At 36.6% G+C, this 58,823-nt stretch overlaps 5 protein-coding genes, 2 long non-coding RNA genes and 1 pseudogene across 7 annotated transcripts; 5 read left to right on the top strand and 3 right to left on the bottom strand.

Moving 5' to 3' along the window:
• Positions 1–3,781: 3,781 nt before the first annotated feature.
• On the bottom strand, positions 3,782–6,741 carry LOC126582018 (probable WRKY transcription factor 75). The gene is made up of 2 exons (XM_050245981.1): positions 6,205–6,741; positions 3,782–4,094 (listed from the first exon to the last, which is right to left on the bottom strand). Exons 1-2 carry the CDS (start codon positions 6,690–6,692, stop codon positions 3,917–3,919), a joined length of 666 nt encoding a protein of 221 aa, XP_050101938.1. The 5' UTR covers positions 6,693–6,741; the 3' UTR covers positions 3,782–3,916.
• Positions 6,742–16,241: 9,500 nt separating this feature from the next.
• LOC126582017 (uncharacterized) lies at positions 16,242–18,860 on the top strand. The gene is made up of 4 exons (XM_050245979.1): positions 16,242–16,369; positions 16,465–16,667; positions 17,464–17,693; positions 18,624–18,860. The coding sequence occupies exons 1-4, from the start codon at positions 16,275–16,277 to the stop codon at positions 18,858–18,860; spliced, it is 765 nt and encodes a 254-aa protein (XP_050101936.1). The 5' UTR covers positions 16,242–16,274.
• Positions 18,861–19,292: 432 nt separating this feature from the next.
• LOC126582494 (uncharacterized) lies at positions 19,293–20,936 on the top strand (annotated as a pseudogene).
• A 1,380-nt stretch (positions 20,937–22,316) lies between these two features.
• Positions 22,317–24,765, bottom strand: LOC126582013 (protein LAZY 1). The gene is made up of 4 exons (XM_050245975.1): positions 24,699–24,765; positions 23,528–24,303; positions 22,981–23,263; positions 22,317–22,336 (listed from the first exon to the last, which is right to left on the bottom strand). The coding sequence occupies exons 1-4, from the start codon at positions 24,763–24,765 to the stop codon at positions 22,317–22,319; spliced, it is 1,146 nt and encodes a 381-aa protein (XP_050101932.1).
• Positions 24,766–27,567: 2,802 nt separating this feature from the next.
• LOC126582012 (probable metal-nicotianamine transporter YSL6) lies at positions 27,568–32,279 on the top strand. Its single transcript, XM_050245974.1, has 7 exons — positions 27,568–28,110; positions 28,296–28,468; positions 28,810–28,907; positions 29,015–29,152; positions 29,476–29,665; positions 30,317–30,449; positions 31,034–32,279. The coding sequence occupies exons 1-7, from the start codon at positions 27,738–27,740 to the stop codon at positions 31,963–31,965; spliced, it is 2,037 nt and encodes a 678-aa protein (XP_050101931.1). The 5' UTR covers positions 27,568–27,737; the 3' UTR covers positions 31,966–32,279.
• LOC126582021 (uncharacterized) lies at positions 30,037–31,024 on the bottom strand. Its single transcript, XR_007609238.1, has 2 exons — positions 30,801–31,024; positions 30,037–30,593 (listed from the first exon to the last, which is right to left on the bottom strand). It is a non-coding gene; the product is annotated as an uncharacterized LOC126582021 (long non-coding RNA).
• A 5,545-nt stretch (positions 32,280–37,824) lies between the features above and the next one.
• LOC126582020 (uncharacterized) lies at positions 37,825–38,678 on the top strand. The gene is made up of 2 exons (XR_007609237.1): positions 37,825–38,254; positions 38,411–38,678. It is a non-coding gene; the product is annotated as an uncharacterized LOC126582020 (long non-coding RNA).
• A 3,281-nt stretch (positions 38,679–41,959) lies between these two features.
• On the top strand, positions 41,960–43,770 carry LOC126583127 (transcription factor TCP20-like). Its single transcript, XM_050247424.1, has 2 exons — positions 41,960–43,486; positions 43,575–43,770. The coding sequence occupies exon 1, from the start codon at positions 42,303–42,305 to the stop codon at positions 43,266–43,268; it is 966 nt and encodes a 321-aa protein (XP_050103381.1). The 5' UTR covers positions 41,960–42,302; the 3' UTR covers positions 43,269–43,486; positions 43,575–43,770.
• Positions 43,771–58,823: the final 15,053 nt, after the last annotated feature.

The following is a 58,823-nucleotide window of genomic DNA, read 5'->3' as shown; positions in this document are numbered from 1 at the left end:
CTCTTTTAGTGTGATATCTTTCTTTGCTTTTGGTTATTTTTCTCCTCCTTTGGTACTCCAGACCCATTGGAAAAACAGTATATCCCAGTTGCAGCACATGGTTTTCCATTGCTCTCATACATTTTGAGAAGGGAATGAAGTTGCTGACAAATTACCTAATTTAGGGCTTCTCTTGCCTTTACTTGTTTGGCATGACACTCATTCGAAGGGATCTTCCTTTCCGAATTTAAATTTCTTCAACATGTCGGCCTAAAGGTTTCTTTCCCCTTCTTGATGTATGATTTTCTTTTTACCTAATCCTTTTGGATTTTCATTTTGTTTTGTAGCTTATCTTGCATGGTCTTACCTTTAAGGTTTTATTTTAGGGCTGGTTTGGTATTGCTGTGCTTTGAAAAAAAGCTGCTGTGAGAATAAGCGGCTGTGCTGTGAGAATAAGCGGCTGTGAAATAAATCAGCAGAGTGTTTGGTAAACTTTTTTGTAAAAGTGCTTTTGAAAAAAAAAAACAGTCTGATAGTGGATCTTTTCATTAAAGGAGCACTGTAGTTCTATGTGCTTTGAAAAAAAACCAGTTTTCCAAAGCTACAAATTGCAGCTTTAGCTTTTTCCTTTGATTTCAGCTTATTCTCACAGCAGCTTCCAAAATAAGCCATTTTTTTTAAGTTTACCAAACACCAAAAACACTCCCAGCTTTTTTTCATAGGAGCTTTTTTTAAAATCACCTCAACCCCAAACTGGGGCTTAGAGGGGTTTGGTCCTATGTCCCCCTCCCATTTTTTTCTTGTATTCATTTTTAAGAGGGGTAAAGTTTATGTCCCCTTTTCAAGAAAGGCAAGGTTTATGTCCCCCCTAATTAGGTGTAACTTTTTTTTTTTGTATGAGTAAAATTTTCTTACCCTTGTTAAAAAACTATAGTTCAAGTAAATATACATATATATTTAGGGCTTTTTAGCTAAAATAGTCCATGAGATTTGCACAACTCCTCACTTTGGTCCTTGATATTTGAAATCAATTGAAGTGGTCTCTGAGATTGTCCACCATCAATCATTTTGGTCCTTAGGTGAAAAATTATGTTAAGTAAGGACCAAAATGATAAAATTACCCTCAATTTAATAAATCATATGCCAAAATAATTTGACCAAAATTGAGGGTATTTTTGTCATTTTACTCTTATTTTATGGAGATTTTTCAATTCTATCTATTTCAAATATTAGGAACCAAAATGAGAAGTTATGCAAATCTGAGGGATCATTTTGGCTAAAAAGCCTATATTTAGTTCATAAAAGTGACCACACCCCAGACTTGGCCCTAACGGCTAAAGGCAAACATGTAGTATTAATATGTAAGCTTATGAATTATTTGAAGAAATTATTTGTGAACTACTCATGATGAAAGAATGAGTTGAGTTGTTGGGAAAGAATTTTTGGGAGTTGTGTTAGGATCTTTTTGAGTTCAATTCTTTGTAGGTATCAAGTCTCAAGTCAGTTCAAAGTGCACATAGTCTTTATTGGGTAATTCAGAACTGGCGACAAAGAGTTAGGCAAAAAGATTAACAAAATATGGGCCTTGAATGTTTTGTGAAGAGAGTTAGTTCATATAATTGAGTATACCACATTGCCACTACTGTATTATACGGATTAACGGAAATATAGGTGGTGTTCAACATTGCGTTCATGCATGCATATCATTTTATATGTGCGTTTGAAGCAGGTATATGAACTAGGAAATCCAAGAAGGTAGGCAAGTTGAGGTCAAATTAATTAGATAGGAGACGAGAAATTTTCTTGTATCATTTGAAGAATAGGAGTTTTATTATTGCCCCCTTATTGTTTCTTTGTAACTTTGTAAAGAATTCTTGGTTAATTATATAAGAGGCACGTGATGGTAGTGATGAGGACCCTGATGTGCCTCCTGGTTTTGGTTGATGAGTTCTCATGCTATTCCGTTTTCAGTGTTATTATGCAGCCATCAATTTACGTAAACAATGCGGTAAATGATGGCCATGGTAACTTCCTGAGGAAGCTTATATTGAGGTGATGCAGTGGGAAGCTTTATTCGCGATTGCCTTGATAGAAGTGAAGATTAATTATTGAGTCTTGGATATTTAGTGTATCGAAATGTTTAGCTTCTAGATGGTTAGACCTGATGCCCTGATGTGTGAGCAACATGAAATCTGTATTCGGGTTTGGCAGATCATGAACAAGATGCCAACATTTGCTACAAAAATGTGCAGTTAAGAATTGAAACACATAGGACAACGATCAAATAATTACGGAATAGGAAGTTGATGTGGGGTGTACGTAGGTGTATGTAGAAAATATGGGATGTGAGAGTATGGAAAAGTTTATAAGGTTAATTGAAAAGTAGATACGGGGGTTAAAACATCCTTTTTTTTTTAAAGAGAATCCTTGTAGTTTTTTTCTTTCTTTATTTCGATACCAATAATAGTGTGAGAGAGGAAATCGAACCTAAGACTTTGAATATTAAGGTAAATTCTCTTAATTAAATCAAGGGCTAATCACAATTTACACCCTTAAGGTTTGAGGTGATTTTTAAAATGGGCCATGAGGTTTTAATTTTCTCAACTTGTCCCCTAAGATTTTAAAATTATATCAATATACAACTTTTGTATATTTGAATGTCTAATTATTCATTAAAATGATGAATTTTTTTTGTCAATATGGTGTAAATGGCTTACATATCAACCACTTACGAGTTTCATGCTCACCATGTTATCAATTTAATGAAAATTTAAATAATTCCATAGACAAAAGGTGTAAATTGCCACAATTTCACAACTATGAGAAGCAATATGAGAAAATTGGAATTTCGTGGCCCAATTTGAAAATCACCCAAACGTAGAGAGGGTACGGGGAATGTATTCAATTAAGAATGTGAGAGATTTTAATTGATTTATATAAATCCGTGGATTTTTATGGAGTTTAATTGATTTGTAGAGATTCCATATAAAATTTTAATTAAATTCCCTCGAAATCTCATGGGAAGAGATGAGATTTGTGGATGCTTAAAATACACTACGAAATCTCTCCAATTCACTCTAATTCCTCAACTTTCTCAAATTCTTTAAAATCAATTTCTAATTGAATACACCTGGAATGTTATAAACTTCTTTAAAATCTTAATTGAATACCGCTGGATTTCTAAGGATTTTAATAAACTATCTTAAAATTCTAATTGAATACATCTAGAATTTCAGAGAATCACTTAAAATCCTGATTGAATACCCCTAGATTCATTAAAAGAATTAAAATATCTTAAAATCCCAATTGAATACACCCCCCGTAGTTGGCCCTTATTTTAACTACAAACCCAAGAATCGTATAGTTTATAATCAATCTATATAGAAATGCTTTGATACCATGTAAATATGACTCCGTTAACATACAACGTCTACAGATCATTCCGAATTAACTGCCTTGAATCTAACACAATCAATAGCACAAATTAGCTAGTGAGGCAGATGCTCTAGGGACTTCAAGGCATGGACCCTAGTTGAAAATGAAACCTACTGAGATCAGATTGAACAGAATTTTGCCAAACTAATTGAAATATTCTTGAATTTGTGATTGGGAAGAAAAGAAAAACGATAAAACTGAACTAAAGAGAAGACATTGTTCATCTTCCCTAACTAATTGAATTAACAGAACAGCTCTAAAAAGAATAATAATATAATCAATATAAACCCGCATGCACTTGATAAATTAGCATAGCAAAACCAGTCAATAAATCCACTGGCCACTGCCTAGTCAATTAAGATATATATAGCACAAAACTCCATAATAATATTGACGAGTGCAATTTCTTTTACAAAAGCAAGCAAGCATATTACTTGGATATTTCTATAAATATATATACGGAAATTATGTAAACTGAATAAATGAATACTTAATTATAATTTCAGATGTGGGTGTAAATTTGCATCTGACTCAAGATATGTTCAAAATTATCAGATGGCTTGTCGATGGGATGGGTGTGCATTCCTTCGTAAGTGGTCACCACAATGCCTTCGTCCTTGTTTAGGCGTTGGACTTGTTTTTTAACGTTGCACCCTTGATACGTGCATCGGTAGTAGCTTCTGCAGATTAATTAGCAAGATCCAGTATTGTTATTTCATATATATTCAGGACATATCATACAATTAATACAAAGCAAGCATACCTGCATGCAGGCATATGTGTAATCACATGATTCAAAAGATAAATATCAGTTGGAAAATGCATTATTCTTTAGGCATTGAAAATTTGAAATGATCGATCACGTTGCACTGGTTCTGATTATTGATGATCTTACACTGCTACCTGGTGCAGTTCCCAGACGATAGAACTGGAGCAAATCTATCAACAAATAGATTGAATATGTAACACCCTTTTGTGTAGCTTGTAGTTCTAGCATATAGTCATGGGTCACGGCATGTACGTCTCAAATATATTACAATTTACACACAAGTTGTTTGTTCCGCATCAAAAGGTAAACTAACATTTACATAATTGTTAGGAAAACTTTTGTACGGATCAAAACTTTTTGCTCCCAGTTAGCTAGAGAAAACCCTAGCTAGAACTCAAAACAATGAAAAATAAATTAAACACTAAACAATTTGTTGAATAATGATCCCACATCGAAAATCTTAATAAATTTTAGGAGAAATTAGGATGCAATCCCCAACCACCAATATCCTTTGATTGAAATCCTATTGATTTTAAATTTTTGACCAAAGTCCTTCTACTTTATACACATCAACATGTTTACATTTAAAACTTTATGCCACCCATAAATGTAATTAATTCATTTCTTTTCAAAATTTCATAAGATTATTGAGAACTAATCCATTCCTATATATTTGGCAAAACAAAATATGTTTTGGTACATAACTTTTTATTTCGTTTATATCTTAGTTTGAATTCAAGTTTTATTTCGTTTATATTTCTGGTACATAGCTTTTTATTTCGTTTATATCTTAGTTTGAATTCAAGTTGCGATCTCGCTTAACTTCGGAGTTCGTACGGAACCCGAAGTCAGTGAACTTCTAAAAGGCCTCGTGCTAGGTAGAGATGAGAATATACATATAAGGCTTAAATGATCCACTCCCTTGAACAATGTGCGATGTTACACATAATCATGTTATGGTTTTTCTAGACTTGTTACATATGCAATTTTTATAACGTGTATATTTGAGTTCCACATTACAATTGGTACATTCTTTCTCACAATTCCTTTGTTGGGGTACAAGTACAGTGGGTATATATAAATTTGAGATAATATTATAGATGGGTACAAAGATGAACACAAAAGGCAGGTTTAATTTGCACTTTGTGGGTAGAAAGACAAGAAAATTTTGGTTCATGGGTACAAAGATTGAAACATAAACAATTGTACTGCAAATATAATACAATTAACGGTGTTATGACTTTGTACTTGCAACTTTTGGATTGCTTGGGTGATTTTACAGAAGAAAATTGTGTGTGGGTTCTCGTTGGCTAGGTTGTACCCACCAGTAAGCAGTGCAGATTATTTCAAATCTGAAAATCAAATTAAACTAATATTTGGTGTGCCTGATATCACTGATATGTGATATAAATTTGGGATAATTTGGAGGTTAATTAGATTGGATAATTTGGAGGTCTCAGTGGAAAGGTTAGTAATTTAAGGTGCATATATGTTTATCGTTAAGGTGAGCTAGTAGAATGTAATTTATCACAATGTAATAAATGGAGGACTTGAATCAAAGTTTTTAAACTAATAAGATGTGAGTCTATAATATATGATCAAAAGGGACCGGAAACCAAGTGTCCCAAGCTAAAGTAAATAAAGGAGAGATCCCCCAATTTTCCTTCGCCTAATGCCTGATACACTTCTTAATGGAAAATCGAGTTAGGATCTTGCTTTATTGGTGGAATCTACTAGCTTGTACTAATGTATTTGCAAAAAACAAAACAAATCTGAAACACAAGCATCAAAATCACATAAAGAAAATCAAATGAAACACAAGCACCAAGGCATGGTATGCACCGAGTTTTCGAGATGTCTTATTATTTTGGACCATTTGACTGAATAAAAATAAATAAAGGATTTTAGCTTTTCATTGCCCCGATTCATGTCATACACCAAAGTAAGATAGATTTTTCAACAATCATATAGAAAGATGAAAGAAACAAAAATATAATGAAGGTATAGCTATATGTATATACCTGGGAAACTTGTTGGCTTTCACAGCTTTTTGACCGTATTTTCTCCACCGATAGCCATCGTCAAGTACATCGACCTGACTTCTTGTTTGAAAAGCATATTTTGGCTTCTTCATCTTCTTCTCCCCCTTCTTCTTTTTCTCTGAATAATTATTATTGGCCCGATGAGGATCGACGCTGCTCTGATCACCTCCAACAACAATATTATTCATGCTTGCATTTGCACTCGGATAATACTGCTGATAATATTGTTGGTACGGATGACCATCTTTATGAACTAATACTTCACCTGACGATGATCCAACGTGGTCTTCCGTTTTCGTCGTCGAACTCAAGCGCAACAACCCATCTGAAGTTTGATCAACACGCCCATCAAAGTTATTCGTGTAAACGTGAGAGCTTCCCATATGATGATGATCTGTATTTATGGAGTTAGGGTTTGGATAATTAGCTGATGAGGAGCAAGGAAAGAACATTTGATACTTCTCCATGATGGGGTATCTAGGGTTGATGTAGCTAGCCTAAATAGAAGCAGTATATATAGCTAGCTAGAGGCGGCTAGCCTATGGCCAACAACTTTGTAAGTTGTAAATATATGATTTGAATGTATGTGGTCCAATATCCTAGTGGATAAAGTGTTGGGTTTCTATACATGCGTATCAGGTTCGAAACTCTTCATCTCCTAAACACATATATACAAAGTTGTAAATATATGATTTGAATATATGTGGTCCAATATCCTAATAAATAGAGTGTTGGGTTTCTATACATGCATTCCAAGTTGGAAACTCACATCTCCTAAATCATATATACAGCAGATATAAAATAATAAATTAATGCTAAATTCAAAAATCATGGGTGATATGATATGTGAGAACTGAGACATGTCGTAAGGGGCACGAAAATTGTCCAAGTTAGTAAACGATAATTAGAGCTTCATCATCGGATGTGATTAGAAAAAACGAGTGATGATGGTCGTTAGAAGGAGCTAGCTAGCAGTGAGGCAGCTGTTGATTCTTTGTTGGAATAATGGTGGCGGCTTCATCATTACCATTACCATTACGACTACGACATTACTTCTTTACTTTTTATTAGTTATTTATTTTGGATAAATGAATGGCAGAGTTTGGAGTGAAATAATATCGGATTATAAGAGAATAACTGTCATGATACTAGTGTATTGTCAATCACATATCAATAATATAACATCATATGTACATTTTTTATATAATGTTGTCTAATTAGCAAATAATTAATTATTATAAGAGGTATAATCGTGTCATAAATGTTGCTCTCTTGTTTTAGTGTTCAAAGTAGAAACACACACGTAAATGAGAGTTCTACAAATTTGGCAGTGATGCATGCTCGGTTCCCTGTGCTTGGTAATATAAATAATATGCAGGTATATGTTCACACAATTCTCAATTGGTACAAGTCAAAACGTAGACTAAGAGCAGTTGCCTTTGGAATGGAGACTAGCTATATACAGAGTAATATATATATATATATATAGACATCGCACATGTGTTGAATTTTGCAGTAGTTGGACCATATGTCGCGCGTCCAATGCGGACTCTGTTTAATAATAATAATAGTATCTTTACTTAATTAACTTTGATCAAACCATGAAATTAATTTTACGGCTAGGTTCTTGGTTTTGTAGTGCATTATATATATATATATATATATATATATATATATATATATATATATATATATTTGTCTGCAAATTGTTTGCAAACACAAACAGACACCCTACCCGTGGTTTCCACGAAATGCTAGCTTAGCATAAATATGTAAAAAGTTGTTCACTATAACCTTTCATATCATGCACCATTCAATTTTTTTTTTTATCATGTGCATTTTAAGAACAAACACCTATATTTTAAAGGAAAACTAATGAAAATGTCTTGAAAACTTTGAGTTTTAATGATAAGGATAAAATAAAGGATAAAGTGAATAGTACCATGATTGACTTTTTAGTGTAAAAATGTGGTTTTTCGTTAAAATGAATAGTACCGTGGACTTTTTGTTAAAACTCCCATATTTTAATGGTAGCCAGCATCCCGATCTTCTGGAAGGAGATTTTCATTACCTTTTTTTTGTTCAAAAAATATTTTCATTACTTGTACTTATGTACAAGGTGAGTCCCTAAAAAATTGATGATATATCATATATGCATTTGTGTGCGTATAAAGATTAAACATTTGAGGCATAAGTATATTACCAAATGACAATTATGAGGACATTTTTTAAGATGTTTAATAGAATTTTTTTAATTTGTATTTCTTAATTACAGGGATATTAGTATATTAATTAATCTTAAATTGAAAAGGATTTGAATCCGGATTGAAGAGTTAAGACTTTTATTCACCAAAATAACCCACCACTGGCTTTACATCCTTGATATTTAAGAGACTAAACAAAAACTCAAACACACAGACCAAAAATACAAAACAAAAACAGTAAACTCGTTTAGGCATTCACCAGGAAATCGAAAGCTGATTAGTTTGGTCTTAAGACAAATTCCGAAATACAAAGACATGTGTTTGAATTTGGAAAAAGAGGTTCACGTGATTGGGACTTTCCCCGCAGCCCTCCATGATTATCAATTTGAAAAGCAAACTAAAAGTTTTGGATTTTTTTCAAAAGATGTTGAACCCTCAAGTAGTCAAATTCCACACGTTATGTTGCAAACTTGCAATCATGCACACGAGCCCCTGTGCTTGATTTTTCTTCTTCCGGATTTCAACACATATTTTCCTTTTTTTTTCTTTCCATATTTTTGTTTTAATATTTACTGAACCTATCAATTTTCCGGCATTTGAAAGCAGTGGTGGATCTAAAAAATTTAGAAGAGGTGTCAAGAAAAATAGTGCACGTATTAGAATAGTGCACGTATTATGTAAATTTTTTTTTTTGCCCGATAACATCTAAATTGACATTTTATTGAGCCGTGATATGCCTGAGGTCATTTACCAAGTCATATTGCACGCCTACTGGCTAACACCAACTTCCAAGCAAGCATGTCAATTCATGTGAATAACTTTTGAAAGAACATGTCGACATATGGTGAGTGAGCCTATCGAAAGATGCCCATAGCAACACATACAAAGGCATGAGGCTAGTAGCTCTTCCATGGAGAATTTCTAAGCTTGGGGGAGTCAGTTGACTCACCTTGCCCCAAGGTGGATCCGCATTGTTTGAAAGATCATGTTTGTTGGGCCAACTCTGAGAATTTGGGGGCCTTAGGCGAATCTTCGAATTGGAGCCCTAAAATTATCTGATCTTTGATTCTTTGTATATTTATTTGTATAAAAAAGAATTCACTAAATGCATAACAAGTTTTATTTTCACATTAAATATCATTAAAAATTAATATCAAAAGAAGATAAATATACAAACATTATTTAAACATTACACAATTCACATTTTTAGACACAAATGTACTGAATGTTTGCAGTTAAGAGTCTAAAATTGAGAGTGAAGAACAATAAAACTTGATGATCAAGAGAGTAAATAACAATAAAACTTGATTGACGAGTATAATAAATTCAACGCCAATTGTTTATTCTTCTAAAAACAACATCACACTAACGAATTGAATATTAAAATAATCCATTGAATAAAAGTTATTGAAAAGAAAAATATAAATCCAAAGTTTTGATTACCTTAAAGTACAATCTTTAAGACCATATGATAGTTGATTTAAACATTCAATAGAAATGGAGAGAATGGGAAGTTGGTTTAAACATTCCATAGAAATGGAGAGAATGAGAAGTTGAAAGAAAAAAGATTGCAAAGAGACTTGAGTTTTATAACTTTATATGCATTTGGACAAATGGATTGAGAAGAGTCTAAAATTGAGAGTGAAGAACAATAAAACTTGATTGACGAGTATAATAAATTCAACGCCAATTGTTTATTCTTATAAAAACAACATCACACTAACGAATTGAATATTAAAATAATCCATTGAATAAAAAGTTATTGAAAAGAAAAATATAAATCCAAAGTTTTGATTACCTTAAAGTACAATCTTTAAGACCATATGATAGTTGATTTAAACATTCAATAGAAATGGAGAGAATTGGAAGTTGGTTTAAACATTCGATAGAAATGGAGAGAATGAGAAGTTGAAAGAAAAAAGATTGCAAAGAGACTTGAGTTTTATAACTTTATATGCATTTGGACAAATGGATTGAGAAGAGTCTAAAATTGAGAGTGAAGAACAATAAAACTTGATGATCAAGAGAGTAAATAACAATAAAACTTGATTGACGAGTATAATAAATTTAACGCCAATTGTTTATTCTTCTAAAAACAACATCACACTAACGAATTGAATATTAAAATAATCCATTGAATAAAAAGTTATTGAAAAGAAAAATATAAATCCAAAGTTTTGATTACCTTAAAGTACAATCTTTAAGACCATATGATAGTTGATTTAAACATTCAATAGAAATGGAGAGAATGGGAAGTTGGTTTAAACATTCCATAGAAATGGAGAGAATGAGAAGTTGAAAGAAAAAAGATTGCAAAGAGACTTGAGTTTTATAACTTTATATGCATTTGGACAAATGGATTGAGAAGAGTCTAAAATTGAGAGTGAAGAACAATAAAACTTGATGATCGAGAGAGTAAATAACAATAAAACTTGATTGACGAGTATAATAAATTCAACGCCAATTGTTTATTCTTATAAAAACAACATCACACTAACGAATTGAATATTAAAATAATCCATTGAATAAAAAGTTATTGAAAAGAAAAATATAAATCCAAAGTTTTGATTACCTTAAAGTACAATCTTTAAGATCATATGATAGTTGATTTAAACATTCAATAGAAATGGAGAGAATTGGAAGTTGGTTTAAACATTCGATAGAAATTGAGAGAATGAGAAGTTGAAAGAAAAAAGATTGCAAAGAGACTTGAGTTTTATAACTTTATATGCATTTGGACAAATGGATTGAGAGTTAGACAGATAGATTGGCAGTAAATTTGAAAAACAAGAAAGATCTAGTGACTACATTTTCACTGCACTAACAAATGAATTATGATATTTCTTTTTTTTTTTTTTGTATTTATATGTTAATTACAAGATGTGAAATTTTTTTGGGGCCCTTTCGAAGTGGGGGCCCTAGGCGGGCGCCTACTTGGGCTACCCTTAGGACGGGCCCTATTTGTTGAAGTGGTAGATTGCCTTGGTAGATAAAAACTTTCACTTCAACTCATTGCATCCCGGATCCAAACTCTCTTTCTCTCCATAATTTAAATGAATTTAGTGTACATAATTTATTGTTTGTAATTCTAATGAATAGAGAACATATAATACTAATGAATCTGATAATATTTTGTTGACAGTTCAAACTTTCGGCAAGAACTACTCCTACAACATAACGAACAAAATATATACTAATGATTCGATGTCTTTGATTCGTCATATTTTGATATTATTGACCGATTTGTGCATATATGCAAAAATCTTTCTCATTATTATAATGGATTTTAGAGAAAAAAGAGTTTATATCGAATAAAATATATACTTCAACTTTCTTGTGTTAAAACTTCAACTTGTAAACACAAAAGTACTGTACGAACTTTTTTGAAAATATTAAGTTATAAATTATTGGACGAATTCTTTACCGAAGCCATTTGAACTTTGATTATTCGAATTGGCAAATGGTTTAACGAACGACGGACCGTAATATACCAGAAAGGCAGTTGAAAATTCAACAACCAGTGACAAAAATGTAGGCACTCTAATCATTTCCAACATAGACAAAGGGAAAATGCAGGCATCTACTTTCCAGTTTCAATCCAAGTTTGAAAATGGGTCACGTTAAACTCATTGCTTCGTGTCTTCAAGCGTCGAGATAACCAGATGACGGAATCTTATCCAAACATTTAACTCGGCAGCTCTGCTCACAGCTTTAAATCGTTGCTTACACATTTCCATCACAGATCATGAAACCGGGCGAAAGCAGTAATATTTGACATCTTGAGCCTCAGCAAGCTTCGCCCACCATTTCTTTGTAATGCGATCGATTTAATTTTGTGATTCGTAAAGGAACGGAATTTGACAATACTGTTTCTGGAATGTGGGTTGTAAGGTGCTTATTCCAATTACCTCACTTGAATGAATGCATGAGCAGTGACGCAGCACGAGCGTATAAGGATTACAAATGTAAATTATGAAGAACAAAGGTTTCTGAAATCCAACAGAGATTGGGATAAAACCAATGGTTGTTTTGATTATTTCTGAATTGGTGTCTTATCTAGGGAGCAAATGACTTAAATAGAATTAAACACAGCCGCGGAAAGGCTAAGAGCCTTTGGAAATTAAAAAAGATATTAATCGGACGACAAACGAAAAGTCTGATTTTTATTACTGAATTTAAAATACAGTTTTGGAAGCCAAAACAACTTCAGATGACTAAAATTCATTATAGTTCATGGCAAAGCAGTGAGTTTAAATCGGAATATTGTGCTCTTTTCAGAAAAGTACTATACGCTAAAATGGAGCTTGGACACCAGATCAGCAAAAATCCGATGCATCTGGTTGTCTTATCAATTTTAAAGAGCTTCCTTGTTTTACTTTTCCTCGTAAAAATCCACTCCAATCCTGTCCTAAATCAGTCACCTTCACTCGTCACCTTCACTCATAAAGAAGTTGCCCTCGGGTTCATCTTACAAAGAACTAGGGTTGACATGAACCTTGATGAGTAGACATATACTTCAACCCGACGAACCCAATATTCTTGGTGTTCAGTTGGTATCACAAAAGATCTAATACCATACAAAAGATTAGAATATCCAACTTGATAATCTAGCCTCTTCATGCATTCCATATTTACTTGTTTCCCCAATCTTGCAGTTTAATTCCACATCGACTTTATCACCGACAACCATGTCAATCTTAACATTTTCAGATTAAACAATACCTTGATTTTCATGGATGTATTCTTGTGGGATTTCAACTCGCAGGATCTCGTCTTCCTCAATCTTGTTCTCCTTTCTCATAATCTCCTCAACTTGAGAAGAACTTGACCGCGACTTCTCTTGTATTAAAGACACCTCCACATTGGTCTTTTGAGGTACATCTTTTATTTTGTTTTCGTTCGTAATCACTTGTGGAGTTTCTCCTTTGTGAATATATTTTTCAACTTTGATAGGGTTGTCAACTGGTTCAACAACTTCCTTTTTTTCCATTTGCCCAACATGCCGTATCAATTATTTTCTTAAGAGCTTCTGAAATTTTCTTTGTTTGCTCTATCAATTTTTCACAAGCCAATTTATCAAATTTGATTGTACGATCATCAACACCATCAACTATAAAGCCATATGAAGGAAAATACCATTCGACAAGAACTCTTTTCATCTTTCGCCATGTTTTGATCTTCAACTTGCCTTGTCTTTCTCAGGGTTCTTGTAGATGATTCCACTAGGAAGCTACACTTTTAGATAGTCTAGATGAAGCCCTCTTTACCATCTTCTTTTTTGGAACTTTCTTGATCTCAAAGTAATGCCCGATTTCATCTACCCAATCTTGAAAATTTCAACATACAAACTTCCTCCAAAGTAAGGAGTATCTTCAATATCTTCAAAGTTATATTGATGTGGTTGGCCACGGGGAATCCCACAACATTCCTCTTCAATATTTGGTACTGTCGTATGAATGTTGCCGAGGACTTCGCTACTCACATGATCGATTGTCATTAGAACAATCAAATTCCTGCTCCGATACCAATTGACGCATTACAAGTATAGTAAAAGGAATACAAGCACAAACCCAAAAAAATTGGAAAGCTGGAATCCACTAGAATAGAGATAAAATCTCAAAGGTTATGACTTATATAGAATTAAACACAACCTTGGAAAGGCTAAGAGTCTTTGGAAACTAAAAACAAAACATTAATCGGGCGACAAAAGAAAAGTCTGATTTTTATTACATAATTTAAAATGAATTTTGGAAGCCTAAATGATCTTGGATGACTAAAATCCATCATAGGTTACATCAAAGCAGTGTGTTGGAACCGGAATGTCATGTTAGTCATACTAAACATATTGTCCACGTGTTCTTCTCTTACTGGTTGTAGTTAATTTTTGTCTCCACAATAAACATGAAGTTCCAGAAATTAGCCACAAAGTGTTTTGAGGAGAAATTCATTCACAACAACTTTGAAGCCAAGTATCGTTCATAAGCAGAGATGTGAACGATGAGGTTGTTAAACAATGGTAAACATACATGTGTTTAAGAAAAGTAACTATAGCATTGTGCTTTTTTAGTACGATCGCCACATCTTAATATCTTATTATTTTTTCACTCATGTTATAATACGTGGATTATTTATTAATACTATATCTTATTTTTTAGTGTGAATGATAACACTGAAAATTTTATCCTTTTCACCAAGAATTTCACGTATTTTTGTAAAAATAGTTTATTCTATTATGTTTATATAACAATTGTCGTTCATAAGTATGAATGTCAGTAAATCAAATGGTGCTTCAGTCACAATCAAGAGAAATTTACGCATGAATTGTTGCTGCTTTGTACTAATGCTATCGTTTGACAGAAGCCCTTCTAATTCTAGGTCAATTGGGTCCATAGGTCAAGGCCCTCTTCAGCAAGCCTTCAGAAAAAAGTTTGAGTGCAACTTCCATTCATCCTACGACTGCTTGAAGCCCAGTTCGGTCACCCCTGTCAATCAACACCACGAACTTACCACCACAAAATCCCACTTCGCCACGCGTCTATCTTTGATCAGAAACTTGTATTTATTGTGCATGTCGAAAAAGAAGTAGCCACCAACAAAACATTAGGTAATACGACCAAAATTATAAACAATGAATAAGTTGATGGTTCATGTTGTTACCTATTGGTTAGGTAATGTTCCCTTCATTCAATGATATATTTATAGGAAAGAATTTGAAAAATAAATTGGTTACGGATTTATCATTTTTAAAATAAACTTCGGATTTCTCAAATATTGACTCATTTATCCATGAATATTAGGTACGTACCTTACATTTATTGGTACGGTACTATTAGGGTTTTCATCCCTTCAGTTGATAATGTTTATTTGACGATTTATCATTAACAAACATACACCATGGACAATATGTTTTTAGAGAAACAATTGCCGAAAATTTAATTATGAAGAAATAGTTTTAGATGAAGTAGTAGTTTTAAATAATTTGTGAATAAATAGTTGACGGTGCCATCAAACTTTAACTTAATTAAAATGATATCACTACCCCCAAATTCGTTGTATTCTTGATACTGCTATGGCTCCATTGTTTTTGTCCTTGTTATTAACAAAAGTTTATTAGGTGCTTTTCATTAAAGGTTTTTCTTTTAACTCCACAAGAAGTTAACTAGCCAAACATCAACAGCAGCATGGAACAAGTTCTCAAGTTTATATATCATGAAAACTGAAAATTATGCTTCTTTCCACCTATAATGAAGAGTAATGTTAGATGGCTAAATGTGTAGATTAAATTTCATAAACTAAATAACATGATTAATAATTAGATTATTATTTAAGTATTAATTAACGTATTTATGTTTTATTAATGATACATTATTTAGTTTGTAAATTTAATCTACCAATTTAGTCTAGCTATCATTAACTTTAAAATGAAACATGATAGCTCCTGTTCCAGTAAACGGTTTCTTACCAACTGACGTTGCACACAATTGCAGCCAGTGCCATCATGTCACCATCTGTACGGGTCTCTCACAGGGTCGGACTTTAACCCGACATTTACTCAAGTATCCAGCGTCACAGGGTCGGACTTTAACCCGACATTTACTCAAGTATCCAGCGTTACGATTTGGTTCGCATACACTAAGCATTAAGCAGCGCTCATACTTAATCCATCGTCTTCATCGATGTCAGCGAGAAGACGAGACTGACCGAGCCCGCCTCCAACAATGTAACTCGCTCGCTTTTCACGTGTTCTTATTACATACACACCATCCTTTTTTAATTAATAATAATTATGTATACAAGGGTGTCAGCACAGCAGCTTGATCCTAGCTTGATTATATCAGCCAACAAATGGGGAGTCCTCCTGCGAAGAAAGTCCTGATCACCTCCAATGGCAACGAGATTTCACAGAGCATCGCCTTCTCTCTGGCCCAACGCGGCTGCAGGTGATTAAACCTCAATGGGTTGAATTAAATGGGTGAGATTTCTTCTGTTCTGCGTATTAAAGATTTGATTTTTGTTTGTGGTTTTGAATAAGCAGTTTGGTGTTAATGGGAAAAGAGAGCTTCCTGCGGGGTATTGTGCAGAAAATAACGGCCTCACTGGAGTGTGCGGTGGCGCCGGTGGAGATGGTGGACGTGGACATGGAGGACGAGAGGGAGGGAGCTTTTGATGAGGCGGTGGAGAAGGCATGCAACATCCTGGGTAATTTGGATGCCTTTGTGCATTGCTATAGTTACGAAGGTCTATAAGTTGACTAATTTAATCTAATTTCTTCGCTCGGAGATGATTTGAAAGATTGTTTTACTTTTAAGTGCATTGAATCTAGCGATTTAGCAGGTTATCCAATCCAAATCAATAATGTGTGCCAAACGAGGTGAGGAGTAATACTTGGCACTCGATTCCTGTAAAGTTCTAATAAGAAGTTGTCACGATTTTGCATTGTTTGGAAGTACTATTATTATAAAATATAGAGAATTGTTATTGACACTCCAAAAATCTTATTTTACACTTCAACATTTCTATTTAAAAAATAAAATGTGAGGAGGAGGGACTAGTATTCTCTCCCCTCCTCTTTCCATTCTCTTTCATCCCCTCCTCTCACATTCTCTATTTTGTCTTTGTTTTTTTATAAAAAATTAATATAAAATGTTGATGTGACTTAACCGTGACCGTTCAAATAAGAGAGGAGGAAAGGGGAGGGAAAAAAAGAGGGGAGATAATCTACTCCGAGAAGGAGTGTAGAATGGAATTTTAGAATACTAATAGCAATTCCCAAAATAAAAGTACATACAATGAATAAAAGAAAACAGGGGAAAAACTTGGATTAGAAAATTGTATTAAGTGAACAAATTTTTTCTTGGAAATATGTTGATCCCGTGTTAAAACATGTTTTAACAAATTATTTTACATTCGGACATTCTTCGGTTTTGTGCATATATGTAAAGTTTGGTGCAGTAATTTTTTTTTTTTTGGGACAATGGTTTGTTGCAGTTTAATTGAACCTAAGCATAGTGATCATTTCTGATTTTGGGAACAGGAAAAATGCAAGACCAGCTACAATTACCTGAAGGTGAATTAAAAAAGATAATGAAGATTAACTTCATCTCTGCGTGGTTTCTGTTGAACGCCGTTGGCAGAAGAATGCGAGATCATAAGTCAGGTGGTTCAATCGTATTGTTGACATCGATAATTGGAGCTGAAAGAGGGATTTATCCAGGAGCTGCTGCCTATAGTGCATGTTCGGCAGGCCTTCAGCAGTTAGCTAGGGTATGTTTATTGGATTCTTTCGTGTACTTACACTCTGATCTATATTACTGCTGCTGCATCTATTTTCTTAATAAGGAAGATGAACCTTTATAATATCAGTCAGGAGTCACGCCAACCATTAATATCTGTATATGAAAAACAAAAGCAACCCTTGGTTTTACGGGTTTTATGTGATTGGTTTTACATTAGGTGGCTCGTCATAACCAGCAGAAGCAAATTAATTTTCAGGGAAATACATTGAGAGTCTCATGATCATGATTGATTGTTATCACGTCTACTGGATAGAAGTAGAGAATAATAAGTCGCCACATCAATGAGGAGAAGTCTAATTGAGTTTGCTAGCATAGTCCTAAAATTTTGATCAGTCAAGAAGCTACTAGTACTTTGTAGACGGTAGGGCTTTTTAAGTACTTCAACTTCTATCTTTGTTCTAAAAAATATCTCCGATTGCTATTTTCAGACGTCAGCCTTGGGGATTGGTGTTAGCAAGAACATATTCCTATATACATGTAATATGAACCACAGACCTCAAACACAAAACCATGTTCATAACCTTCAAACATATAGCAAGATTACTTACCTGCAGATGAATTCGAAGAACCTGCCATGACTTGTTCCTGCAGCAGATCCGAAGTGCACCTTCTCCTCTCTTCAGTAATCAATTTGCTCTTAACTAATAATAGGTCTTAGTCCAGAAGAATAGAGCGTATGTACTGCGAGAGCAGAGGCCACTATATATACAACATAATCCTAGCCAAGTTCTATTAAGGATTCCCCTATTAAAATCCATATAGACAACCAACATAGTGTTTCAGCATAACATAGATTACAAATCCATTCTCAATAAGACTTCCTATCCAAACTTAAATCAAATAACTTAATCCACGGATTCATACTCATGCTCATATTCTAACAATTGGACGATGCCAGATCAGGGTCTATGCTATTGCCCGTGGTTTGCATCTACAAGACGAATATCCAAAGTTTGTGGGAGTGGAAAGAGCGAAGAAGCTGGTGAAGGAGGCAGCTCTATTGGGGAGATGGCTTGATGTTAAAAATGATCTGGTTTCAACTGTCATATATTGGTCACGGTACATGACAGGCACAACAATATTTGTGGATGGGGCAATGTCTCTGACAAGACCTCGGATGCGTTCTTTTATGTGATTCTTCTACCCCATTTTCCTAGCCATTAGTTGATTTTAGGTCTGCTTGATGTAGGACAAGATGAGGAAAAATAAAGAAAAGGAAGCGCTTTAAATTTGACAAGATAAAAGAACGCAGCGAGAATTTCTAGATTTAGCGTCTGAGCTCTCTTTTGGATGCATAATATCTTTCTGATGTATTATTAGGATTTTATAGCTAAAGCAATCCTGATACGATTAGTAAACCTAATTAGATATGAATCTAAAGTTCAGGTGATAAAGTCTTGTTCGAGTAGAATTACATGATGGGAGGTTCCCTACTCAGATTACACCTCTTTTACTATATAACAGGTCCCTGCTCTCACACTCGACACATGGAAATAACCCTTCTAGCCCCATTGAATAGAGTTGTGATAAGGTGAGTGAAAGAGAGTAGAAGATCATTTGTTTTGCTATGGAGTTGTCACGATACAAGGAGAGATGCAAACACTCAGAAGATTGTTCAACAGAGGTTCTAATCCCAGATAAGTGTTTTAAGTTGATTATGAATTTCCTTCTTACAATTACGTAACTGTCTTTTTGGTCAGATAGTTGTCAGGTAACTAATTTATGATTTTTTTGGTGGTGCAGATTCTACATGTTTCTGAGGCAGAAGTTAAAGAGATCAAAATGATGGAACATGCTCCCATAATTATTGTAACGGTAGGATTTTTTTCGATTTTGTTTTCTATTTGCGATTTGTTTAGCAGATGTTGATATAATGATATCCATTTTTGATGAATTTAACAGTTCCAAACGCAGCAAGTGTACTGTGTACGAGATAGAAATGGTGATGTAACAGATGGTGGTAAGTTAAATATTACTACACACACACCCCTACACAAGTTATATAAAATGTGTTATATTCCCCATTCACACCATTGTTCTCTACGAAAACATGTGCTACAGTAGTATCGGGTCGTTATATTGTTTATCAGAGTTTTTATATGTACGAACTCTCATGTTTTGTTAAATCGTATTGTTTCATCAGGACACAATCCACACGGTGTATATTATGCCTAGGCCATGCAACAGGTGGATCCAGAAGAACCTGGCGAAGATGCTAATTAATCATCCAATTTGGAAAGTAAGAGAGATGCAGCAATTGGAGTTCCAGCCCTCATTTAGTGCAAGCTTTCTTCATGGATGTTGTAACCTCCAATTTTAGATATGACTGTCAAACTGCTTAGCTTTTCAAATCCGTTCAACGTGGTTTCTCGAATCAAACCTGCTTTTTTGCCATCTATTCAGTAACCTACTTGTGTTTTTCTTTCATGACAAACGCGTAGACTTCCTCCAATCCCGTAGTATAAAACTGCACAAGACGAATCCACAATCCAAATTAAGCTGAACGAATCTAATAGCTTATAAAAAATAAAAAGCCATTATAACACTCTTCGTAAGAATCGCAACCCTCCAGGCATCCACTAGCCATCTCTTGCTTGAGACTGAGGCTTCCACCATGCAGCCAGAAGGACTTGGAAGAACTTCACTTCCAAACAACAAAGCAAACTCGACAAACCTAAAGGCATCACCAAATCTCGAAAAAGCCATGTCAAATCCATCACTTCTGCTGCTTTTTCATCTTCTGCTTTTGCTTTTGTTGGACTAAAACCCTACAAGTTTCTCCAACTACGTTTCAAATGAAGAGGGCGTCTCGCCCTACATTTCCTCTACAACGGCGGTAGCACTGCACATATCTACGTTGACAATCTTTTTAAAGAGCCTGTTGGGATTGAGCTGGTGGAGAGTTCTCAGCCTCAGGTGGCGAAGTGCAAGCAAGCTTGTTGCTGCTGCCGGTGCTGAAGGTGGGGCGGAGAGAGGTTGCTCTACGGTGGTTGATGATATGTGGGAGTCATTAGGATTTGCTTCCCCGATGATGTATGGCAATGATGAGAGAGCATGCAGAGTTCATACCTAAGTTCAGAAAGGAAATGGAGGTTGAGGAGAAGTTGGCACGTGAGCGTTTGTAGCATAATTTTTTTTTTTAAATTGTGGATTAAGAAAGCTACATTATGCATATTGAGTGTGATTATTCTGAAAAATAATTTGTTTCGCATGAATTTCTGTTATATTTATTGGCTTCAAGGGGAAGGGCAAAAAAAAAACACGAGTGAGAGGAAGAATAATAGGAAGCTTTAGCAACTTTTACATAATGGTTGCCAAGGGGGAGATTATCGGCTGTCCCCGAGGATATGATGTGATCAAGTGATGGAACACGGCGGGGATATATTCCATTGTTCCTATCTCTTTAAATTACGTAACATGATCACGTGATGAAACATATAAGAATAGCAGAATATATCTCTAGTTGTATGCAAGAATCTAATAATGTAAACAAATATATATTCCGATTGTATGCAATCAATTTAATAGATATAGGATGATTCATCAGAAGTGTATACAGCATTTTTGCTTGTCAACAATTTACCAAATATCATCATGAGTACCTGAATTATGTTGGAAGTTCAAATCAAATACAGTGGCCGAAAGTGGTGGAACACTTTTCAAAAATTGTTGGAACACTTTTCAGAAAGTGTGAGCTACTAGCAGAGAGGTTGTGATGTTTGTTTATTAAAGATGGTAAACACCATAATTGATTGCATGTGTGTGTATTTTTTTATTAAAAAGCATTTGAGTGGTTTGTAACTTATGCATGTATAATTAAGCCTCTTGTAAGGCTTTAAAAAAACCATCCGAATTCTCATTCCATTAGAATCCCATTTCCATTTCAGCTTCTAAGCAATTGAGTTTGAAAACTCTTATTAAATATATCAAAGTGTTTTGCTTGTTTGCCGTGCAGTTTGTCCAACACAAAAAGTTTGCTTCTTCATTTACTTTTTTTCTTTTCTTGTCCAATTGTATTGAGAGTGATAGTGAGAGGTGTGATAAAGTTAGAAAACTTATCACCCACATATTTTTGATATTGAGTTAGTAAACTTCGAATACCAACAAATTCAAGGTAATGCCATGATAAAAGATGGTTTCAAATTCGCAGCATGAGTGTGAGACAAAGGTGGTCTTGACGTAAATGAAGAATAATCTGAAGAAATTAAGACATAGACATCTTGAAAGAGAAAGCTCGAGACAGAAATGACAGCGACTGAAAAACGTCTGAATAATATTCTGTTACAAATGAATGAAACTTAAACTATAAAAGAAGGAAGAGAGGCGTATATTATAGAGACAATTAGATATAAATCCAAATGCACAATGAATGATTGGGAAATTGAGATAAAACTTTGTCAACAGACTCACAACTCCATCAGCACACAGAAGAAAGATGATTACAATCTAATACTTCTTATCTTTTAGCTTGATTCATCAACACTCGCTCACTAACAAATACGCCCACACTGAAAGATAATATTACAAAGCACAATGTTGACATCCCGACACACAAAGGACGACCACTGTCTGTTTCTTACAACTGCGGTTGCTACAGCTCCAAGACCAAGTCTGCAATGCAAAATGCAAATAGTGCCAAACTGTTAAATGTATTCATAGTAGGTTCAGTTTTCCAGACCTTGAGTACATAATGTGGTGCTTATGTGGAAAAACTTGCTACGAAATGACTAGATAGATCCGAGCGAGTTTTTCTTTCATGAAATGACAATATATTCAGAAACATTGTTTTTTGGGTTAATGTATTCTGGACGTTAATGTCATATTACAGATCATTTTTATTTTTACTTGGGTTTTTCATTTCCTTTTTTGTTTGTTCCAAGTTTATGTGTGCTCCTTTCCTCAAAAATCTTTTTCTAGAAGTACAACAGTAGGATCTAGAGACTTTGAAAGAGACTGTAAGAAAAGATAAAGAGTACTTGGAGCTAACGAAAGACTTCGCACAAAAGTAAGCCAACCCCACTTTAGTGGGATAAGGCTTGGTGGTTGTTGTTGTACAATAGTAGGATATAGGCTCAGTTCATTGTGGTTTCTCTTAAAGTTTCTTTTTTCGTAACGGCTGATGGTAGATTTTGAACTTTTTCTTAGATGTTGTGCACTTTTTGTTCTCCTGGATTTTTGGTGTTCTGTACTTGATTTGCCAGAACCTGTGGGGACTAAATCAAAATATGTCAGCAATGCATAAAAGTGATACTTACATTCTGCATCTGTTTTGATCCAGTGCTCTCCCTTTCTCCTAGAACTGCTGCCACTCTGCCTGTATTGGGGAAAGTTCATGAATTTTTTACAATTTTCAGTCCCCTCTTTTGCCATTGCCCCGTCAGGGAACCTTCCGTTGTCTCCACTCATGAGCATCATATTTTCATTACAACCACTACCTGCACTGGAATTATTCTTCTTCTCGTATTTCTCGGACTTGACCGATTCTCTAGCAGCTATAGAGCATTCAGGATGGATCCTTCTATGGAACATACGTAAGACCTGCATGTAAGACACAATAAATTTGAATGTTAAGTTTTATCTTTTTTTATTCCCCGTATAAGTGATGGCTGCACCAGGCAGTTTGGGACAAATTATTAAAAGAATGATTGTTGTCTGATGAAGACATCTAATGGAAATAATGGAAACACTACCATATATTGTTTAACTGTTCTGTGTGTGTATTTGTGTGTGTGTGTGTGTGTGTGTGTGATGAAGAGCCATCAGATGCACTGTTCTCAGAAGATCTAGCTGTAGGAACCCAACCTTATGGGGTTTCTTCTTGGTTGAAAGCGAATCAGATGCCTCACCAAGTTTCTTCTTGATGGAAACAGGATCAGTTGCATCACCACCTGTAGAAGGGGAAGATCTCTTTGAAGAAGCATGGAATTTTTTAATCATATTCTTCATGAACCCCATTGCAGATTTATGCTTATATTTGACTTCTATCTCCTCAGTCTCACTTTTCTCCTTATAATCAGTTGTGATTTTGGTCCTGTCAAACAGCTCTTGCAGTGATGCCCTTTCTTTCTTTGCCTCCATTGTTGTTTCTGGTAATTCAGTTGAGGACCCAAAGAGATATCCTTTGAGCGGATATGCTGCAGTCCAGTATTCTTCATCTTCGGATTCCTCCATTTGCATGCCACTGAGTGTAATAGAGCTAGCATTACTGTCCCTTGCTGATGATGCATGGACCCCTTCTTCCTTTGTCTCAGCCTCAAGAAACTTCTCTAGCTCATAGCTGATGAGCTTCAAGTCGTTCTCTGTTACCTCTGCTTTTTGCTGAGTTAAGTTCTCTAAAGTCGTCGCAAAAGTTGGTGTTTCAGGCTCATTGATACTTGATTCTGAACCAAGAGTTCCAATGGTGAGAAAACCATGAAACAGCTCTGAGATGGTAGCAGATGTTTCTCCTTCTCTCTTGGCTTCAGATTCAGCTAAAGATTTTTCTTGGTCTCTTGCAGGTGGCTGCAAGGATGTAGATCCGTATCTGGAGCCAAAGCTTGACTTCATATAGGCATCTTGGTCATCAAGTGATGGCTGAGCTGAAAAAGCAAACACAAGGGTTCCCTGAAGTTAGTTACACAAAGAATTAGGTCCGAAAATAACAAAGGAAGAAAGGGTTGATCTGTGCGTATAAGCACGTCATCTCAGTGGCGGCACTGCTCGCCAAATAAACTGTCAGCTGATGGCTGAATGACTTCATTAGTTAGTATAAGTTGGTCCGTGGTCGAGAGACCACTTGGTTTCCAACTTTTTCTTGAGATTCCGAGATTTTTTCGGACAAGCAGAATTCAAATATCGGTTATTCATGTCAATTATGTAGAATCGATGAACTCTTAGTTCTTAACTGTAGCATAATGTAGCAAAGGCGATTGTTATGCTAATTTTGTAACCTGATTATGTGTGAATTCTTAGTACATTACTTAGCATTACTTACTAAGATCCTTGCGAGGCTCAATGCTACCGTGCCGAAATTTGTAGTGCACCCATTGTAATAACTGCATCAATGTAAGTAATGCGAAGATAAAGTAAAAAAGATTGAAAACATCTCTCGTTCTAAATTTGGGTCGAGTGTACACGTACCTTCATTTTTGTGTTTCTTTGAGGTCTTGATGTTACATTAGTTTGCATGCAAGATTGGCTTTAAACAGAGATGTTAGGAAGAGGGGCAGAACAACTTCTTTTCGTTAGGAATTCCAAGCGAGGTGGAAGTCACTAATTGCTAGAAGAATCTGACGATGGTTGACCGTTGAGTAGAGAGAAACATTTAGAAAGATACAAGACTGTAGTTGGCTATTCTTGTCAAGGCCAAATCATGTAAACAAATTGAAGGGTGGTTCGAGTATGCATTAGTATATTCTTGTCAACGTGTAATAATGTTTCACATAAATCTCCATAAAGGTCATAACAATTGTGGTTTGGAGTATCGCAACGATGCACCCGAGGGGAAAAGGGGTATAGGCAATTCTGCTTGTTTCCTTCTGTATACGGTACTAACAACAATACTAATACCAGTAATCTAAACCTTTCGAGCGGTTATAATTTTGACGTCATTAGCTATTGATCGAGGTTTGGTTTCAACCGGTTGTCTTGTTCATCGTGTCTAAGTATCTTATGGATGGAGGAGGCAGCAGGTCAAGGTTGCTGGCCCAGAAATATTAGCATGCCCCGCACACATCTCTGGAAGTTAAGTATTTAGGGAAAGGGTAAAGCTGCTGTAGGCTTAGAGACAAAGCCATTAGCCCTTCGTGCTTACATCCTCGATTAGACCTCTTACCGTCTTACAAGTGGGCTCGGTAGTTACGCATGGCAGATAAAGCATAGAAGAGAGATTTTTTAGTGTGTCTGGAACACGGATACATACGTCATATGCCATTTTATAAGTGGATGAACACTTGAAAAAAAGATCTCCCATCACTTGTACAATGACATGAGGCGTACCGCCTTGTGTTCCAGATGCACGGAAAAATCTCTCATCGAGGAGAAATGAAGATTCCTTTACAGAAAGTACATTCATAGTTTATGCATGTAAACCGAGTCTAAGAATTCGCTTCAAAGCATTGAATATAACTGCTTTAGCAGAAAGTATATTGATAGTTGCAGAATTTGTTATGCAAATGCAAGAGATGCATCGTGTTAGTCCGGTGGGTTTATATACCGGACATTCTATTGTTATGTCGTCGATATTGTGTTAAAAAAACAAACGTTCTGCACATGGAAGTAACCCGTAATATGAATAGCATCTTCGTTTTGTTTTCCTTTTTTGTACGAAATGATTTTGGGACAAGACTGGTGAATAATGACTCACCCTCTATAATTGAGACAAGCTTGCGCAAATCTGTCAAAATACCAACCATTAGTTTTAGGGTATCCTTATTTTTAGCTACTTTTGGAGGACTAAAGACAGAGACAATCACAGCCCATTTCACCTTCCATACACCACAACAAACACTTCCAATCCAGTAGTTTTGGAAAAGTATTGGATTGGACAGTTTCTGTTTTTTGGTCTGATTCATATTCTTTGTTGTTTTTGCATGGTATGGAGTTACTGCATGATCATACCCATCACTGTTGTTATTGTTGAAACTCAGTTCGTTCTTATTTGCATGAACTTGTTCATGATCATAATGTGATAAGACCCCAACTTAAGAGAGCAGTTGAGCGGATGAGGATCCTCTCCGTGTGGAATCCTAGGAATCCTCACATTATGGCCGTTCATCGTACATCGTGCGATCAGTTTTCGTTAAATATCATTTGTGTTTAATTTTAAATAAATAAATTCAAAATGATTTCTGATTGCATGATGTATGATGAACGGTTAGGATGTGAGGATCTCTTGTATTCTCACAACTTGGATCCGGATGGGATCCAAATCCCAATTTAGCCATCTTAATTTTTTAATTAGTGGATAAAACCAATTTGGTTTCTAGGCATTGGATTATCATCATGGATGGTTGCATTTCTCTATAGTGTTAAGACTTGTATTTTCTTTTTGGGAGTTGTTACTGAGTTTCGAAAAAGTCATCTTGCACTTCTTGAATGCATCTTCATTTGTGTTTTCATAATAGAAGAATCAAAAACTACATTTTTTTTCTATTGGGTTACAAAAGATTACTTTCTCTGAGTGCTAATAACACATCTTAACATTTTTCCAATTCGTAGAATGGGGGTTAACACGAACTAACAATACTTGAGTAGTGTAAGATCGAGCGGACCAAAATAGAGGGCCTTATGATTTTATGCGAGCTTTCCTACTTATGACGTGGTCGGATCCACCTACGTAAATTTTCTTCTGAAATCATATCAAGACTACCATAGAAAAGATATTTGAAATCGTTGACATATTAGGACTACTTTCACACCAAGTGATTCTATGTATGAGGCTAGGTATGATTAAATTACAATGTTATTCTATATTTTGTGATAGGTGTCTTACAAATGAGGGATGACTTATCTATACTCGAATGCCTCATGACATCCTGAACTAATGACATAATATCACGTGCTTTAACTTTCTCACGTTTCATTGTATCATTAGTTTGGAATACCACGTCGAAATCGCCTCAAGAAAAATTATCATAATTTAACCTAGCAAAAGACATTCAGCTTAACGTAATCAAACACCCTACTGAAGTTTTTCACCCGACGCAAAAAACAAAATGATAAAATAGCATTCGCAATGTACAATATCCATGAAACAGCTCAGGGGTGATGACAAAATACAGGGAGCATGATGGGGCGATACACGCGGCATATTTTAATTGGACCAACAAAAATTTACCCGCGTCCGGATTGGTTGGATAAACTGAGATTCAACAAACTTTCAAAACGGCGCCGGTAGCTTGTCCAGCTACGTCTCTGCAACTGCACGCCTCCCCACACGCCATCCCTCGAAATCCATTGACCTCGATTGAATAAAAAAAATTCCCTATTCATATCCCAGCAATCCACACCGTCTGATCACCATCTCAGAGTCATGGGGACCGAATCATCAACAGCGTCCGTGGAGATATCAGAGCCGTTGCTTCACGATTCCGACGACAAAATCAAGGCCGTCGACTCCGACTCCGACGACCAAATCCCCGAATGGAAGGACCAGATCACCATCAGAGGGCTGGTCGTCAGCGCCGTGCTCGGAAGCCTCTTCTGCATCATCACCCACAAGCTCAATCTGACCGTCGGGATTATCCCCTCGTTGAACGTCGCCGCCGGGCTGCTCGGATTCTTCTTCGTCAAGTCATGGACTGGATTATTGGGAAATTTAGGGTTTTCAGTTGCCCCCTTTACCAGGCAGGAGAACACCGTCATCCAGACCTGCGTCGTTGCCTGCTATGGCCTCGCTTTTAGCGGTAAATCTAATTGCTTCTGTTCTGTTCTTCACTAATTAGTATTTATCACATTACTAACTGATAAGCTAGTTCTTAGCTCTCGCTCTCCCCCTTTTGTTAGTTAATTTTGATGTTAATCATGGAAAATTGGTGTTTCTTTTATCGTGTGTAGTCATATAATTTGTCAATGTGAAATGAATTTTCAGGCGGGTTTGGTTCGTATTTGATTGCCATGGATGAGAGAACGTATAACCTAATTGGTTCTGATTACCCGGGTAATCGGGCTGAAGATGTTATTAATCCGAGCTTGTGGTGGATGAGTGGTTTCATGTTTGTTGTCAGCTTCCTCGGCATTTTTTGCCTTGTTCCGCTTCGCAAGGTGACTACTTTTTCTCTGGATATGAATGTCTTATGGGTGCTACCTATGTTTTTGACTTTGAGCTAATACTGATGTTAACTTTCTAACTGAATACTGCATTGGTTCTGGCGTTTCCATCGAAAGAATCATCTTTTTAAGTTGATCTTGGCATCTTGATTCATTCGGTTATGTGATAATTGTTAGACCCTTTGATAGAAGCAGTTGTTCCTTGATGTGTGTTCGTTGGCTAGGACTTTTTTATGACAGAAGTTAACGTGCCCGTTGGCTACCTATTATGGTATTTTTTGTATACTTGTCTTTTGTTAATGTATCCTATCTCATCTTTATTAATCTGATATCAGGTTATGGTCCTGGATTACAAACTAACATATCCCAGTGGGACAGCCACGGCAATGTTGATAAATAGCTTCCACACTAAGAGTGGTGCAGAGCTTGCCGGGTAAAGTCTCTGTATCAAACTACTTTGTCGCTTTGTGTCTGTTTTTATAAAAACAGATGCATTAAATGAATCTTTTAAATTAACACCGTCATAATCTTACTTTGCAGGAAGCAAGTTCATGCTCTAGGGAAGTATTTAAGTATAAGTCTAATTTGGAGCTGCTTCAAGTGGTTCTTTAGTGGTGTTGGAGATTCATGTGGATTTGACAACTTTCCTAGCTTTGGATTGACACTATTTAAGAACACGTAAGGCTATTGGTTCTTTGGTTTTCCAACCCCTCCCTTTCGACATTCTTTCACCCCTTGTGTATAAGTTGAGAAAGTGGCACACGCTACTTGGTGGAGCTAGTGGGGGTCCTTTCTTCTTCTTCTTTTTTTTCATACCAATTTTGGGATGAAATATCAAAATCAGAATAGAATTGGTGTTTTGCATTCCCTAGTTATGAATGGTGAATTCCACAAAAGCAAATAAAAAGGCTTTCTAAGGAAGTGGCATTCGTTTTAGTAAGATTTACAATATTTGTACAGCAGTGAAGTTGCTGATGTTTTACATAACTGGCTTCATGCAGGTTTTATTTTGACTTCAGTCCAACATATGTTGGATGTGGTCTTATATGCCCTCACATAGTCAACTGCTCGGTTCTTTTGGGGGCTATCTTATCATGGGGTTTTCTTTGGCCGTTAATATCCCAATATTCTGGGGTCTGGTATCCAGCTGACCTTGGTAGCAATGATTTCAAAGGTCTTTACGGATATAAGGTATTGTGCTTCGATTTCCATTTCAGGCACACTACCTTGATTCTTAGGCTAATTGCATGGGTGTAGTACTGTAGTTTAACTATTTCTAGTATGGATTCTATTGCATTTCTTATGACAAAAACCTAAAGGTAGAGTAAGGGAGCATAGACTGTTGACTACACACTCATTCATAGTTATTATTTTTGGTCATCTAATTTGCTCAAAAAGCTATATACGGAGCTAGAAACTTCTTCTAGTGGGGGCAACCCGAAAAACAACTAAGAAAACCTTTTTATAGTATGGCTTATACCCAATAGGGATGATTTCAAATGATGATGTATCACAATTCCAATGTTACAAAAATTTTAGTATAGTAGTGGAAAGTGGCAAAGTGATGAGAAAAATATTAATACATGATAGGCGGGAGAGGAGTTTTTCGGTTTGAATGACAGAACAAGAGCACTTTTGCTCATATAATATTTGATATGGAGTATAAGTAGTATGAAGGTATGTTGGATATTAGATACATATATTTTCTTCAAAGATAATGCATGTATATTAAATAACTATGGTTTGCAACTTAACAAACAAATTACTTGAGTGGGGACATCTGCCCCCAGTGAGCCTTCGTTGGCTCCGTCCATGTTTTCTTACCCATTATGTTGTTTGCAGGTCTTCATAGCTATTGCCCTCATCCTAGGGGATGGTATCTACAATTTGATCAAGATTATAGCCGTTACTCTTAAGGAAATATCCAATAAGAGTAACAAAAAGAGCAACCTTCCTGTTGTCAAAGAGGTCATAGGTCAGTATTTACATGGTCTCTGATATTCATTGAAAATGTTGTCACTGTTCGTTCAATGCCAATGTTGTCACTCTTCACATTAGACAGTTTGAACCCATATAGGCTGGCATGTGTTCACAGCACTGATGTTTGAACTGTATGTTCCTGTAGTAGTGCTTGTATATTAGTAATCTTGTTTGAGTTGTGACATAATAGCATAACTGGCTGAATTCTTACTATCAATTTTGGCTGTAACAAAATCTAATGTATTTACCACAAGCAATGTATCGTGCTATAAATAGAAACTAAAATTGAGTTTTCTATTGTATTTAAATGTATTAGGTATTTTCAAGAAAGACTCAAATTTTATACCTTTTGTAGGGTTCCTTGAACCAAATTGATTTTTCGTGGCAGCCTTTATTGGCTAAAACATGTGATTGGTGTGATATTGCCTCATGTTAGCAGATAACCTGTCAAAGAAAAGAAGAGGGGATAACATCTTACACTTGGCATAGTATAAACAGATTAAAGTTTGCATGCATCTTAATTATGAGGTAACCTATTCTATGCTGAAGACTAATAGGTTTTTGATTTGTGCTAAGCAGGTGATGAGAGTTCAGAAGTAACACTGGAGCAAAAAAAGAGGGATGCAATATTTCTTAAGGACAGGATACCAACTTGGGTTGCCGGTGCTGGATATCTGGGCCTAGTTGTAATATCCACAGCAACAATGCCAATCATCTTTCCGCCTCTGAAATGGTATTTGGTTCTATGCTCATACATCCTTGCTCCTGCCCTTGCCTTCTGCAACTCCTATGGCACTGGCCTCACAGACTGGAGTTTAGCTTCAACTTATGGGAAAATTGGTCTTTTCATCATTGCTTCATTAGTTGGAAGTGACGGCGGGGTTATAGCTGGGTTAGCAGCCTGTGGGGTGATGATGTCGATTGTCTCTACTGCAGCTGATCTCATGCAAGACTTCAAGACAGGTTACCTCACTATGTCTTCGGCCAAGTCTATGTTTATAAGCCAGTTGGTGGGAACAGCCATGGGTTGTGTGATTGCTCCGTTAACATTTTGGTTGTTTTGGAGTGCATTTGATATCGGGTCACCTGATGGTCCATACAAGGCACCCTATGCTGTTATATTCAGGGAAATGGCAATCCTAGGTATCGAGGGCTTCTCTGAGCTCCCCAAGCATTGCTTGGCTATGTGCGTTGGTTTTTTCGTGGCAGCTGTGGCTATAAACCTGCTGAGGGATGTGACTCCTACGAAAATATCACAGTTCATTCCAATTCCCATGGCAATGGCAGTCCCATTCTACATCGGAGCATACTTCGCCATTGACATGTTTGTTGGGACGGTGATATTGTTCGTATGGGAGCGAGTGAACAGGAAGGATGCAGAGGATTATGCAGGGGCAGTCGCTTCGGGTTTAATATGTGGTGATGGGATTTGGACAATCCCGTCGGCGATCCTCTCTATTTTCAAGGTCAATCCACCCATCTGCATGTACTTTGGGCCTTCGAGCAGATGAGTTGAGCCACATGCTGTGTTGTAACACTGTTGGTTGCAAGTTCAAAATTTGAGCTGCTGGGAGGTTTGGTTAGACTTTGTAAATCACTACTTATGATTCAGTTGGGGTTGTCCTTCCATGTACATTAAACAAACGGTTGCATACTCCGAATTCGCAGTCTCGTCTTGCCTTTCCCCTTTCATTTCCCTTTTCTCAAAGAAATGTGGCGAGAAGCACTATTGTCCACAAGTGCTTTTTCTGTAGTCGTTTTTATTACAAACGCATTGAAGGTTTTTTTTTAAATTCAAGTGCTTCTAGCGCTTTTCTTCTAATAAGTGGTTTTATTAGAAATCCGTCGAAATTTTAATCACGGACCCAGTCGATCATAAGCAACGTAAATGTCTTTTTAGAGATAATCACGTTAAAATTCCTGAGTGTTTAGTGGAAAAGTAGTTGGAGGTGCAGATTAAGATATGTGTGAAAAGGAAATCTAGATATGTAGCTAAATCAAGAGGCTAGGTACCAAAACTTGAATTTTGAAAGCGAATATTTTTGCTCACCACTCTTAAGTAATGGTTACGTGCTTTGCTCATTATGTAGTGGATAGACACGAATCTTAAAATTTAAACATATTCAGTGATCATAAATAGGACGGTGAGTATTACCACCGCTTAAAGGCTGTGAGCAAATGCACACATCTCAGAAATGGGGCACATGGCATAGATGGTGACCTTTCTAGCCTCTACTTGGCACTTGCATTTCCACTGGATTCCTTTTTTCAATATCCCCAATTTTGATGGATTGATGCATCTAAACCACCCATCAATTGGGTAATGGGTTATATCTATCCATCCAAAATTATTGCCATCAATTCGTCAAGTAACATCATCGACCAATACCAAAAAGTGCAAAGTCATCACCTGTTTTTCTATATATATATATATGTATATGTACATATATATTTGTCAAATTTAGAGGTTAAATAACCATATAACCTTATGAAATTTACTTTATACATTTCTATGAGATTTAGTTTTTATTATTTATTTATTTTAAGAAATTTCTTCAGAACTTTGGCATGTTACAGAAATTGAAAAAAATCTGAGTGTCGATAGAGAAAATTACACAACTTAGAAGTCCAAAACAAATTAACAAATAAAAAGCAAAAGAAGGGGATAATGGTGAGGTCCATGTCTCTCTCTCTCTGTCTCTCTCTCTTTATCTTATCAAAAGGAGTCATTCAGTTAGAGATTCTGGCTATTTATTAATTGGAGCTCAGCAATTGGAGGTTGTGGCGCTCTTGTTTGATGTGCACCATGCAACTTCTGCTGCTTTTCCCATTTCTCATCATTGTTCTTCCTAAACCATGTATCATCTTTATAAAATATAAATTATGCTACTGTAACTATCTTATCTATGTAGATGGGAAATAAGTCTTCATTGACATATATAAGCAGCGGTAGATTCAAGATTTGATTTTTAAGGGATCCCAATATTAACGGTCCAAAATTTTAAAATAAAATTTTAGTTTTATTTACTGATACATTTCGTTGAACACTTGAAGTGTTTGTTATCGTCAGCCGAATCAAGTTGCTATGCTGAAGCAATATGATAAGTCGAGAATTTGCCGAGCGTTGTCGACGCAACCTGCGAGAAACATTTCGTCAAACACTTGGTGGGTACCAAATGACCTGTACTAAATATTCAGATGATTCTCAAAATACCTTCGCATGTATATTTTTTGGACTTCAAGTGGTCCTGGAACCAGCTCGGTCTCAATGTGCATCCGCCACTATACACAATTAGGATGATTCTATATGCATGTAAGCTAATAACCTATAACGCGTTCTAAGTAGTTTGATTATCTTGAAGTTTATACATTGTTGATGTGTCCTCTTGAATTATAAATGGTGAATTATGTTTCTGTTCAATATAATTTTTTTTACAGGTTGCCTTCTACTTCGATTCCTTGCTATATAAATCACCTATATTATTATTATTATATATACAAGTCATTCTCTTTTCACAGAGCAATTAATCTTATATATGAACTGAAAGCAAAGTTGTTTTCGGATTGAAGATTTGAATTCATAGGATATGTAAAACGGGGGTTTGATATTTCAACAGCTAACTTTAGAGGAGGGGCCTCCTTTGTCTCCACGATGGGATGCACATACGACTACCAATTCAATCACCACCACACACATCGCCGTTCCCGCCATTATTATCATCACACAAATCAATAGGTCTTCTCCCACACCACACCGTATCAAGCACAAACCTCACGAATATATATATATATAGCTTTGAATATTTTCATATACACAAAGAAAAAAAAGAAGAAGGAAAAAACCATGCTCTTTAACGGCCTTAATTAAAGTTGCTTAGCAATTGATTATGTTCATCATATTAAAAATTAAATTTAAATATAGATCCCACTACGGTGACCGAAAGCTGCATGCATGCATGCATGCTTGCATAAGTTCAATTCGTTCATATATTCATGCAGAGAAACTGAGGAAGTCAATGAGTTAGCGGTAGAATTGGTGACTTCGATTCTTGCAAGGGAAGAAAAATCGATCGGTGGTCTTTGTCAAGTTAATTGTATATATGCTGAGTTCCTAACTTAATAGTAAAAAGGAAAACACAATAATCATATCAACTTGCAAGCTTTTGAACTTTGAAAACTAAAGCAACTTTGGACCAACTAAACCGACTGATTAAACCATTCTTGTGGTTGTCGTCGACTGGTTTATACATCACGAAAGTGATATTGTTGGCTCCTTTAAGTTTTTTGAAAAAGAATGAACACGTAACCCTTCAAATTTCCATTAGGGTTTCATCATTTGTTTTTTCTTCTAAGGTTCTAGCTAGCTAGCTTGAGAATATGTACGTCCTAGATTATATATAATCCACAATATTGAAGGGGGTCGATATATATATCAAAGAAGGAGATTCCATTTTGCACTCAAATTTGTTTGTAAGTTAATTTGTAACCTATTTATGCATGATATAATTCACGACCTTTTATTTCCGTTTGTCTGCTTCGACCATTCTCATCACATCGTGCGACGTGTGATAGTATTGATGGTTGTTTTACAAAAGCTACCATGGTAAAATTAAAAAGCACTTCTTTTGGTAATATAATAATGGTAAAGCAAATTGTGATCAAGTAAGCACAACTTAGTAGTCAGAAAAGCATAATTAACTCAGTAGTCAATTCTTTATCCTAAAGAAAAAGGAAAGTCTGAAATTTGGTTCAAATATATAACTAGGGCACAGTTAGGTAGTGGCTAATTTATCCTCGTTTCATCCCATAATAGCCCACAAAGTCAAAAAAACATTTCTAATTTATTTGGTCAAGCAGTTTGTTGAACAATTGGCAAACTCTTATCATTGTGTGCTTAACATACATTTTCGCTCTTTAATGCTCTTTTAATTGTGTCTTTAGGTACATATTGTTGTAGTCAATCATACAAAGAGCAAGGAGAGCTAGCAAAATCCCAAGCTTTCGCAAGCAGTGAACGATGCCACACCATCGGATTGGAAGAAGACTGCCCCACAAAAGCATGCAGGTTAGATAAACAAAAATTGAATGATAATACTAGGAAGATCAAATTTTAAACCAAATAATATGTCACCAATAGGAAATAAGCACGTCAGTAGACATTTAATCAATAGTCCAATCATCTACAACTACATTATTTAGTTTGTAAATTTGATTTAAATTTTTGATATCCCTAACATTACCCAAAATTAAATTAAAGAAGCGAGGTAATGTGCATTGACCGTAATGTATATCATCATTGATTCTTCAACCTTTACCATCCACACTGTAATATTGTATAATGATAGTTAGGGATAATTTGGTAAATTTCATTTCGTAGAAATTAAATAATAATGTGGGTTGATAAATTTAAAAAAAATGTGGGTATTAACAAGTAGCTTAAGTTGAACTTTTATGCTTTAAAAAGTGAACTTGTGTGATTATTATTATTATTTTTTTTTTGTTCTTTTTTTTTTCTTTCAAAGTAATGGAAGAAAACATAACGTGTGTGCTTGTTGTGATTATAGTATATTTAACTTAATTAAACCCTTAAATTATGAACGGTAGAGAACACACACACACATGCACTTATCTCATCAAAAATAATAATTCCCTTGTCGGGATTATTCATATCTTATGATATCTAATTAATTATGTGGTGGACATTAACACACAGAAAATCGCTTTCAAAGTACAATTAAAAATGGATTTAATTGTTTAAGAAATTGAGATTAGGCATCTTTGTCATACGAGAAATTTAAGGGACTATTTTGTCACCTTGCTGAGTTGTTATTGGCATCCAGTGCTCACACCAATTATCATTGACAAGTGTGAATCTCTATCTCATGCAGAACAATCTCTTCTACTTCTACCATCATTCCCATGGAGACCAGAACAATCCTGAGAGATAATTACCACATTGCCATTATCCTTGAACACTAGGGAATATTATTTCTTTTATGTAAAAGTTAATTTCAAGGTTCAAGAGAAGGGTAAAAATGTGCATGAACTTTGGGATGAAGGGAAGTGACATAAGCACATAATTTTTCTCTTTTTTTTGCATATAATTCCTTTTTGTTAGAGCATCTTTAATGGTATAGGCAATTGAGTAGTCAGACCGATTTTGATGAGTCACATAGGCAAAAACTAGCTCCAATTGTATAGGCCTTGAGTTTGCAAATGTTGCCTATGTTAGAATTCCTAAGAACAAGCCCTTTAAATATAATTACCCCACTATAACTAACACTGAGGCCTTTTGTATTAAAAATCCCACACCTGACGGATTGAGCAGGTGGCCAAATAGGGACAGTATCGGTGTTGTTGGAGTGGGCCCATAGCCCGTCTACCTGAAATTTAAGATGGTATCAAAGCCAGGGGACGGGTCCGTACATCCAGGTGAACATGTGGGTCCCCTTTGGCCCCGCGCAAATGGGTGAGCCCCGACTTGGCTCCACGTAGGCCAAGAGATGCCACGTGCATTGGCCCAGCGCAAACGGGTGAGCCTCGGTTTGGCTCCATGTGGTTGCCGATGTGTGGAACTCCACGTGTGACCCATAAAATAAGGTCTCACGTAAGGGGGAGTGTTAGAATTTCTCTGTCCCACATCGGCCACAAAACTTGAGAACAAGCCCTTTAAATAGAATTACCTCACTCTAACTAACAACGAGGCCTTTGTATTAAAAACCTCACACCTGACGGATTGAGCAGGTGGCTAAGTATGGACAGTATCAGTGTTGTTGAAGTGGGCCCATGGCCCGTCTACCTGAAATTTAAGAGCCTACCCTCCCAAAGTAGGCAATGTTGCCTACAACACCGTAAAGTAGGCAAATGAGACCGCACATATCTTTATATGGTAAAAAATTCTATGTGGAGGAAGAGCACAAAACCAAAAGGTAAATGTAGATGTTACAAATGAAAGAAAATAATAAAATACAATTTTGCTCATTTGATTTGTCTAATCTATTAGAATGAGATTTTTTTATAAGGCAATTGAATAGACAACATGTCACGTCAGCCCTTAATATAATTTTATCTACTTTGGTTGTCCATGCCATTGGATTTGGGTAAGGAAAGAAGAGTAATTTCTAATTGTAAACTTCGAATATAGCAAGCATGCTCCCATGAGAAGTAAGATTTTGTATATGGCCCATGAACTGTTGGAAATTAGAGTAAAAGGCCCCACCCCATACGGGCCCACTAAGTTAGTATCATCTTTATTTTTATTTTTTTTGGGTCAAAGAAGTGTAATTAGAGTATTGTGACGTTTTTAATAAATAATATAAAATTATGTTAATTTGTTTCATTGAACCAGAATATTAGAATAAAATGTAAGGGTGTGTTTGTTTCCCTTCACTGGCCCTCACTGGATTGGACTAGACTAACAGTTGGTCCAGTCCCGTGTTTGATAGCAACCAGGACTACGTTTAATGGAATTAACCGGGACTCGCGTCGACTAAAACCTTCGCTAGAAGGTCTTGGCGAAGAACCCCCAGAATGAGCGGACTGCTAGTCCCGCCCTCTCCCTTCTCTTTCGCACCTTTCGCCCTTTCGCCCTTTCATCTTCTTCCTCGTCGCACCATCGCCCTTTCATCTTCTTCCTCGTCGCACCATCGCCCTCTCTTCTTCTGCTCCTTTGTCAGTTTCCAACCGCGTACTCTGCGTTCGCCACCAAAGGCCTCCTCGAGTGGGTGGATAAGCACTGCGTTCGCATCCAAAGGCCCCCCGCACCGACCGATTCTCCAACCCCAACAGCCTATTAATTAGGTTTGTGTTAATGGGGTTTGATGAATTTATGTTAATTTGGGTTAAATTTTGTTAATTTGGATAAATCTCGTTAATGGGTTTGATAAATTTATGTTAGTTTGGATAAATCTTATTGGATATTAAAATTCAATTATTGTTCTTTTTTTTTGTCTGCAGATTCTTGAAGCAGCAGAGAAAAAAATGGGAGTTTCAATTGTTTTGGAATCATTGGTTTTGGCATTGGAAGTCTGAAGGGATTCTTGGTGGGTTTCCATGTTTTCGTCAATTCAAAGCATGAGGAAGTGAATGTAAATTTTTATTATCTGAAGCTTTTGATTTCTAGGTTTTTGAGATGGTGCAAGAATCTTTCAGTGGAAATTATTATCCCTGTGTTTTTTGTTGTTATTCATGGTGTTTGCTCAATTGATTGGGTATTTTGTGTTTAGAGATTTTGGATTAAGCAAATTGGTTGAACTTGTCAGTCTTGCATGTATTTGATTGCATTTAGTATCACCTGCATCTCATGAATCACTGAATTTTGCAGGGACATTGTTCTATAGCTCTATGAGAGGTACAATTGCTCGTGTATGATTTCTTAGAATTGATTTAAATTCCAATGATGTAGTTAGATGTACGTAGTTGAAGGGCATTGAAGAATATGTGAAGGAACTCAAGTTTAAGCACAAGTAGTCGCAACTTGTAAATGTATTGATAGCTGATGGTGAAAAATATTTGTAGACTTTCATGTAAAGCAAAATCCTTTCCCCATTTTGTTTATGAGATGAATAATATTTTCAATAAAGCATCTTTTATATCTTAAAAAAAAAAAATTAGATAAGAAAGTGGAAGTTTTCATAATTAAATATAAAAAAATAAAAAATAAAAATTTAGTCATAGCTAGTCCGGCACTGCACCAAACACTTCACAATTCTAGTACTGCTTAGTCCAGGCCAAGCCAATCTAGCTTAGTCCCTGAAGCTAGTCCAGTCTAAGACAGTCCGGTGCAACAAACGCACCCTAAACTTATTCTATGTAATTTACTTGACTTATTCTTTAGAGTAATTGTTTGTTTAATACCTTAAAATTTCTTAGTTTTCAATATTTTATACATCAAGTTTTTTTTCATCTCAGTTGATATCTAACGTGGTAATTTTGAGACACTTTCATACATTATTAATTTTTTTTTATAAAAACAACCGTTAATCTATGACGTGACGTCTACATGGACAATGACTAAGTGCCACGTTTCCATCTAAGTCCACATGGACACTAAAAAAATTAAAAAAAAAACCCTCTGTAGTCTGTAACAACCAACAACAACAACGTAATATGTACAGACTCCATATCACCAAGCGTTGGTGTTGCTGAATGCTGCTGGGCCACTCATACAATCTTGTTCTTTCCCTGTGTGTCTTTTTAAAATTCATATATCAATTTTTATATAATATATCAAAGATGGGTCTAGAGCTAGAAGAGTGGGTTAGAAGCAAACCCCACCACCAGCCATTCATGAGTTGCCAGGTGTCGAAATCTCAAGCGTCCAGCTGGCAGTTGAGTCCCTTACAAGAGATGGCATCATAAATATTGGTTTGCTATTGCAATTATAGCATATGCAGGAGAAATCAATAATGAATAAGGGGAATCGAATCAATGATCAACCCATGGACCATGGTCCCTATGACTCCATGGAATGTGGGAAATATAAGGGAATGGGCTTTTGATTTATCTGCTCCAAGATCTTAAGGTGCGTTTGTTGTGCCGGACTATTTCAGACAGAACTAACTTCAGGGACTAAACTGAATTGGTTTGGCTTGGACTAAGCAGGATAAAAATATTGAATTATTTAGCGCAGTGCCGGACTATGTCGTAGACTAAAATATTTTTTTAGCTCAAAAACATTCATTTCAATTTTCTTTTATTTTATTATTTCACTCTTCATCTGTTGCACCCCTCACTCAACAAAATGCAATACAAACAACCACCCACTCGATCAATTGTTCAAAATTGATGGTTTGAGAAAGTAGTAATCTGATGCATGCCTTGTGTAAATCTATACAACGCTTCTTTAATCAGAAAGCAAGTTTCTTACCTAATGCTAAAAACTCTGTATCAATTTATAGAAAAATATAAAAAGATGGTTGGAAAAGGATCCTCGCCATATCATTTTCCTAGGGATCCTGTAATTGTGTTTGTTCATCGTACATCGTATGGTCAATTTTCATTAGGTATTATTTATATTTGAATTTTAAATTTTAAATAATTTATTACCACACAATCTACGATAAATGGATACAACTACATGGATCCTTCTCCTTTGATTTACATTCACAACAATTATATCACTGCTCCTGTCTCTTCTTTGACCTCTCTAACTGTAGCTTTACAAATATCCTCACCGTGTCCTTGGATAAATTTTTTAATCCACGATGATACAACAGGTGCTAAAAGAGACCAAAAATTCAAAAATAAACAAAAAAACCCAGAAATCGGTCAAAAGCTCCAGTGACAAAAAATCAATCAAGACCCAGTATAATTTCACGAATTTTCATAACAAAATCGAAGAAAGTGAAGAGAAAATGAAATTAATCACTTCGGGCAACAAACATGGGACTAGCTAATTCTTAATCCAGTCCAGTGCAATGAAACTTAAGGAAGGCAAACAAACGCACATTTAGAGTATAATGATTTATGATATATATTATTAGAACGATACAATGTGCGTTTAATGATTTAAGAGAATTTAATGGGTTAATTCAAATTTAAGTGATAGTGTAATATGATACATTGATGTTTGGTAGAAAGACTCGTCTATTTTATCAATATACATAAAGCCAAGGGCCCAATGAATTGTATTTTTTGGTGTCACAAGCTTCACACAAAATAATTAGACAAAAATGCCCATCAAATAAAAAACTTCAAAAGCAACTCAAAATAATGCATCAAATATAGTAGAGGTCTTTTCGTCATTTTAATAGTGTTTTTTTTAATAATTAATTTCTTTTGTACAATTTTTTTTAATTAGTACCTCACAGTAGACTAATAATAATGTTATTTAATCAATTTTTCATTAAATATTACTTTCTCTATCTTTAAACACGTTCAAAACATCTTAAGAGCCGTATAATGTCGGTTATAAAAAAGGTTTTTCGCACGCGGATAATAATGTGATTAAATTAGCTGTCAAATGATTTTTTTTTTTTTTTGAACAAACGATATTATTAAGGGGATGGGGTGGGCGTAACCTCACAATAGGGTAACAATAATGTGATTCAGTCAATTGTTCATTATATATTATTTTCTCTATTCTTAATATAAATTCAATAGACACCAATTTTAATATGTGAATTCAGCTGCTTTAATTGGTTTATGAGATGTTCCTTCTAGCTTGATTTAAGATTATTCATTTACTTAAAATATTTGACTTTTATTTTATCAATTTACGCATATAAATATAAGGTTTTAAAACGTATAAGTCGTACGTAGCATATTGTAATTCAAAAAATGTCTTAGGCACCAACTTTTTGTAAATTAGGAGGAGAATTCAAATTTTGAATACAGATAGTAGAACACGTTGTTCTTAAATACTTTGCTAAACTCATATTTGCTTAGAAGGAATCTTGTCTGACTAATCATATCTTGTCGTAAGTTGAACTCGTTTATATAAATGTGTAACTAATTTGAAGTACCGACACACCGATATTTGGAGACCGGAGGGTGAAAACACGAAGTTGGCAGTCGAAACTTGAAGTTGTGTTCATATCTGCGTAGTCAAAATCCGCTACAGTGTCAAAAGTGGCAAGAGAAAAAGTTAAGAAAGGAAGGACAGGTTGCAGAGAGAGAGAGAGAGAGAGAGAGAGTAAAAAACAACCAAAGGCAGGCTGCCGGGAGGAGAGAGTAGAATTTGACAATGGGATACGTTCGGATTTTAATATTTTGATGGTTTTGTCATCTCCTTCTTTACCAAAACAGTGAAAACTAATGAAAGTGTAGGACTTTTCAGGTCACCTTCTTCAATCAAAGAGGACCCATTTTTCTCTTTTTTTCATTTTATTTTTTGAATCCCCTGTTCATGGATCCCAAGGGCTCAAAGCAGACACAAGACATACCCAGCTTCTTGAGCCTTCCCCCACAATCACAACCACAACCTGAGCAGCAGCAGCAACCACAACAACAACCTCAACCCAACAACAACATGAGCGACAACAAACCTGCTGAAATCAAAGACTTCCAGATTGTAATCGCCGACAAAGATGAGTCGGGAAAGAAGCAGTTGGCGCCCAAGAGAAGCTCCAACAAAGACAGACACACTAAAGTCGAAGGCAGGGGAAGGAGGATACGGATGCCGGCCCTCTGCGCCGCCAGAATCTTTCAATTGACCAGAGAGTTGGGTCACAAATCCGATGGGGAAACAATCCAGTGGCTCCTCCAGCAGGCCGAGCCGTCGATTGTTGCCACCACCGGGACCGGGACGATTCCGGCGTCGGCTTTGGCGGCGGCAGGGGGCTCTGTTTCGCAACAGGGGACTTCTTTATCAGCTGGATTGCACCAAAAGATCGATGAATTGGGGGGGTCCAGTGGGGGTAGGACCAGTTGGGCAATGGTGGGCGGGAATTTGGGGAGACCCCATGTGGCAGGGGTGGGCGGGCTATGGCCCCCTGTCAGTAGCTTTGGGTTCCAGTCATCATCTGGTCCTCCATCGGCCACCACAAATCTGGGCACTGAGAGTTCAAATTACCTGCAAAAAATTGGGTTTCCTGGCTTTGACTTGCCTGTCTCTAACATGGGTCCGATGAGTTTTACTTCAATTTTGGGTGGGGGCAATCAGCAGCAGCAGCAGCAGCTTCCTGGGTTGGAACTTGGGTTGTCACAGGATGGACATATTGGGGTTCTGAACTCTCAGGCTTTGAGCCAGATTTACCAGCAGATGGGGCATGCTAGAGTGCACCAGCAGCCGCCGCAGCACCACCACCAGCAACACCACCACCAGCAGCAGCAACCGCCTTCCAAGGACGATTCTCAAGGATCCGGACAGTAGTGGTCGCATTAGATTTTGTGAAATTTGGATGGGAGAATGCAAAAAGCAGTAGCATTTTGTTGGGAGACTGAGTTTGTTGTTTTTGGTAATGGTATTTGTATTGTATAATTGGAAAAAAAGTGAAGAAAAAGATACTTGAGGGAGTTCAATAGGGACTGGATTTTGTTTTGCCCCTTGTTTTTCTCTCCACTGCATGACTCAAGTCTCCATATTTACAGGTGCTTTTGCTTAAATCTGCTTAATTTTTCAGCATTCTGTTAGCTTTAGCCTATAGGGGAATTTGATTGTTAAAAAGTGCTTTTGCAGGTGGGATAATTGTTGACAGTCAAATTGCTTTGGGTTTGGGCTCAACTGCTGCTGCTTTGAATTCAGAGGTGTGTTGATTGTAGTGTAAGGCATCCTTTTAATTGGTTTTGTTCTCCACTTGGTGTGGATCAAGTGGTGCTCAGTTTGTTTGTGAAAAATTTAAACATAGAGTTCTATAGTCATACTTAATCTCCAATTTTCTTCTTAGATTTCTTAATTATATTATATCTTCATTGTGCTTTTTCACGCCACTTCCGAAGAACGCCTCTTTGGACCAATCTCGCTTCGTCTTCATAAACCATTTGTGTTTTCCCCCCATGAATTCCTCACTTGCAACCCAATATTATTTTTCTTTGTTATAACTACAGGGTTTAGGCTGTTAGATATGCGTTTTGTAGGTTCTCTGTAGTTGATTCATGTGATATTGGTATCACAGCAGTGGCGTCGTTAATAGGCTGATAGCCTAGTTGCCTTCCATGTTGTCTACTTGAATGTCCAAGTGCATTTCACTCCCTGGACATGATATTGCATTCTAACGTCTTTGACTCCAGAATATCAATTAGGTACTCAAATTTTTTGCAGCTTTGCTAATCGATCTGGTTTACCGAACTGAAATCTATTGCTGGATATTGGCTAACATTATCATGACTCTTGAGTCCAATTAGAAGACTTATCCTGGATGCTAATTGTAATTCACTAAGAATATGCCAAAGTAGGTCACTTTAAGGATCTTCAGAGATTTTCTTTCTTTTGAGCATCTGAGTTGTATTTGCCAGTATATGCTGACTACTGTATTCTGTTCCTAGTTAATGTTTCATCGTTACACAGCTTAAGAGCCATTAGTTGTGCTTAGTGTTTATATACAAGTACAGTACATTTGTGAGACTTTGTAACCCTCTCAATTGGCTTTGGCATATTCCAAGGAGTATGATGAAAATTAAGCGTCTTTTTTTAGTTTCAGAACATAAGAAGGGAACAGCTAGAACTCCATCTGGTTTCCCTAAGAACACGACTTTTCCGTCAAATCTGTTTGAATATCTTGATTGTCATTACCATGGGGAAAACTGCTTCACTAGGTTACTCATCAAACTTGTCTCGCCTCGTGGTGTCAGATTGGTCTTTGGTTTTGTACTATAATGTAAGCATCTAGCAATTTCAAACCCTTATCTAGTTTCAATAGCTTTTCTCCAAGGTTCGCATATGATGGATCATCGCAGGACAGATGATCAAGAAGTTTCGGTTTCGTGGGTTCACATTGTAAAAGAGATTATGCAGTTCATCGAACTTACGGGTTTTGGCTTTGTCTAAATTGTTTGAGAGGTTTATCTGTGTGTTTGAAAGTGACTTGTGAGGCTGAAGTTATGCGTGGTCAGCATTAGCCTCTCATTCAGTCTTTGTAATTGGCAGCAATAGAGTCTTCGTCAATGGAATATCTTTATGCTTCTCCCTTATCTCCTTTATCCGTTTCTATCATATGGTCGAAAATGCTATAAATTGATAAAGTTGACATCGATTCGACCTAGCCAAGTGATCGAATTACCAGGAAATCCATCCATACGTATGCTTCTGATAGTTGTTAAATCTTTGAATGTTCGATCCAGCATTTTCACCAGTGTCACCCGAAACAGCAGAAATCTGGTTTTGCTATGTCGGCACAAAACGAAGAAACCATCTTGTATAAATGTAATGTCGGACAATTTGTGTGTTGTTTATGAACTAGTACTGAAAGTTATCATTAAAACCCCACTAATTATGATTTAGACTCTTTCCCGTGAAATTTCTTGGTTCGTACTCTCAGTACTCATCCACTGTTTGCAGATTTGATTGAACATAATTTTCGGTCTTGGTTTGGAATCGAATATTGGTGTACATTTAGTCGTATGTGAGATTCTTGAAGCATAAAATATATAAAAGCTGCCTTCAAGGGTACGTACGTTGCCGATGATGCGCTCATATATTTGACGTTTTAGTTGTAGGAGAGAGGATTCTCACCAGATACTTTTTGTGAGAATCTCATGGATCTTTCAATTATATCTGTTCATTGTGTATCGTGCGATCAGTTTTCGTCAGGTACTGTTTGTATTCAATTTTAAATTAAAAAACTTACAATAATTTATGGTCGCACGATGTATAATGAATGGATATAATTTGAGGATCCGATGAGGATACTCACTCTAGCTGTATACTATCATCATGAGTCCCAATACCCGACGAGAAAAAACTAGCCTTGTGTTTTCCGATATGTTATTTGTAAAGTAACTCTCAAAATTAACAATACGAGATTCTTGTATGTTGATTTCACCCAACTTGTGTTGGTCACGCTATACAGACCCATCGATGTTTATCTCGACCATCTACCATATGAACTAACAATATGTAACCATATGTAAAAGTGCCACGTTACCAAATTAGAAGAGTCAACGACTTTAAGTCTTTCTACACTAAGCTGCCATTTCCATGAAGATTCGTAATTCGTCATTGAGCTACCCGAGCAAACCACATTACTAACACTCCCCACTGTCCATTATTAAGGCATGGTACTTATGCACTGGAGTTTTAGACTGCAAGATTCTTTGGACTCTTTGTTGACCCTAAAAACTATTAAGCCTACGTGGTGCGCATGCCGAGTAACTAATGAGCTAACTACGTCATTCGGTTGTGTGGAGGGTGTGCCAACTCAACAGCTAAGCTCGGCCGGGGAGTAAAATGTGTTGATATTGCGTTGAGCGCACTACTGATTTCTTGATCTTGCGACTGCAACCGAGAAAGGAACACGTCTTGGCCTTCGAGTTCTAGAGCCTGAAGACAAGGCTGCTAGTTTTGCGAAGTTCAATATTAGATTCGGCTTTCAATGTGCCGAATGTAGTAACCTGGTAACATCTCACTTCGCCAAGAAGGCTGATGAGATGACCTCTACCAACAAGGACTCGAAAATCCTTGTTGACCGAGACTTTGATAGGTAATCAGTCGACTTCGAAGCAGTGTTGTTTATCCAAATTGAAGGTGCTCCGCAATTAACTGACTCTACAGCAACAATGATGTTTATCCAAACTAAAGATGTCACCGGTTGTCATCATAGTGCTGTTTATCCAAACTGAAGATGTGTTGGCGGAAAAAAGAAAATAAAAATATCAAGGTTGTTGAGAGGTTTCTCGTAGAGCAAGAGTTTGCGCATGACAGTTTGTGTATTCAATTGGAAGGGCTTAAATGTATGCTCCATCCTCTATATATGGTAGCGAAACCATTCATAGCCGGGCTAAAATCATACTCGGATTAGAACTTTTCAACCTAATCTGATTAGGTTTTGGCCAATCCTAACTCCAAAAGGACTTTGAACCGAGCTAATCATCAAACCAGATTCATCTCCTAAGTCTCAACATCCTTAGCCTCTTAAGACTCCTCATTGCACTAGGTCTCGACTACTCCATCCTTATTTAAACCAATCCGTCCTGCAATAGGATTTGGCCGATCCTAACTGGACGGCTCGCAATGACTAGACGACTCATGATAATTCTAGAAGAAGATTACTAGGTCGAGAACAACTCCTAGCTCTGCCCAAACACTCTTTGACCAAATTTAAAAAAAAAAAAAATAAATAAATAAAAGTCTTAACTTGCATTGCTTTTGATTTATGTCATACACCAAAACATGATAGAATTTTTGCGGACGAGAAGCGTTTGATTGAGTCATAATGGGCTGGCCTTCACCACGGTCTCACACTTGTGCAAAAAAGCCGCATGCGACGGGTCGTACATAAGAACTTTCCTTAAAGTCGAGAGGAATAATATAAAAGAATGTAAACCAACAAACTAGACAAAACATGGTTCTCCTCCATCACCGCAAGAAGACACGTACATAGACGATAGACTGGTCCTTCCATAAACAATTGAGGTTATGAAGAAGACGCGTACAATTGATTAGTTTAAAGGATGAACCCACGCGACCTAGAAACTTGACCAATGTTTTCATGAATGAATTGTTTCGGTTAATTGTTTTCTACATGGTATCAGGGCCAAGGAGCGGGTCAGTATTATATTGCCACGTGATGGGTGGGTCCCTTTGGCCCGGCACGATGATGGTGGGTCCCTTGGCCCCGCGTGTAGGGTGAGTTCCCTTAGCTCCACGTGGTTGCCGATATGTGGATCTTTCACGTGTGACCCACTAATTGGGTCTCACGTGAGGGGGTGTGTTGAATCCCACATCGGCCATGCAAAAAGAAAAGTAAAAGTTTAAATATTCAAACCACACTTTAACTAATATCGAGACCTTTTGTGATAAAACCCCATACTTGACAGATTGTGCAGGTGGTAATTACCAAGTTGGGGACAATATCGGTATTGTTGGAAGTGAGTCGTATGGCTCGTCTCTCTGATAATTCTACATAGTCTACTTATTATTTCTTGCCGTTCAAGCATCCATAAAAGAACAAGGTAAAAAAAACCAGAGAAATACTCAGGTGTCATCGTCAAAATATCTAACTGTCTCACGAGTGTATACACATAGTCTACTTACTATTTCTTGTCGTTCAAGCATCCATAAAAGAACAAGGTAAAAAAAACCAAAGAAATACTCAGGTGTCACTATCAAAATATCTAACGGTGATCAGTGTCTCACGAGTGTATAGACGTGGTAACACATAGGCAAAGTAGAACCAGTAACAAGTAAAAAACGAAAACCCAAGAGCTATGAGGTGGAAGCCCAAAAATTTGTTCCACCTCTAAAAGCAAGCCCATATATGTTGGAACGTGCTCATCATATTTTGGTCAACTTGTGAAGTGATGACGCTTGTTTACAACCTCCTGCTGACGCTGTAAAGTGTATCCCAATTGTAAAAGTCGATGCATGCATGCATGGATGATCTAATTTTTGGTTTTCTTGTATTAATGAAATATTGTGTATCCAATTCTAGTATCTACTTTTTCTTACGAGCATGACGAGGACTGTATGAATGAATTGAATTGTAGGTATAGTATCTTGAAAAGTCCCAAGTACACCTAAGTATCCATATATTCTTAGGAGGTCTTCATTACGTTCAACTTTTATGAATATGACAAATTTGATATTTAATTATAATTATCCTATTACGTGATTTGGCCTAATTTTCACCCTTCAACATTGTTGTATCTAAAGCAATAGAGAATTGAAGAGGGAGATATGAACTTAGATGTCAACAGAGAGCAAACTATCCTAATTAACTTGGATAGAATAAATAGTTTGGCAACAATAAGCAATCCATTCTAAGTTTCTAATATGCATCTCGTCTCATCAAAAAGATTATATATATATATGATAGCGAGTGATTGACTTGTCGTAATTTTTATCTATCATTTCAAGCTGCATGGAAGCCTCCATCCCATCCCATCCCGACTTGTTCATTAACAATTAATTTAGTAGACTTTATAATTTTGGGGACCCCATTTTGTTATCCCACCACAACAAGTGTGCAACTGTGAATCCATCAAATCTGCTCTCTAATGGCCCCATTTGGATATTGGGGTGCCTAATTTCTCCTTTTCAAGTTCCCCGAGGGGCAAGCTAGCTATATCCTGGCTGCTGCATGCTTCCCTTTCACTTTTAATTATTCCCAGAATCCTCGCTTTCTAGCAGGAGGGATATTTCTTCATGGACCCGGCTTCTCTACCTCTCATCCCCTTCTATTTTGTGGGATTAAGCCATATTAATATTTTATATTGATTTTTTTATAGAGATAATAAGACAAAAAATAATAGTAATATAAAATATTGACGTGACTTAATTGTGACCGCACAAATAAAAGAAAATAAGAGTGTATGGAAAGTGGGAGGGCAGAGAAGTCAGGTCCTTTCTTCATTGGGTCATTTACCTACATGTGATCAATTCAAATATATAACTGGATTATGCTAACTCCTTGATCACGCCAGGTGGATGAAACTGAGTGACGTTCGTTCACGTTGGTGATGCGATCTGGATGAGAGATTTTTCAGTATGACCAGTACCCGGCATAACACTATACAAATAGTAGGATATGTGTGTTAAAAAGTTAATAATTTAAAAAATAAAATTTCTCACCGCTCCTATTAAAACACATGACGTACCTATTGTGTTTTCATGACAACTAAAAATTTCTCTATATGTACATGTAGCTGAAAGATATATACATTATTATATGCCAAATAGGCTCATATTATCTTTTTTATTTATTTATTTAAATAGAATAATACTTGGGTAAGATTTTCAACTCTTAATCCTCCTTATCTGATTCTCCTTTGTTGAAGTTTAGAAAAGAGAATCCAAGCTGCCTGGAAACAGTGCCTCTGTGCATGTAATTTGCGATCGAGATTAATCCTAATTCAGCCAAACTAATCGTCCTTCGCCCTAAATGGAATAAATTATGAGACACATATGCGTGCCTTGGAATTATGGACCTTTATTCTTTCCTTCTTTACACTGCAGAAGCCAGCTAGCAGGCAACCTGATCTGCTACTACCACCCACCCTTCTAAATCACAACTGCATAAATTCCTAAGGCTTCTTAGACTACATATTCATGTCATGATTTGCCATATTTTTTAGTTCATGAAATATAAGAATAATGTTAGGTATATCAGCACTAAATTTGTACACAAAATATGTGGCACCAATCAAATTTGTATGTTAATTCAAGTATTTTATAAATCATTGAAATGAAAAAATGGGAGACTTTGAATGCGGTCCCTAACTACTAATGTTTTTTGACTGAAACCTTGGTGGTTTTTAGTTTTTGATCTAAGTCCTGACATTAATGTAATAATGTATTTCTATTTAGATTATTATATTTTTAAATAAAAAACTGAAATCTGTGGTTGTTTTATATTAATGAGATTTTAAATAAAATTCACAGTGTATGGGATTAAAAATATTAAAGAATAAATTATACTCTTTAATATATTGTGTGTGTGTGTATATATATATAAACATGGGGAGTGATCCTTAAATGTATATTCTCATCCTTACCTAGCACGAGGCCTTTTGAGAGCTTATTGGCTTCGGGTTCTGTAGGAACTTGGAAATTAAGCGATAAGGAGGCCAGAGCACTACTAGGAAGTTGCTCGTGAATTCCCAAAAACAAAACCGTGAGGGAATGGTAAGCCCAAAGCGGATAATATCGTGCTACGGTGGTGGAACGGACCCGGGAAGTGGTTCGTCCCGGGCCGGGATGTGACAAATGGTATCAGGGCCAATCCTTGGCCGGAAGTGTGCTGACGAGGACATCGGGCCCCTAAGGGGGGTGGATTGTAACATCCCACATCGCCCAAGGCAGTGATTCTTAAATGTATATTCTCGTCCTTACCTAGCACAAGGCATTTTGGGAACTCACTGGCTTCAGGTTCCGTAGGAACTCCGAAGTTAAGCGAGAAGGAGGCCAGAGCACTCCTAGGATGAGTAACCCACCGGGAAGTTGCTCGTGAGTTCCCAACAACAAAACCGTGAGGGAATAGTAAGCCCAAAGCGGACAATATCGTGCTACGGTGGTGGAACGGGCCCGGGAAGTGGTCCGCCACGGGCCGAGATGTGACAACGTTTATCAAAACAAACCAAATAATTATTGTACCAAAACATGAGTACATTTTTCAAAAACACCCAAAAAAAACATTAGGCTTAATAATCTTCCATTAAACTTAACATGGATACATTATTTAGTTAACGAAATAGAATGTACCCATATAAGTTCAATAAAAGGATTAGAAAAAAAAAAGAATGTATTTTATATAAAAATGGGTACATTTTACATATAAGAAATTGGTGTATTTAAGAATGGGTACATTTAAGATTAAAATTTTGAAAATCATTTTATAAAAAATTAATGGGTACAAACTTATCCTAGTTTTTATTTATTTTGAAAATGTTTCGAATTGAAAATTAATTAGGAGTTTAATAAGGGTGTGAGTATTAAAATCCTAAATCAATTACTAATTTTTATTTTGTAAAAAATTATGTAACTGACATATAAATTAATTAATACATTAATGTTAGGGACTTCGATCAAAATCTGAAAACTGATGAAGTCTTAGTCGATGAACATTAGTAACTAGAGACCGGATACTAATTTTTCCTAAGAAAATTATATGGTATAGATAGAATGTGCTACATCGATTAGTGCACGATTTTGGTGTACGTAGCACCATCGAAGATATAAATATATATGATGTTTCTAAATGACAAATGAGATAACTTAACTTCCTCAATTCGAGGAAATTGATTTCCATACACGTGTTATTATTCTGCACATGCATGTTTATTTGATCTATTGATACTCTATTGACTTCCTCAATTCGAAGATTGCAAATAACATGGGTATGTACAAAATGATGTGTGGAAATAACATCCTCTACACACACACACACACTACACACACATATATAAATGTATAAATATATTTGGATCCTTTGTTTGTTGGAAAATCTCCAACGATATCCGTGTTATGTAGTTTGGGATGCTCCACGCTTGTGGCTTGTTTATCACTCTCTCATATATCTCCAACTGTAGATATATCATCAACTCCCCGTTAAATCGATCGATCGTTCTCAATATATATACGTAGTGACAAGATATCACCGATAAATTAGGTATACGTTAATATCAATGGCATAGCCAAGAATTTTTTGGTGGGTAGGCTAAGTTAAAATTATTACTGCAAATTCAAATTTTTAATCTTTTGTTGCCTACCTAAAGTTAATATAATAGTAAACCTGAAAGTAATAAATTGAAACAAAAAATTTATACTATGTTTTCCAAGTTTCTAGTCTTCAAAAATGTCAAGTGAATAAAATAAAGAACCATTTATGGTATGTAAGTTTTAATGTATTACTATTAAATTATAATATTGGTTAAAGTGACGAGTTTATTTAACATTTATTAGCTCTTACCTTCCTTAAAACAGCCTTAAAATTCAAATTTTCATTTTCTAAAGGGAATATGACAATTAAAATCATAAAATAGCTCAAAAGATTAATATTTTAAAGCTTAAAGATCTACCATTCTCCCTATGCTATAGTCTAAGAGAGCCTTGTACTTGACTCCGCCAATGGTTAATATAAATATTAAATACATATAATATGTTGCTTGCAAATTGCAACTGCTAGCTATATATATTAATAAGTGTTGGTGGCGATGGGTTGTATTTGGACGGATTTGTGCCTTAATTACGAGATATTTTTAGCTATGACGGGAACACAAGTGGTATACTACGTGTTTTAATAAGAGTGATGAGAAATTTTATTTTTTAAGTTATTAACTTTTTAGCACACATATCCAATCATTTGTATAGTGACACGTGATGTATCATCCCATGAACCGGTCACACTAAAAAATCTCTCCCTAATTACCAAATAACAAGATTAAGTGAGATTCTCCTCCCAACTATAACCAGATTTAGCCTCGAGCTCATCAACTTCTTTCTTTGAATCTTTTCTTTCACTTTTCCACACTCCAAATTAAACCATACATTCTAATTTATATGCTTATTTGTAACATAAGTTGTGTTGAACGTCTGAAATATCGTACTTACATTGAGACTTCGTTTGGCACGCCGTATAAAGTATTAGATATGATAAATAATACAAAAGTAGTTGTTTGGTGTACTTTCGTACTAAATAAGCACCCGCTTAATTATCCAGTCTATCAAATTTTATACAGTTGACACCGTACTATTAAAACACCCCAAAAGCTAGGGATAATTAGCCAGGGCGCTATCCTCTCCATCTTCACAAAGCCGCCGTTAATGACTTCTCTGAGTGGGCCTTTGAGCAGTTCCTCGAAGAGTTCTCCACCCCGGGCGCCACTCCTCTGCAGTCATTCGCCGAGCAATTTCCCGTCTCGTCCAGCGGAAGGCACACAGAGGAAAAAGGAAGAGAGTGAAAGAGAGACGAATGGAGACCGACGGTGAAACAACGTGTTCCACAGGGCTATATAGAGAGAGAGAGAAAGAGAGTTGAGGAATCCGCTGCTCGAAAGCCGAGTACAAAGTCGCGCAAGGACAACATATGTGGTTGTTGGGTAATCTAGCGTATTGGCTGATATCTGGAGGCGCCACTCGACTCTTCCCCTCCTCCAAATCGAATTCTGTCAATGCTTTTCTCCAGCCCAATGCCCAAAATCACAGTCAGCCCCAATTTTCTCTCCGATAAGCCTTCTTGGTTTGTTGAAGAAAAAAAAAATGGTGCCCTCCGTGAATTTCCATCCAAATTTTTTGAGGAATAATAGAAGGGATGTGATATTCACACACCCCATTTTACTTCTCACACACCTTTTTAATTTTCAACCGTCTGATCGGATGAATTGAAGAAGATCAACTGATAGAAATTATCAAGGGGTGTGTGAGATTTAAAATGGGGTGTGTGGATAGCAAACCCCTAATAGAAAACAAAGTCCTCTAGGTGAATATTCTTGGTTTGTGGTGTTTTAATTTTTCCCATTTTTCATTTTAAGTTTTAACAACAATTATTTTGTGAAATTTTTTAGAAAATTATTATAATCCGACATATTGTCTGATGCACAGATTAATATGATACAGCACTAAATGCACGACTAATTTAGTCATACTATTCAATGATTATTTATCATATCCGACTGAAATAGTTAATACAGTCCAAACTGCCAAACGAGGCATGAGTGTATATAACGATGAGTAATATTATCAACTAAACAGTTTGTTGATGCACAAAACTGGAGGTCTTGGTACAACGTAAATCCGACCGTGAATCTGCATGAAAGGTAAATAACACAAGAGGTATCGTGGTTCACCCCAAGGTTTGGGCTACGTCCACACTGATTATGTATTTATCTGAGAAGTGAGGGAGAGAGAGCTCTGAGAATGAGAGCTTTGAGAGGGGGTGAGAATGCCTAGGAATTGGGCTCTCCCTAATTGTGAGGGGTGAGAGGTCCTTTTATAGAATAAGGACTCCTCACTTATTACATATTTGCCTCTTCCTTTATTACATAATTACATTTAAGTCCCTCAAGTATTTGCACGATATCTAAATACGGAGGCCCTAAATATGGTATAAACAGTAGTCTCCCAAGTCTTCAGTCAAGAGAGTCTTTTGGCTGGAGACTTGAAATTCAGTCCATGTGTGGGCCGAAGTAACTATATGTTGTCTTGAACTGATGCTCGATATGAGGCGGTGCTCAATCTGAAATGATGCTCAACTAGAAGTAGCCCACGCTGCGAGGCTTGTGGCTTATGTTGCCTTGGTTGGTTCAGCTTGTGGCGTTTGACGGTGGGGGAGTTCCTTTTATAAAATAAGAGTTCGCTCCTCAATACATAAGTGAGGCCGTTGCTCAGTAAGCGGCGATGCTCTCTAATGATGGTGATGAAGTCCCTTTTATAGAATAATGGCTCGCTCATCAATACATAAGTGATGGGTTATGAGTGATGCTCGCGGCGAGGCGGTTGCTCAGCTGGCGGCATTGCTCTCTAATGGTGGTGAGGGAGTCCCTTTTATAGAATAAGGGCTCGTTCCTCAATACATGAATAATGAGTGCTCTCTAATGAAAGTGAGGGAGTCCCTTTTATAGAATAAGGGCTCGCTCCTTAATACATAAATAATGGGCTAAGTCCCCCAAGTATTTTTCATGAGGCCCAATATATGGTAAATAATGTAGTCCCCCAAGTCTTCGGTCAATAGAGTATGTTGGCTGGAGACTTTAGATTGAATCCATGTATGGGCCGAAGTGGCGATTGTTCGGGGATGATATTTGTATACCCTGCATTGAAGCTTTGTAGGTGACTTTACAAGTGAAGCTTTGAAGCTAGAGCTCTGTAAGTGAAGCTTTTGAAGCTGATTGACATGAGTAATGCTCATGAATGTTTATGTTGATTGACATGAGTGATGCTCATGGATGTTGTCATGAGTGATGCTCATGAATGTTAACATGAGTGATGCTCATGAATGTTGACATGAATGATGGTCATGAATGTTTATGTATGATTGTCATGAGTAATGCTCATGAATGTTTATGTATGAATGACATGAGTAGTGCTCATGTATAATTTTGAAGTACTGGGCGTACTTTTGATCACCTGGTTGGTGGCATGAAGGAGAGTACGGGTTGTACATTTCATCACCTGGTTGGTGGCATGAATGGCTAGTTGCCAAATGATTTTAGAGTACGGGTTGTACATTTTATCACCTGGTTGGTGGTAATAGCGGCAGGTTGCCGAATAATTTTGGAGTACTGGACGTACTTTTGATCACCTGGTTGGTGGTAATAGCGGCAGATTGCCGAATAATGGTGGAGTGTTGGGCGTACTTTCGATCGCCTGGTTGGAGCTATTTTGGGCTTATGGGCCTTCGCCCTCCACAACATACTAGCCTATTTATTTTGGGCATTTTCATTTTTTTTTAATTTATTTTTAATTTTTTTATTATTACCCTCTGATGAGGTTTATACAGATGTCTCTGACAGATAAGAAAAATAAATTACATCATACATCTGCCAAGAAAAGTAAATCACATCATTCTGGTGGGGTGTTTATTCCTTGCTTTTGCTTTCTCTTTTGCTTTCTCTCTTTTGCTTTCTCTTTTTGCTTTCTCTTTGCACTGTGCCTCTCCAACAACCGAACCAAGGATGCTTTGCGAGTAGCTTGGACAGATAAGTGTTTCATCCTGAGACCCATGTAGCCTTTCAGAATCCTCGGTCCCCTTTTGACAAAGGTAACCCCTACTTTCTGTTTTTTTGAAATCTGAGCACGTGACTGCACATCATTATGTTCCTCCTACGCAGCTCCAGACTTCAAATCATTATGTTCCTTTTCCTCTGAATCCTTGACCTCATCGGGAACAAAATTTCTAGCGAGGTTCTTGCCGGCCCAATACCAGTCTCGCTCACCAACCTCTCCAGCCTCCTGCACATTGACCTCTGAAACAACAAAATATCGGGCGAGTTAACCCGAGATTTTGGCTGACTCGGAATTTAGAGAGAGAGGCTGTGCCGTTGGGTCAGGTTTTTTAGGACGACCGACGAGGAATGTGCTTCCTCTGTAAATAGGTGAGGGGATAACAGTGAGAGTAAGGAGGATTAGAGTCCTGCTGCCTTAGTGAAGCCATGGTTGGTTTATCCGTAGCTGTTATTGATAAGACTGTTCACAGCGTTTTGGTTGGCAGTTGAATCCACCACCGTCACCTTGCTCCGCCGCCGCAGCTTCAGCAGCGCTCATCTCTCCAGCACCTGAAAGGTGTCGTCTTTTTTCCAATTCGCCGATTCTGTACCCAGTGAAATTGATTGGGTATATTAAGTGGCGAGGGGATGAGGTGGATCTTCCTCTTGGGTGTGAAGGGGAGCTCGAAAAATAAAAACAGCAGAGAGATTCGGAGTTGTGCGTCAGTTCAGCGGAGAGTCAAGAAATAAGGAGTTCTCTTCTCTGATGGGACAGAGACGGAAAGAGAGAAAAGTTGGTTCTTGCTTGTGTGAAAGGCACAACTGGTTCGCTAGCCGTGGGAAGATTCCATATTTATTTTCCCCATTTGTGCACCGACACAATTCAGAGAAGGATGAAGCCAGTGGGAGCTAGCCTACCGAAGCAGTGTTTTTCTTTGATCGACCCTTACTGGGCTATGATAAATCCAGTAACAACCCAAGGATGAAGCCAATGACAACTCCTGGAATGAAGTTCTTTAGCTTAAAGCTCACTGCCAACCATTATCTTTCTTGCTTTTGTGGCTTGTTTGGATGCTGAGAAGCGTTTCGAAATATAGGTTTCGGTCAGTGGTTTGAGTTGAGAGCAACGAAGACGAAGAGTAAACTGCTAAGTACTCTGAGAGAAGTAGAGAGATTTTTGGTGGGCTGAGAAGAAGCAAAGTGAAGCTGCAGAGAGAGAAGGAGGATGAGAAGGTGGCTCCGTGGGTTTTCTGGGAAAGCTTTGGGTTTTTGGGTTTTTGCAGATTCACGGAGGTGAAAAAAATGAAAGAGAACCGACACAACTTTTTGTATTGATTCCCACAGACGACGCCAAATGTTGATGCACAAAACCGGAGGTCTTGGTACAATTGAAATCCGACCGTGAATTTGCATGAAATGTAAATAACACAAGAGGTATCGTGGTTCACCCCAAGGTTTGGGCTACGTCCACACTGATTATGTATTTATCTGAGAAGTGAGGGAAAGAGAGCTCTGAGAGTGAGAGCTTTGAGAGGGGGTGAGAAGGCCTAGGAATTGGCTTCTCCCTAATTGTGAGGGTGATGGGTCATTTTATAGACTAAGGACTCCTCACTTATTACATATTTGCCCATTCCTTTATTACATAATTACATTTAAGTCCCTCAAGTATTTGTACGAGATCTAAATACGAAAGCCCTAAATATGGTATAAACACAGTTAAATTAAAAATATATATATAAGTATTATACTGTACGCAATACATATCCATGCATGCATCCAAAATAATAATAATAAAACATTAGTGCACACACTTGTGTGTGAGAGTCTTAGATAGAACAAGCTAAGTAGTGTACTATGTCACGCTTGTAAAATTATCAGAGAGATCGACCAAAGACTCACTTCCAACAAAACATTGATATTGTCCTTCACTTGATAATTATCACCTGCACAATCTGTCAGGTGTGGCATTTTATTACAAAAATGCCTCAGTATTAGTTGGATGGGGTTAGGATATACTGGCCCGCTCCTCTAATACCTTGTAGAATTATCAGAAAGACAGCCCAAAAACTACTTCCAACAACATTGATATCATCCCCAACTAGGTAATTACCACCTACACAATCTCTTAGGTGTGAGATTTTATCACAAAATGCATCGGTAATAGTTAAAGTGAGGTTAAGATATTTAAACTCTTTTTTCTTTCTTTCTTTCTCTGGCTGATGTAGGATATTTAACAACGTTGATGATGCTGGATAATATGGTTGATATGTTTCACTTTTACAAATTATTAATCATTATTAAAACGAAATTACATATTAAAGTTTGACTGTAACAATAACGTCACATGACCGTGTTTCAGACGTACCTTTAAACTATAAATTTAAGCAGCAATATGTATTCTTCCAGATAATAAAGTTAGGTGCTCATGCATCAATAATATTTTCTTGATTTTACATCAAATAGTCTTTTTCTTCACTTTGCATAAATATTCAATAGCACTTAATAATTTATTTTTCTTATTCAACTGTTAATTTGCAAAATAAGGTGGGCAACCGGCATATGATTTCCGTGGGCAGGAAACCAGGCACTCACGCTGGAATTGACGCCAGAAATACCGGCAAATCTGCGACCA

The sequence above is a fragment of the Malus sylvestris genome, chromosome 9 (assembly GCF_916048215.2).
Source record: "Malus sylvestris chromosome 9, drMalSylv7.2, whole genome shotgun sequence".
Lineage (NCBI taxonomy): Eukaryota > Viridiplantae > Streptophyta > Magnoliopsida > Rosales > Rosaceae > Malus > Malus sylvestris.
The sequence above is the reverse complement of the archived record's forward strand: the minus strand, read 5'-3'. Positions and strand labels throughout refer to the sequence as shown.

What these genes read in the sequence shown, in the direction of transcription:
- LOC126582018 (XM_050245981.1), bottom strand. Translation starts at nt 6,692, where the DNA reads ATGGAGAAGTATCAAATGTTCTTTCCTTGCTCCTCATCAGCTAATTAT. An exon ending in AAAGCCAACAAGTTTCCCAG is followed by an intron (nt 4,095 to 6,204) that starts GTATATACATAT and finishes ATTAATCTGCAG; the next exon opens with AAGCTACTACCGATGCACGT.
- LOC126582017 (XM_050245979.1), top strand. Translation starts at nt 16,275, where the DNA reads ATGGGGAGTCCTCCTGCGAAGAAAGTCCTGATCACCTCCAATGGCAAC. An exon ending in CTGGCCCAACGCGGCTGCAG is followed by an intron (nt 16,370 to 16,464) that starts GTGATTAAACCT and finishes TTGAATAAGCAG; the next exon opens with TTTGGTGTTAATGGGAAAAG. An exon ending in GCATTGCTATAGTTACGAAG is followed by an intron (nt 16,668 to 17,463) that starts GTCTATAAGTTG and finishes TTTTGGGAACAG; the next exon opens with GAAAAATGCAAGACCAGCTA.
- LOC126582013 (XM_050245975.1), bottom strand. Translation starts at nt 24,765, where the DNA reads ATGCAGTTATTACAATGGGTGCACTACAAATTTCGGCACGGTAGCATT. An exon ending in TGAGCCTCGCAAGGATCTTA is followed by an intron (nt 24,304 to 24,698) that starts GTAAGTAATGCT and finishes TTGCTTTTTCAG; the next exon opens with CTCAGCCATCACTTGATGAC. An exon ending in GATCAAAACAGATGCAGAAT is followed by an intron (nt 22,337 to 22,980) that starts GTAAGTATCACT and finishes TTTGCATTGCAG; the next exon opens with ACTTGGTCTTGGAGCTGTAG.
- LOC126582012 (XM_050245974.1), top strand. Translation starts at nt 27,738, where the DNA reads ATGGGGACCGAATCATCAACAGCGTCCGTGGAGATATCAGAGCCGTTG. An exon ending in GCCTTGTTCCGCTTCGCAAG is followed by an intron (nt 28,469 to 28,809) that starts GTGACTACTTTT and finishes ATCTGATATCAG; the next exon opens with GTTATGGTCCTGGATTACAA. An exon ending in AGTGGTGCAGAGCTTGCCGG is followed by an intron (nt 28,908 to 29,014) that starts GTAAAGTCTCTG and finishes CTTACTTTGCAG; the next exon opens with GAAGCAAGTTCATGCTCTAG.
- LOC126583127 (XM_050247424.1), top strand. Translation starts at nt 42,303, where the DNA reads ATGGATCCCAAGGGCTCAAAGCAGACACAAGACATACCCAGCTTCTTG.